General features: G+C 47.8%; 3 protein-coding genes across 4 annotated transcripts; 2 read left to right on the top strand and 1 right to left on the bottom strand.

Annotated features, from left to right (window-relative positions):
* Positions 1-27,446: 27,446 nt before the first annotated feature.
* Positions 27,447-29,461, bottom strand: LOC103634230 (cytosolic enolase 3). Of its 2 annotated transcripts, XM_008655807.4 has the most exons (3): positions 28,656-29,223; positions 28,249-28,320; positions 27,447-27,803 (listed from the first exon to the last, which is right to left on the bottom strand). In XM_008655807.4, exons 1-3 carry the CDS (start codon positions 29,087-29,089, stop codon positions 27,782-27,784), a joined length of 528 nt encoding a protein of 175 aa, XP_008654029.1. In that variant the 5' UTR covers positions 29,090-29,223; the 3' UTR covers positions 27,447-27,781. The 2 variants fall into 2 exon arrangements, with proteins under 2 accessions (XP_008654029.1, XP_008654035.1); XM_008655813.4 differs by lacking the exon at positions 28,249-28,320 and having other exon boundaries at positions 28,656-29,461.
* LOC103634220 (17.9 kDa class I heat shock protein) lies at positions 28,940-30,419 on the top strand. Its single transcript, XM_008655802.4, has one exon. It carries the CDS (start codon positions 29,627-29,629, stop codon positions 30,101-30,103), a length of 477 nt encoding a protein of 158 aa, XP_008654024.1. The 5' UTR covers positions 28,940-29,626; the 3' UTR covers positions 30,104-30,419.
* Positions 30,420-35,256: 4,837 nt separating this feature from the next.
* On the top strand, positions 35,257-49,148 carry LOC100283374 (clathrin binding protein). The gene is made up of 10 exons (NM_001156275.1): positions 35,257-35,556; positions 43,138-43,254; positions 43,350-43,419; positions 43,510-43,658; positions 43,797-43,898; positions 43,971-44,171; positions 47,351-47,413; positions 47,525-47,701; positions 48,454-48,528; positions 48,792-49,148. The coding sequence occupies exons 1-10, from the start codon at positions 35,497-35,499 to the stop codon at positions 48,918-48,920; spliced, it is 1,143 nt and encodes a 380-aa protein (NP_001149747.1). The 5' UTR covers positions 35,257-35,496; the 3' UTR covers positions 48,921-49,148.
* Positions 49,149-71,412: the final 22,264 nt, after the last annotated feature.

The raw sequence follows: 71,412 nt of genomic DNA on the forward strand, positions 1-71,412 counted from the left end.
CTAAAAAGTCTAGGAGCGCCTGAATGGGATGACTGAGACTCCAATTATGGATTTTTGAAGTGAGTAGTTGAATTCTGTTCAAGTCTGGACAAATTTACGTTTCGCATTGTTTGGCCTTTCTAAGTGTCAAATCTTGTGGTGATGATAATACCAAGGGTATAGTGGACTTTGTAAGCTTTCCATAAAGTCCTAGTTTACTTCTATTGGATGAATATTTTGTGAGTTATGAGGAAAACAAATAATTGTTGTGCTGCTGTCTAGAAATATGCAAGCATTAAATTGATCTTTTGAAGTTACTCTTGTTTGGATAGGTTTGGTTTAGGCTATTTGAGCACAGTATGTATTGCATTCATATATATATATATTTATTGAAGTACTTGCATGTGTCAATGTTGATTTGGTGTTAGGAAAGCTTTGTCCGAGTTATATAGGACCGTCTACTATCTTAGCCCGAGTTGCCAGCTTGGCTTAGCACCTACAATTGTCGGAGTCTATGATCAGAGTACACCATATATTCCATGTCTTTATGTTGAGGAAGTATTTGCGGAATCCAGACCATCAAATCGAGCTAGAGCCGATTCCTGTGTAGCAAGACCAGACTCTAGAGTGTCGTCTGCTGCGTATCTTAGAATCCTAGGAGCTTGAGGAGCTGATGCGGCAGAAGTACCCGAACCTTTCTTTATGTGTGAGTTTTGTTGATTTATTGATCTTTCCTTGTCGTTCTGATAGAAGCGTCGGAATTCGAGGTCGAATTCTTTTTAAGGGGGGTAGAGTGTGATACCCAATTTTCTGAAAAGAAGTTAAATGTATTTTTTCCTTTTCTTTCGTGATCTGTGTAGTTGGGGTTGGAGTTTTTTAGGAAGCATTCACCAATAAAATAGTAGAATACTTGTTGGATTTGTGCGTTGGGGTTGGGAGCAGACGTGAGAGCGAGTTTGGGCCGTGGATCTCGATCCAGCGGTGGGGAGCCCATTAGTTCCCCCCCCCCCTAAACCCTAGCCGCCCCCTCCCTCTCACTCCCCCACCCCTTTGGCCGCCCCTCCCCTCTCTCTTCCACTCTTGCAGCCGCCCCAATCCCTCTCCTTCTTCCCCAAGTGATTGCAGCGCCACCCCTCAACCCTACCCCCCCCCCCACCTCTTCCTCTCCAAGGTGGAGCCTCCCCGCTTGGTGTCCGTCGTGTGGGTGCGAGTCTTCCATGGGAGTTTGGAGGGAGGAAGAAGGAAGAAAAGAAGGAGGAAAGGAGGAACCCAAGGTGATTTTCGTGATCATTTTGTTGTATTTGTGCTGCAATCCAATTGGTTACATGTTTACCTATGCGATTTGGTAGAGGTGCTGTCCAGAAATTTAGTGGGTGGACGAACAGCAGTAGTTCTAGTGATTCCTGGGAATTTTTCGTGGGCAATTAGTAGGGATCAGTGGGAGAATCATGTAGAGCTTTGTCATACCTTTCCAACGAGTACTTATGCGCTCGATTTGGAGTTATAATTTAGGAGATATCGTTGTTTGAATCCGGTTATGTTGCTGTCAAAAAAACAGATTTTTCAGGTGGGTGAACAGCAGTAGTATTAGCAGTTTCTGGGAATTTTTCGTGGGTAATTAGTGTTAACCAGTATGATAATCATGTAGGGCTTTGTCTTATCTTTCCAATAAGTACTTATGTGCTTGATTTGGAATTATATTTTAAAAGATATCGCTGTTTGAATCCGGGTATGTCGCTGTCCAAAAGACAAAAAAACAGATTACAGGGTTCATCTTGTGGACTGTTTTGGGCTAATTAGATGTTGGAATTTAATTATAAATTGTATACAAAACTTGTGGGGAATTTCATGTAGATGCCTCTGGAGTTTTTGTTTGTTACCACTGCTGTCATAATTTTAAAGTTATGAAATTATTAAGCAGCGCCGCTGCAGTTTGGTGGGTGTGGGGAGAGATGTAACCCGCGGCGGGGTTTGAGTTTGTGCGTAGGTGTGGCGTCGTTTATGAGCCTGATTATGTGAAATTGGTGCACTAAGTTTTGTGTCAAAAACAGGTGGTGGACTTCTGGATCGTACTTAGGGATTTGCCCGAACTTCCGGTAAAGGCAAGTAAATACAGTGGTGGTTGCTACCGTTTGGGTTGCATCCTATTCCCTGACATTGAGTATGCATAAGTTTTAATTATGTTAATCATTGAATTCTATGATGATGTTTATTTGTTTGGAAGTATTAATTCTCAATTGTCTAATATTGTGGATGATCATAATTTGGTAATGATATATGTGGTTGATTCCCATCTTGGATGAAGTTGAAGTATTTTTTTTTGAATCACGTTATATGAAGTGTTGTAGGCATGACATGCTCATCGCATCATCCATCTTGCATTTTGAAGTTATGTCGTGATCTTATGGTCCGACCGTACCGGTACATTTTTAGCATCGTACGTTGCCCGAGGAGGGGTACGATGCGGCTTCATATCCTTAGAGGTATGAAGGCAGAAGTCATCCTTGCATTTGCAGACATTTGCACTCATGAGGTATATATGAAGTGTGACATTACTATGTTACTATTGTGGTTTCTACCTGCGAGGTGTGGTGACTAGGTGTGTTGTACGTTGTATACGTGCTGCACCGTCGTAATAAGAAGGTTGTGGAATCAAGTGGTGGTAAAACAATGTTCTTATGTGGTTAAACAGTTTGATATTATTTTACTTGCTGAGATGTGTCATCTCACTCTTGCATTACTCAATGCAGGTACTTGATACATGTTGGGAATGAGGGGAGTAGCAGCACGTCCACTTTCACTCTCACAATAACGCTGCCCAGGCGTAGCCATGATTTAATTAGAAACTTATTGTCAAAGGAAGTTTGTTTTTTTAACTAGTCGTGCGCACTAGTTAATTCACTTCATGTCGTATGTTTAACTTCTCTTTGCTAGCCGATTAATAATACTTAGTATGTTTTTGTCATGATATATGTTTATACACTGTTGCCCCTCATTTATGCAATTTTGCAAGGGGGATGCTGCCGAAATTTTATATACAGATGTCAGAAGTGTTGTTTAGTAGCATTCCGGGGTGTTGGTGGAACCCGGGGTGTTACAGTCTCCCACTATAAAGCATACTACGAGCAAATTTAAATTTCTCATTTTCTAATTCATGCTCGGCAATTTTAGCATCTAATTTTGCTATATGATCATTTTGTTGTTTAATCATAGCAATGTGATCATGGATAGCATCAATATTAACATCTCTACATCTAGTGCAAATAGAGACATGACTAACGATATATGTAGAGGGTTTGCAAATATTTAATTCATCAATCTTAGCATGTAACATGACGTTTTCATTTCTAAGATTGGAAACAGTATCATTGCAAACATTTAAATTTTTAGCCTTAATAATCAATTTTTCATTTTCTATCTTAAGGCTAGCAATTGATTCATTCCACTTGTCAATCTTAGCAATTAAATTAGCATTATTATTTTTAAGTTTGACAAGAGAATCATCACAATCATTTAATTTCTCAACCTTAGCAATCAATTTAGCATTCTCATCTCTAAGGTTGGAAATGATATCATGGCAAGTGCTTAGCCCACTAGTTAATTTTTCACACTTCTCTACTTCCTGAGCATAAGCATTTTTAACTTTAACATGCTTCTTATTTTCCTTAATAAGGAAGTCCTCTTGGGTATCCAAAAGTTCATCCTTCTCATGAATAGCACTAATTAATTCATTTAACTTTTCTTTTTGTTGCATGTTAAGGTTGGCAAAAAGGGCAAGTAAATTATCCTCATTATCACTAGAGTTCTCCTCATCACTAGATGTTGCATATTTAGTGGAGGCTCCAGATTATACCTTCTTTTTGCCGTCCTTTGCCATGAGGCACTTGTGGCCGACGTTGGGGAAGAGGAGGCCCTTGTTGATGGCGATGTTGGCGGCGTCCTTGTCGGAGGAAGAGTCGATGGAGCTCCCGTCGGAGTCCCACTTGCGGCATACATGGGCATCGCCGCCCTTCTTCTTGTAATATTTCTTCTTCTCTTTCCTTCTCATCTTCTTGCCGTCGCCCTGTCACTATCACTTGATAATGGACATTTTGCAATAAAATGACCGGGCTTACCACACTTGTAGCAAACTTTCTTGGAGCGGGGCTTGTAGTCCTTCCCCCTCCTTTGCTTGAGGATTTGGCGAAAGCTCTTGATGATGAGCGTCATTTCCTCGTTGTCGAGCTTGGAGGCGTCAATGGGGAGCCTACTTGATGTAGACTCTTCTTTCTTCTCCTCCATCGCCTTGAATGCGACAGGTTGCATCTCGGGTGTGGAGGAGGCGCCTTGCTCGATGATTTTCTTGGAGCCTTTGATCATCAATTCAAAGCTCACAAATTTTCCTATAACCTCCTCGAGAGACATTAGCTTGTATCTAGGATCACCACGAATTAATTGAACTTATCTAGAATTAAGAAATACAAGTGATATTAGAATAACCTTGACCATTTCATGGTCATCCCATTTGGTGCTCCCGAGGTTGCGTACTTGATTCACCAAGGTCTTGAGCCGATTGTACATGGCTTGTGGCTCCTCTCCTTGGTGAAGCATGAAGCGACCGAGCTCCCCCTCGATCGTTTCCCTCTTGGTGATCTTGGTCACCTCGTCTCCTTCATGCGCGGTCTTGAGTACGTCCCAAATCTCTTTGGCACTCTTCAACCCTTGCACCTTATTATACTCCTCTCGACTTAGAGAGGCGAGGAGTATAGTAGTGGCTTGGGAGTTGAAGTGCCGGATTTGGGCTACCTCGTCCGAGTCATAGCCTTCATCCCCTACGGATGGTTCCTGTGCACCAAACTCAACAATGTCCCAAATACTAGCGTGGAGTGAGGTTAGATGGTGCCTCATTTTATCACTCCACATACAATAATCTTCACCGTCAAAAACTGGTGGTTTGCCTAGTGGGACGGAAAGTATAGGGGTGCGTTTGGAAATGCGAGGATAGCGTAAGGGGATCTTACTAAACTTCTTGCGCTCATGGCGCTTAGAAGTGACGAACGGTGCGTCGGAGCCGGAGGTAGAAGGCGACGAAGAATCGGTCTTGTAGTATACCACTTTCTTCATTTTCTTCTTCTTGTCGCCACTCCGATGCGACTTGACGCGGGGAGGTGATTCCTCCCTCTTCTTGTTGCCGGACTCCCCCGATGGAGCCTTCCCGTGGCTTGTGGCGGGCTTCTCGCCGGTCACCATCTCCTTCTTGGCATGAGCTCCCGACATCACTTCGAGCAGTTAGGCTCTTAATGAAGTACCGGGCTCTGATACCAATTGAAAGTCGCCTATAGGGGGGTGAATAGGCAAATCTGAAATTTATAAAGTTTAAGCACAACTACAAGCCGAGGTTAGCGTTAGAAATATAATCGAGTCCAAAAGAGAGGGCGAAAACAAATCATGAGCGAATAAGAGCGGATGACACGTTGATTTGTTTTACCGAGGTTCGGTTCTTGCAAACCTACTCCCCGTTGAGGTGGTCACAAAGACCGGGTCTCTTTCAACCCTTTCCCTCTCTCAAACGGTCACTTAGACCGAGTGAGCTTCTCTTCTCAATCAATTGGGACACTTAGTCCCGCAAGGACCACCACACAATTGGTGTCTCTTGCTTTGATTACAAAGAACTTGGAAGCAAGAATAGAGGAAGAAGAAAGCCAACCAAGCAACAAGAACAACAAAAGAACACAAGCCGATCTTCTCACAAGTCCCAAAAAACTAGAGTTGAATTATGGACTTTGATTTGATCGGAGGCTTTGATTTGTGTCTTGGAGTGTTGTGTATTGCTCTTGTATTGAATGAGGAGTAGTGAATGCTTGGGTGCCTTGAAGAGTGGTGGTTGGGGGGTATTTATAGCCCCAACCACCAAAATGGTCGTTGGGGAACTCTGCTGTCGATGGGTGCACCGGACAGTCCGGTGCGCCACCGGACACTGTCTGGTGCGTCAGCCACGTCTCCCAACCGTTAGGGTTCGACCGTTGGAGCTTCTGACATGTGGGCCACCGGACAGTCCAGTGGTGCACCGGACAGGCACTGTTCACTGTCCGGTGCGCCATCTGACGCCTGCTCTGACTCTGCGCGCGCAGTCGGCACTGTTCACTGTAGCCGTTGCAGACGACCGTTGGTGCGGGTAGCCATTGCTCCGCTTGGCACACCGGACAGTCCAGTGCTACATCGAACAGTCTAGTGAATTATAGCAGAGTGGCTCACAGAATTCCCGAAGGTGGCAAGTTTGGAGTTGATCTCCCTGATGCACCGGACACTGTCCGGTGGCACACCGGACAGTCCAGTGCGCTAGACCAGGGCAGCTTTCAGTTGTCTTTTGCTCTTTTTATTTGAACCCTTTCTTGGACTTTTTATTGGTTTGTGTTGAATCTTTGGAACCTGTAGAACTTATAATCTAGAGCAAACTAGTTAGTCCAATTATTTGTGTTGGGTATTTCAACCACCAAAATCATTTAGGAAAAGGTGTAAGCCTATTTCCCTTTCAAAAGGTGTTGAGAACAAGAAATGGGAAGAAGAAAAGCGATCCAAGCGACAAGAACTCAAATGAACACAAATGTCTCTCTCACAAGCCACTAAATCTTTGGAATGTGTTTGGGACTTGGAGAGGATTTGATCTTTGCTTTTGTGACTTGGAGTGGAGTCTAGAGCTCTTGTATTGAATGTGTTGGCTGAAAACTTGGATGCCTTGAAGTGTGGTGGTTGGGGGTATTTATAGCCCCAACCACCAAAGTGGTCGTTGGGGAGGCTGTCTGTCGACGAGCGCACCGGACAGTCCGGTGCGCCAGCCACGTCACCCAACCGTTAGGGTTCGACCGTTGGAGCTCTGACAGGTGGGGCCACCGGACAGTCCGGTGGTGCACCAGACAGTCACTGTTTAGTGTCTGGTGCACCTTCTGGCGCTGCTCTGACTCTGCGCGCTCTGTCCATGCACTGTAACGTTGTCAACCGACCGTTGAACTCGACCGTTGCGCTGGCGACCGTTGCTCCGCTTGGCACACTGGACAGTCCGATGCTACACCGGACAGTCCGGTGAATTATAGCGGAGTGGCTCCCCAAAAACCCGAAGCTGGGCAGTTCAGAGTGGATCTCCGTGGGGCACCGGACACTGTCCGGTGGTGCACCGGACTGTCCGGTGCGCCAGACCAGTGCAGCCTTCGGTTGATTTTGCTCCTTTCTATTTGAACCATGAAAGGGAATTAGGCTTACACCTATTTCCTAATTGATTTTGGTGGTTGAATTGCCCAACACAAATAATTGGACTAACTAGTTTGCTCTGGTCTATAAGTTATACAGGTGCCAAAGGTTCACAAAAAGCCAATAAAAAGACCAAGAAAAGGGTTCAACAAAAAGAGCAAGGGATAACCGAAGTGTGCCCTGGTCTGGCGCACCGGACTGTCCGGTGTGCCACCGGACAGTGTTCGGTGCACCAGGGGACTCCAAGCTGAACTCCACACCTTCGGGAATTCTCAGAGGCGCTTCGCTATAATTCACCGGACAGTGTCCGGTGCCCCAAGGAAGAGCAACTCTGAACTCGCCAGCTTCGGAAATCCGCTCCGCTATAATTCACCGGACATGTCCGGTGCACACCGGACTGTCCGGTGAGCCAGCGGAGCAACAGCTATTCCGCGCCAACGGTCACCTGCTACAACATTAAATGTGCGCCAGCGCGCGCAGAGGAGCAGTGCACGCGTGGGTGGCACACCAGACAGTCTACAAAACTGTCCGGTGCGCCATGCGACAGCAGCCTCCACCAAACGGCTAGTTTGGTGGTTGGGGCTATAAATACCCCCAACCACCCCACATTCAAGTCATCCAAGTTTTCACCTTCCAACTACTTACAAGAGCTCTAGCATTCAATTCTAAACACACCCAAGTGATCCAATACTCTCCCAATTCCACACAAAGCTTTAGTGACTAGTGAGAGAGATTTGTTGTGTTCTTTTGAGCTCTTGCGCTTGGATTGCTTCTTTTTCTCATTCTTTCTTACGATCATCTCAATTGTAAACAAGGCAAGAGACACCAATTGTGTGGTTGTCCTTGCGGGAAGTTTGGTTCCCAATTGATTTGAGAAGAGAAGCTCACTCGGTCCGAGGGACCGTTTGAGAGAGGGAAAGGGTTGAAAGAGACCCGGTCTTTGTGACCACCTCAACGGGGAGTAGGTTTGCAAGAACCGAACCTCGGTAAAACAAATCCGTGTGTCACACTCTTTATTCGCTTGCGATTTGTTTTGCACCCTCTCTCTCGGACTCGATTATATTTCTAACGCTAACCCAACTTATAGTTGTGATTAAGTTTGTAAATTTCAGATTCACCCTATTCACCCCCCCCCCTCTAGGCGACTTTCAATTGGTATCAGAACCCGGTGCTTCATTAGAGCTTAACCGCTCGAAGTGATGTCGGGAGATCACGCCAAAAAGGAGATGGAGACCGGCGACAAGCCCACTACAAGCCACGGGAAGGCTTCATCGGAAGAGTCCCGAAACAAAGGGAAGGGGAAGAAGAAGAAATCCTCTTCCCACAAGTCGCATCGGAGTGGTGACAAGAAAAAGAAGATGAGGAAGGTGGTCTACTACGAGACCGACACTTCATCACCTTCCACCTCCGGCTTCGACGCGCCATCCATTACTTCTAAGCGCCATGAGCGCAAGAAGTTTAGTAAGATCCCCCTACGCTATCCTCGCATTCCTAAACATACGCCTTTACTCTCCGTCCCATTAGGCAAACCACCAACTTTTGATGGTGAAGATTATGCTAGGTGGAGTGATTTAATGCGATTTCATCTAACCTCACTCCACAAAAGTATATGGGATGTCGTTGAGTTTGGTGTACAGGTACCATCCCTAGGGGATGAAGATTATGATGAGGATGAAGTGGCCCAAATCGAGCACTTCAACTCCCAAGCCACAACTATACTCCTCGCCTCTCTAAGTAGAGAAGAGTACAACAAGGTGCAAGGATTAAAGAGCGCCAAGGAAGTTTGGGACGTGCTCAAGACCGCGCACGAGGGAGATGAGCTAACCAAGATCACCAAGCGGGAGACGATCGAGGGGGAGCTCGGTCGCTTCCGTCTTCGCCAAGGGGAGGAGCCACAAGACATGTACAACCGGCTCAAAACCTTGGTGAATCAAGTGCGCAATCTCGGGAGCAAAAAATGGGATGACCACGAAATGGTTAAGGTTATTCTAAGATCACTTGTTTTCCTTAACCCTACTCAAGTCCAATTAATTCGTGGCAATCCTAGATATACACTAATGACTCCCGAGGAAGTAATCGGGAATTTTGTGAGCTTTGAGTTCATGATCAAAGGCTCAAAGAAGATCAACGAGCTTGACGGCCCCTCCACGTCCGAAGCACAACCGGTCGCATTTAAGGCGACGGAGGAGAAGAAGGAGGAGTCTACATCGAGTAGAACACCCATCGACGCCTCCAAGCTCGACAACGAGGAAATGGCGCTCATCATCAAGAGCTTCCGCCAAATCCTCAAACAAAGGAGGGGGAAGGATTACAAGCCCCGCTCCAAGAAAGTTTGCTACAAATGTGGTAAGCCCGGTCATTTTATAGCAAAATGTCCTATTTCTAGTGACAGTGACAGGGGCGACGACAAGAAGGGGAGAAGAAAGGAGAAGAAGAAGTACTACAAGAAGAAGGGCGGCGATGCCCATGTTTGCCGGGAATGGGACTCCGACGAGAGCTCCACCGACTCCACCTCCGATGAGGACGCCGCAAACATCGTCGTCACCAAGGGTATTCTCTTCCCCAACGTCGGCCACAAGTGCCTCATGGCAAAGGATGGCAAAAGGAAGAAGGTAAAATCAAGATCCTCCACAAAATATGAAACCTCTAGTGATGAGGATAATGCTAGCAATGAGGAGGATAACTTACGCATTCTTTTTGCCAACCTCAACATGCAACAAAAAGAAAAACTAAATGAATTGATTAGTGCTATCCATGAGAAGTATGATCTCTTGGACACCAAAGAGGACTTCCTTATTAAAGAAAATAAGAAGCATGTTAAGGTTAAAAATGCTTACGCTCTAGAAGTAGAGAAATGTGAAAAACTTTCTAGTGAGCTAAGCACTTGCCATGAGACTATTGACAACCTTAGAAATGAAAATACTAGTTTAATTGCTAAGGTTGATTCAAATGCTTGTAATGTTTCAATTCCCAATCTTAGAGATGATAATGTTGATTTGCTTGCTAAGATTGAAGAATTAAACATTTCTCTTGCTAGCCTTAGGGATGAAAATGAAAAATTGCTTTCTAAGGCTAAAGAATTAGATATTTGCAATGCTTCCATTTCCGACCTTAGAAGTAAAAATGATATATTGCAGGCTAAGGTTGTAGAATTAAAATCTTGCAAACCCTCTACATCTATCGTTGAGCACACTTCCATTTGTACTAGATGTAGAGACATTAATGTTGATGCTATTCATGATCACATGGCTTTAATTAAACAACAAAATGATCACATAGCTCAACTTAATGCTAAGATTAATGAGCATGACTTAGAAAATGAAAAATTTAAATTTGCTAGAAGCATGCTCTATAATGGGAGACACCCTGGCATTAAGGACGACATTGGCTTCCAAAAGGGAGACAATGTCAAACTTAATGCCCCTCCTAAGAAATTATCCAACTTTGTTAAGGGCAAGGCTCCCATGCCTCAGGATAACGAGGGTTACATTTTGTACCCTGTCGGTTATCCCGAGAGCAAAATTAGGAGAATTCATTCTAGGAAGTCTCACTCTGGCCCTAATCATGCTTTTATGTATAAGAGTGAGACATCTAGTTCTAGGCAATCAACCCATGCAAAATTGCCTAAAAAGAAAACTCCTAGTGCATCAAATGATCATAATGTTTTATTTAAAACTTTTGATGCATCTTATGTTTTAACTAATAAATCCGGCAAGGTAGTTGCCAAATATGTTGGGGGCAAACACAAGGGATCAAAGACTTGTGTTTGGGTACCCAAAGTTCTTGTGTCTAATGCCAAAAAACCCAAAACCATTTGGGTACCTAAAACCAAGAACTAAACTTGTTTTGTAGGTTTATGCATCCGGGGGCTCAAGTTGGGTAATCGACAGCGGGTGCACAAACCATATGACAGGGGAGAAGAAGATGTTCTCCTCCTACGAGAAAAACCAAGATCCCCAAAGAGCGATCACATTCGGGGATGGAAATCAAGGTTTGGTCAAAGGACTGGGTAAAATTGCTATTTCACCTGACCATTCCATTTCTAATGTTTTTCTTGTAGACTCTTTAGATTATAATTTACTTTTCGTTTCTCAATTATGCAAAATGGGCTACAACTGTCTATTTACTGATGTAGGTGTCACTGTCTTTAGAAGAAGTGATGATTCAATAGCATTTAAGGGAGTGTTAGAGGGTCAGCTATACTTAGTAAATTTTGATAGAGCTGAACTCAACACTTGCTTAATTGCTAAGACTAACATGGGCTGGCTCTGGCATCGCCGACTAGCACATGTTGGGATGAAGAATCTTCATAAGCTTCTAAAGGGAGAGCACATTTTAGGATTAACAAATGTTCATTTTAAGAAAGACAGGATTTGTAGCGCATGCCAAGCAGGAAAGCAAGTTGGTACTCATCATCCACATAAGAACATCATGACGACTGACAGGCCACTGGAGCTTCTACACATGGACCTATTCGGCCCGATAGCTTACATAAGCATCAGCAGGAGTAAGTACTGTCTAGTTATTGTGGATGATTATTCTCGCTTCACTTGGGTATTCTTTTTGCAGGAAAAATCTCATACCCAAGAGACCTTAAAGGGATTCTTGAGACGGGCTCAAAATGAGTTCGGCTTAAGGATCAAAAAGATTAGAAACGACAACGGGACGGAGTTCAAGAACTCTCAAATTGAAGGCTTCCTTGAGGAGGAGGGAATCAAGCATGAGTTTTCTTCTCCCTACACCCCACAACAAAATGGTGTAGTGGAGAGGAAGAATAGAACTCTATTGGACATGGCAAGAACCATGCTTGATGAGTACAAGACTTCGGATCAGTTTTGGGCCGAGGCGGTCAACACCGCCTGCTACGCCATCAACCGGTTGTATCTACACCGAATCCTCAAGAAGACATCATACGAACTCCTAACCGGTAAAAAGCACAATATTTCATATTTTAGAGTCTTTGGTAGCAAATGCTTTATTCTTGTTAAAAGAGGTAGAAAATCTAAATTTGCTCCTAAGACTGTAGAAGACTTTTTATTAGGATATGATTCAAACACAAGGGCATATAGAGTCTTTAACAAGTCCTCTAGACAAGTTGAAGTTTCTTGTGACGTTGTGTTTGATGAGACTAACGGCTCTCAAGTAGAGCAAGTTGATCTTGATGAGATAGGTGATGAAGAGGCTCCGTGCATCGCGCTAAGGAACATGTCCATTGAGGATGTGTGTCCTAAGGAATCCGAAGAGCCTCCAAATGCACAAGATCAACCATCCTCCTCCACGCAAGCATCTCCACCAACTCAAAATGAGGATGAGGCTCAAGTTGATAAAGGAGAAGATCAAGAAGATGAGCCACCTCAAGATGACGGCAATGATCAAGGGGGAGATGCAAATGATCAAGACAAGGAGGATGAGGAACCAAGGCCGCCACACCCAAGAGTCCACCAAGCAATCCAACGAGATCACCCCGTCGACACCATCCTCGGCGACATTCATAAGGGGGTAACCACTAGATCTCGTGTTGCACATTTTTGTCAACATTACTCTTTTGTTTCCTCTATTGAGCCACACAGGGTAGAGGAAGCACTTCAAGATTCGGATTGGGTGGTGGCGATGCAAGAAGAGCTCAACAACTTCACCAGGAACGAGGTATGGCATCTGGTTCCACGTCCTAATCAAAATGTTGTAGGAACCAAGTGGGTGTTCCGCAACAAGCAAGACGAGCATGGTGTGGTGACAAGGAACAAAGTCCGACTTGTGGCCAAGGGATACTCCCAAGTCGAAGGTTTGGATTTCTGTGAAACCTATGCACCCGTAGCTAGGCTTGAGTCAATTCGTATATTATTAGCCTATGCTACTTACCATGGCTTCAAGCTTTACCAAATGGACGTGAAAAGTGCCTTCCTCAATGGACCAATCAAGGAAGAGGTCTATGTTGAGCAACCTCTCGGCTTTGAAGATAGTGAGTATCCTAATCATGTTTACAAACTCTCTAAGGCGCTTTATGGGCTCAAGCAAGCCCCAAGAGCATGGTATGAATGCCTTAGAGATTTCCTTATCACCAATGGATTCAAAGTCGGAAAGGTCGTTCCTACACTCTTTACCAAAACACTTGAAAATGATTTGTTTGTATGCCAAATTTATGTTGATGATATTATATTTGGGTCTACTAACGAATCTACATGTGAAGAGTTTAGTAGGATCATGACGAGAAATTCGAGATGTCAATGATGGGGGAGTTGAAGTACTTCTTGGGATTTCAAGTGAAGCAACTCCAAGAGGGCACCTTCCTAAGCCAAACGAAGTATACTCAAGACATACTAAGCAAGTTTGGGATGAAGGATGCCAAACCCATCAAGACACCCATGGGAACCAATGGGCATCTCGACCTCGACACGGAAGGTAAATCCGTCGATCAAAAGGTATACCGGTCGATGATAGGTTCTTTACTCTATTTATGTGCATCTCGACCGGATATTATGCTTTCCGTATGCATGTGTGCAAGATTCCAAGCCGACCCTAAGGAAGCTCACCTTACGGCCGTAAAACGAATCTTGAGATATTTAGTTTATACTCCTAAGTTTGGGCTTTGGTATCCTCGTATCCACATTTGATTTAATTGGTTATTCGGATGCCGATTGGGCGGGGTGTAAAATTAATAGAAAGAGCACATCGGGGACTTGCTAGTTCTTGGGAAGATCCTTGGTGTCTTGGGCTTCAAAGAAGCAAAATTCCGTAGCTCTTTCTATCGCCGAAGCCGAGTATATTGCCGCAGGACATTGTTGTGTGCAACTACTTTGGATGAGGCAAACCCTTAGGGACTATGGTTACAAATTAACCAAAGTTCCTCTTCTATGTGATAATGAGAGTGCAATCCGCATGGCGGATAATCCCGTTGAACATAGCCGCACTAAACACATAGCCATTCGGTATCATTTTCTAAGGGATCACCAACAAAAGGGAGATATCGAGATTGCATATATTAACACTAAAGATCAATTAGCCGATATCTTTACCAAGCCACTTGATGAACAAACCTTTAACAAACTTAGGCATGAGCTAAATATTCTTGATTCTAGGAATTTCTTTTGATGCCTTGCACATATAGCTCATAAGTATACCTTTGATCATGTCTCTTTTATATATGCTATGACTAATGTGTTTTCAAGAGAATTTCAAAACAAGTCATAGGTGTATTGAAAGGGAATTGGAGTCTTCGGCGAAGACAAAGGCTTCCACTCCGTAATTCATCCTTCGCCGTCGCTCCGAGCAACTCTCCGTCTTTGGTATAATCTTCACTCATGTTTTATTTGCCAAAAGGGGAGAAAGTAGTTAAAAAGGGCTTATATTTCACTCTAAGTCTCCGTTTTTGGCGATTCATGCCAAAAGGGGGAGAAAGTATTAGCCCAAAGCAAAAGTACTGCACCACCACCTAATTTTAAAACTAAGGATTTTCAATTGGTAAATTTCAAATTGGTATCTTATTGTGTTCAAAAGGGGGAGAAAGTAGTATTTTCAAAATCAATATCTTAAAAACCCTCTTGAAAACTAAGAGGAGGATTTCATTGAGAGGGAGTTTTGTTTAGTCAAAGGAAAAGCATTTGAATCAGGGGGAGAAAATTTCAAATCTTGAAAATGCTTCGCAAAATCTTATTCATTTATCTTTGACTATTTGCAAAAAGACTTTGAAAAGGATTTACAAAAGAATTTGCAAAAACAAAACAAGTGGTGCAAGCGTGGTCCAAAATGTTAAAAATAAAGAAACAATCCATGCGTATCTTATAAGTATTTATATTGGCTCAATTCCAAGTAATCTTTGCACTTACATTATGCAAACTAGTTCAATTATGCACTTCTATACTTGCTTTGGTTTGTGTTGGCATCAATCACCAAAAAGGGGGAGATTAAAAGGGAATTAGGCTTACACCTATTTCCTAATTGATTTTGGTGGTTGAATTGCCCAACGCAAATAATTGGACTGACTAGTTTGCTCTAGTCTATAAGTTATACAGGTGCCAACAGTTCACAAAAAGCCAATAAAAAGACCAAGAAAAGGGTTCAACAAAAAGAGCAAGGGATAACCGAAGTGTGCCCTGGTCTGGCGCACCGGACTGTCCGGTGTGCCATCGGACAGTGTACGGTGCACCAGGGGACTCCAAGCTGAACTCCACACCTTCGGGAATTCTCAGAGGCGCTTCGCTATAATTCACCGGACTGTCCGGTGTACCACCGGACAGTGTCTGGTGCCCCAAGGAAGAGCAACTCTGAACTCGCCAGCTTCGGAAATCCGCTCCGCTATAATTCACCGGACATGTCCGGTACACACCGGACTATCTGGTGAGCCAGCGGAGCAACAGCTATTCCGCGCCAACGGTCACCTGCTACAGCATTAAATGCGTGCCAGCGCGCGCAGAGGATCAGTGCACGCGTGGGTGGCACACCGGACAGTCTACAAGACTTGTCCGGTGCACCACCGGACAGCCAGGCGGGCCCACAAGACAGAGCTCCAACGGTCATAACCCAACGGCCAGGTGACGTGGCTGGCGCACCGTACTGTCCGGTGCGCCATGCGACAGCAGCCTCCACCAAACGGCTAGTTTGGTGGTTGGGGCTATAAATACCCACAACCACCCCACATTCAAGTCATCCAAGTTTTCACCTTCCAACTACTTACAGGAGCTCTAGCATTCAATTCTAGACACACCCAAGTGACCAAATACTCTCCCAATTGCACACAAAGCTTTAGTGACTAGTGAGAGAGATTTGTTGTGTTCTTTTGAGCTCTTGCGCTTGGATTGCTTCTTTTTCTCATTCTTTCTTGCGATCATCTCAATTGTAAACAAGGCAAGAGACACCAATTGTGTGGTTGTCCTTGCGGGAAGTTTGGTTCCCAATTGATTTGAGAAGAGAAGCTCACTCGGTCCGAGGGACCGTTTGAGAGAGGGAAAGGGTTGAAAGAGACCCGGTCTTTGTGACAACCTCAACGGGGAGTAGGTTTGCAAGAACCGAACCTCGGTAAAACAAATCCGCGTGTCACACTCTTTATTCGCTTGTGATTTGTTTTGCACCCTCTCTCTCGGACTCGATTATATTTCTAACGCTAACTCGGCTTGTAGTTGTGATTTATTTTGTAAATTTCAGATTCGCCCTATTCACCCCCCCCCTCTAGGCGACTTTCAAACCATTTCTTAGACTTTTTATTGGTTTGTGTTAAACCTTTGGCACCTGTAGAACTTATAATCTAGAGCAAACTAGTTAGTCCAATTATTTGTGTTGGGCAATTCAACCACCAAAATCATTTAGGAAAATGTTTGACCCTATTTCCCTTTCAATCTCCCCCTTTTTGATGATTGATGCCAACACAAACCAAAGCAAATATATAAGTGTAGAATTGAACTAGTTTGCATAGGTAGGTGCAGAGGTTACTTGGAATTAAACCAATTTACATTTCATAAGATATGCGTGGATTGCTTTCTTCATTTTAACATTTTGGACCACGCTTGCACCACTTGTTTTGTTTTTGCAAATCTTTTTGGAAATTTTTTTTTAAAGTCTTTTTGCAAATAGTCAAAGGTATATAGATAAGATTTCGAGAAGCATTTTCAAGATTTGAAATTTTCTCCCCCTGTTTCAAATGCTTTTCCTTTGACTAAACAAACTCCCCCTTAATGAAATTCTCCTCTTAGTGTTCAAGTGGGTTTTACAAATTGAAAGAAGATTAAATATTTTAGATACCAATTTTTGAAAACCTCTTCTTTAAAATATACCGATTGAGATAGAATTTCTTTGAGGAATACTAATTTGAAAAATACCAATTGAAAACAACTTTCCGAAATTTTTTGAAATTGGTGTGGTGGTGCGGTCCTTTTGCTTTGAGCTAATACTCTCTCCCCCTTTGGCATTAATCGCCAAAAACAGAGTCTTTAGAGCCCTCTTACTTTCTCCCAATGGTAGGAGTAATGAATATGAGTGAAGATTATACCAAAGTGGAGAGCGATACGGAGTGACGGCGAAGGGTATATAATACCGATAGAGTGGAGTGGAAGTCTTGTCTTCGTCGAAGAATCTATTTCCCTTTCAATCTATGACTTAGCATAAAATACACTTGAAGAACACATTAGTCATAGAAAATGAAAGAGATATGATCAAAGGTACATAATTGAGCTATGTGTGCAAAGTATCAATTAAAATTCCTAGAATCAAAAATGTTTAGCTCTTGCCTAAGTTTGGTAAAGGTTTCCTGATCTAGTGGTTTGTTAAAGATATCGGCTAATTGTTCTTTGGTGCTAACATAAGAAATCTCGATATCCCCTTTGTTGGTGATCTCTCAAAAAGTGATACCGAATGACTATGTGCTTAGTGCGGCTGTGCTCAACGGGATTATCCGACATGCGGATTGCACTCTTATTATCACATAGGAGAGGGACGTTGGTTAATTTGTAGCCATAGTCCCTAAGGGTTTGCCTCATCCAAAGCAATTGCGCGCAACAATGGCCCGCGGCAATGTACTCGGCTTCGGCGGTAGAAAGAGCTACTGAATTTTGTTTCTTTGAAGCCCAAGACACCAGGGATCTTCCCAAGAACTGACAAGTCCCCGATGTGCTCTTTCTATCAATTTTACACCCTGCCCAATCAGCATCTGAATAACCTATTAAATCAAAAGTGGATCCCTTGGGGTACCAAAGACCAAACTTAGGTGTATGAACTAAATATCTCAAGATTCGTTTTACGGCCCTAAGGTGAACTTCCTTAGGATCGGCTTGGAATCTTGCACACATGTATACGGAAAGCATAATATCCGGTCGAGATGCACATAAATAGAGTAAAGATCCTACCATTGACCAGTATACCTTTTGATCTACGGAGTTACCTTCCGTGTCGAGGTCGAGATGCCCATTAGTTCTCATGGGTGTCTTGATGGGCTTGACATCCTTCATCCCAAACTTGGTGAGTATGTCTTGAATGTACTTCGTTTGACTTATGAACGTGCCCTCTTGGAGTTGCATGACTTGAAATCCTAAAAAATACTTCAACTCCCCCATCATCGACATCTTGAATTTTTGAATTATTATCCTACTAAACTCTTCACTAGTAGATTTGTTAGTAGACCCAAATATGATATCAACATAAATTTGGCATACAAATAAATCATTTGCAATGGTTTTAGTAAAGAGTGTAGGATCGGCTTTTCCGACTTTGAAGCCATTAGCGATAAGAAAACCTCTTAGGCATTCATACCATGCTCTTGGGCTTGCTTGAGCCCATAAAGCGCCTTAGAGAGTTTATAGACATGATTAGGGTACTCACTATCTTCAAAGCCAGGAGATTGCTCGACATAGACCTCCTCCTTGATTGGTCCATTGAGGAAGGCACGCTTCACGTCCATTTGATAAAGCTTAAAGACATGGTAAGTAGCATAGGCAAGTAATATACGAATTGACTCAAGCCTAGCTACGGATGCATAGGTTTCACCAAAATCCAAACATTCGACTTGTGAATATCCCTTGGCCACAAGTCGGGCTTTGTTCCTTGTCACCACACCATGCTCATCTTGCTTGTTGCGGAAGACCCACTTGGTTCCTACAACATTTTGATTAGGATGTGGAACAAGATGTCATACCTCATTCCTCGTGAAGTTGTTGAGTTCCTCTTGCATCGCCAACATTCAATCCGAATCTCTTAATGCATCTTCCACCCTGTATGGCTCAATAGAAGACACAAAAGAGTAATGTTCACAAAAATGAGTGACATGAGATCGAGTGGTTACCCCCTTATGAATATCACCGAGGATGGAGTTCACGGGGTGATCTCGTTGTATCGCTTGGTGGACTCTTGTGTGAGGCGGTCTTGGACCCTCATCATCTTGCTTGTCTTGATCATTGTTCTCTTCTTGAGTTGGCTCTTCTTGATCTTCATTTTCATCATCTTGAGCTTGATCCTCATCTTGGGTTGGTGGAGATGCTTGATTTGAAGATGATGGTTGATCTTGTGCATGTGGAGGCTCTTCGGAATCGTTAGGACACACATACCCAATGGACATGTTCCTTAGCGCGACGCATGGAGCCTCTTCATCATGTAGCTCATCAAGATCAACTTGCTCTACTTGAGAGCCGTTAGTCTCATCAAACACAATGTCACAAGAAACCTCAACTAATCCAGTGGATGATGAACACCAACTTGCTTACCTGCTTGACATGCGCTACAAATCATGTCTTTCTCAAAATGAGCATTTGTTAGTCCTAAAATGTGCTCTTCCTTTAGAAGCTTATGAAGATTCTTCATCCCAACGTGGGCTAGTCGGCGATGCCAGAGCCAACCCATGTTAGTTTTAGCAATTAAGCAAGTGTCGAGTTCAGCTCTATTAAAATCAACTAAGTATAGCTGACCCTCTAACACTCCCTTAAATGCTACTGAATCATCACTTCTTCTAAAGACAGTAACACATATATCCGTAAAAAGACAATTGTAGCCCATTTTGCATAATTGAGAAACTGAAAGCAAGTTGTAATCTAAAGAATCTACAAGAAAAACATTGGAAATAGAATGGTCAGGAGATATAGCAATTTTACCAAGTCCTTTGACCAAACCTTGATTTCCATCCCCAAATGTGATAGCTCTTTGAGGATCATGGTTTTTCTCAAAGGAGGAGAACATCCTTTTCTCCCCTATCATGTGGTTTGTACACCCACTATCAATGATCCAACTTGAGCCACCGGATGCATAAACCTACAAAACAAGTTTAGGTCTTATTCTTAGGCATCCAAACGGTCTTGGGTCCTTTGACATTAGAAACAAGCACCTTGGGTACCCAAACACAAGTCCTGGAGCCCTTGTGTTTGCCCCCAACATATTTGGCAACTACTTTTTCTCATTTGTTAGTTAAAACATATGATGCATCAAAAGTCTTAAATGAAACATTGGGTTCATTTGATGCAATAGGAGATTTCTTTTTAGGCAATTTGACATGAGTGGATTTCCTAGAACTAGATGCCTCACACTTATACATAAAAACATGATGAGAACCAGAGTGAGACTTCCTAGAATGAATTCTCCTAATCTTGTGCTCGAGATAACCAGGAGAATATAAAATGTAACCCTCGTTATCCTGAGCCATGAGAGCCTTACCCTTAACAAAATTATACAATCTTTTAGGGGCATTAAGCTTGACATTGTCTCCCTGTTGGAAGCCAATGTCATCCTTAATCTCAGGGCGTCTCCCATTATAGAGCATGCTTCTAGCAAATTTAAATTTTTCATTTTCTAAGTCATGCTCATTAATTTTGGTACTAAGTTGAGCTATGTGATCATTTTGTTGTTTAATTAAAGCTAGGTGATCATGAATAGCATCAACATTAATGTCTCTACATCTAGTACAAATGGAAACATGATCAACAATAGATGTAGAGGGTTTGCAAGCATTTAATTCATCAATCTTAGCATGTAAAATGGCATTCTCATTTCTAAGATTGGAAATAGAGACATTGCAAACATTTAAATCTTTAGCCTTAGCAATTAAATTATTATTTTCAATCTTAAGGCTAGAAAGTGATTCATTCAACTTGTCAATTTTAGAAATCAAACTAGCATTATCATTTTTGAGGTTGACAAGAGAATTATCACAAACATTTAACTTCTCAACCTTAGCAATTAATTTAGCATTCTCATTTTTAAGGTTGGAAATAGTGTCATGACAAATGCTAAACTCACTAGATAATTTTTCACATTTTTCTACTTCTTGAGCATAAGCATTTTTAACCTTAACATGCTTATTATTTTCCTTAATAAGGAAGTCCTCTTGGCTATCCAAGAGTTCATCCTTCTCATGAATAGCACCTATCAATTCATTTAATTTTTCTTTTTGTTGCATGTTTAGGTTGGCAAAAAGGGCAAGCAAATTATCTTCATCATCACTAGAGTTTTCCTCATCACTAGATGTTGCATATTTAGTGGAGGCTCTAGATTTTACCTTCTTTTTGCTGTCCTTTGCCATGAGGCACTTGTGGCCGACGTTGGGGAAGAGGAGACCCATGTTGACGGCGATGTTTGCGGCGTCCTCGTCGGAGGAGGAGTCGGTGGATCTCTCATCGGAGTCCCACTCCCGGCAAATATGGGCATCGTCGCCCTTCTTCTTGTAGTATCTCATCTTTTCTCTCCTCTTTCCCTTCTTGTCGTCGGCCCTGTCATTATCACTAGATAATGGACATTTAGCAATAAACTGATCGAGCTTACCACACTTGTAGCAAACTTTCTTGGAGCGGGGCTTGTACTCCTTCCCCCTCCTTTGCTTGAGGATTTGGTGGAAACTTTTGATGATGAACGCCATCTCCTCATTGTCGAGCTTGGAGGCGTCAATGGGGAGCCTACTTGATGTAGACTCTTCTTTTTTTCCTTCGTTGCTTTGAAGGCAACGAGTTACACCTCGAGTGTGGAGGTGGCGCCTCCCTCGATGATTTTTTTGGAGCCTTTGATCATCAACTCAAAGCTCACAAACTTTCCTATAACTTCCTCGGGAGACATTAGCTTATATCTAGGATCACCACGAATTAATTGAACTTCAGTAGGATTAAGAAAAACAAGTGATCTAAGAATAACCTTGACCATTTCATGGTCATCCCATTTTGTGCTCCCGAGGTTGTGCACTTGGTTGACTAAGATCTTGAGCCGGTTGTACATTGCTTGTGGCTCCTCTCCTTGGTTGAGCATGAACCGACCGAGCTCCCCCTCGATCGTTTCCCTCTTGGTGATCTTGGTCACCTTGTCTCCTTCGTGCGCGATCTTTAGTACGTCCCAAATTTCTTTGGCACTCTTCAACCCTTGCACCTTATTATACTCCTCTCGACTTAGAGAGGTGAGGAGTATAGTAGTTGCTTGGGAATTGAAGTGCCAGATTTGGGCGACTTCGTCCTCATCATAATCTTCATCCCCTACGGATGGTACCTATGCTCCAAATTCAACAATGTCCCATATGCTTGTGTGGAGTGAGGTTAGGTGATATCTCATCATATCACTCCACCTACTATAATCTTTACCATTAAAAACCGGTGGTTTGCCTAATGGGACGGAAAGTAAAGGAGTATGTTTAGAAATGTGAGGGTAGCGTAGGGGGATCTTACTAAATTTCTTGCGCTCATGGCGCTTAGAAGTGATGGACGGCGCGTCGAAGCCGGATGTGGATGGCGACAAAGAGTTGGTCTCGTAGTAGACCACTTTCTTCATCTTCTTTTTCTTCTTGCCGCTCCGATGCGTCTTGTTGTGTGAAGGGATCCCTTCAACTTGTTGTCGGACTCTCCCGATGGAGCCTTCCCGTGGCTTGTGGCGGGCTTCTCGCCGGTAACCATCTCCTTCTTGGCGTGATCTCCTGACATCACTTCGAGCGGTTAGGCTCTAATGAAGTACCGACTCTGATACCAATTGAAAGTCGCCTAGAGGGGGGTGAATAGGCAAATCCGAAATTTATGAACTTTAAGCACAATCTACAAGCCGGGTTAGCGTTAGAAATATAATCGAGTCCAAAAGAGAGGGCGAAAACAAATCACAAGCAAATGAAGGTGGATGACACGGTGATTTGTTTTACCGAGATTCGGTTCTTGCAAACCTACTCCTCGTTGAGGTGGTCACAAAGACCGGGTCTCTTTCAACCTTTTCCCTCTCTCAAACGGTCACCTAGACCGAGTGAGCTTTTCTCCTGAATCAATTGGGTCACTTAGACCTCACAAGGACCACCACAACTTGGTGTCTCTTGCTTTGATTACAAAGGTGTTGAGAACAAGAAATGAGAAGAAGAAAAGCGATCCAAGCGACAAGAACTCAAATGAACACAAATGTCTCTCTCTCACAAGCCACTAAATCTTTGGAATGTGTTTGGGACTTGGAGAGGATTTGATCCTTGCTTTTGTGTCTTGGAGTGGAGTCTAGAGCTCTTGTATTGAATGTGTTGGCTGAAAAACTTGGATGCCTTGAAGTGTGGTGGTTGGGGGGTATTTATAGCCCCAACCACCAAAGTGGCCGTTGGGGAGACTGTCTGTCGACGGGCGCACCAGACAGTCCGGTGCGCCAGCCACGTCACCCAACCGTTAGGGTTCGACCGTTTGAGCTCTGATAGGTGGGGCCACCGGACAGTCACTGTTCACTGTCCGGTGCAACTTCTGGCGCTGCTCTGACTCTGCGCGCTCTGTCCACGCACTGTAGCGTTGTCAGCCGACCGTTGAACTCGACCGTTGCGCTGGCGATCGTTGCTCCGCTTGGCACACTGGACAGTCCGGTGCTACACCGGACAGTCTGGTGAATTATAGCGGAGTGGCTCCCCAAAAACCCGAAGCTGAGCAGTTCAGAGTGGATCTCCCTGGTGCACCGGACACTGTCCGGTGCGCTAGACCAGGGCAGCCTTCGGTTGATTTTGCTCCTTTCTATTTGAACCCTTTCTTGGACTTTTTATTGGTTTGTGTTGAACCTTTGGCACCTGTAGAACTTATAATCTAGAGCAAACTAGTTAGTCCAATTATTTGTGTTGGGCAATTCAACCACCAAAATCATTTAGGAAAAGGTTTGACCCTATTTCCCTTTCAATTACGCTTCGGCGGCCTAAACCACTCTAAACCCTTATGTGCTCTTGTGTTCATCGTCCATCTAGCAGACAGGCAAAACGCTTAGGCCCCCTCCTCATCTTAGGATTTAGGGTGGGTGTGTTTCGCCACCCGACCGGAGAATTTCCTCTCCGACATTTGGCGCGCCAGGTAGGGGTAAGGCATTAGATTTTTGCTTGTTTTTTTGCTCGACACCATGGTCCACATCGTCGAGCACCATGATTGAGGGCTTGGAGGGCGCGAGACAGCACTCGGGGAAGGGGGATTGGCGCCACGTCCGGCTCGGCGCCTGATCGGAGCCGCCGCCCAAAAACCACCTCTGCCTCCTCCAGAGTGGGCGACGGGATGGAGCTGGGCGCTCCCCCCGCGTCACCCTCGATGGCGGAGGTGGGCGCAGTTGGGACCTCCTCCACCGCTGCCGACGATGTACTCGATGACATCGCCGTCGTTGAGGCTGCGGTAGCCTTCAGAGCAGTTGGAACCCCCTCCGCCGCTACGCCGCTTGATGTTGGCACCGCTGCTGCCGGACCCCCAGCTGGAGCATGGGAGCCCGGTGGCGCTGTCTCGACGGCAGTAGCCGGGGGCGGGGGAGGCGCGGCCTTGGGAGCAGAGGGGGAGGAAGCCCTGACAAGCAAAGGATGGGTTAAGACCCGTCGGCATGATAAATAGACTAATGAAAAGGGGGGGTTACACTCACTTGGGGGCCTAACTTTCCAGCGACCCTGGAAGCAGGGCGACCGTTGTTGCTGCTGTTACTGTTGGTGTTGTTGTGGTTGTTGCTGCTGCTAGTGCCCCTAGGGGAGATCACCCCTAGGTGGTGGTGGCGGTGGCAGGACCGATGGTGGTGGTGGTTGCGGTGGTGGCGGAGGACTGACGCGCCCCTACGCGCCCTGGGCCTGGGAACAGGCCTCCTCGGCCCCACCAACAGTCCTCTGACGCTTCTGGGGGGTCCGCAACGAATGACTCGTCGGCGCGGCGCAATCGACGTCGCCTCTCTTCCTCCAACCCCCCGGTGCCACCTGGGGCGGAGGAACCGCTTGCAGTCCCTTTGCCCTTATCCAAGGGCGGGGGACCGCGGTGGGGGCACTGGCAGCCGCGGCAGGGGCGCTAGGAGCCACGCCGACAGGCTGGGGGCCTCCAGCCGGCGCATCAGAGATCCGAATCCCACGGTGGGGGTCCCGGCCGCCGGTCTGGCGAACCGCCACGCCGCTCTCGTCGAGGGTTGACAGCGTGGCCAAGATCACCGTCCTCAACCCTGGATCGTCGCTGAGCGCAGGGGTGCCATGGGGGAGGACCAGGGACTCAGAAATGAAGGACTCACCAGTAATCCCCTTCACCAGGACTTCTAGCTCGTCCTAGGATAGGTCGGTCCCTGGCCCGCGCTGGATCCGGCCGATGTCGTTCGGGCCAATGAACCAGCAACACAGGCGCGCCCTCCTCTGCAGCGGCGCGATCCAAAGCTTCAGGAAGTCGCCGACCACGTGCATCGACGTCAAACCATCGGTTGCCAAGGTCTTAATCCTGTCCAGTACGGGCAGGAACTCCGGCGCCAGGGATGGCTTGGCCCTCCATTGCTTCCGGTCGAGTGCTGGCCCTCGCTCGGCAGGACGAGGCGGTCGTTGGCCTCGACGCTGTCGATCACCTAGTCGCTGTGCCAGTTTTCTCACCTTGTGCCGCCAAGGGTGGGGATGTAGGCCACGGCTGAATCTGACCTTGTCTGGAAGTAGTAGGCGCCGAAGTGGTCCTTAGCCTTCCCAGACTTCACCAACACAAAGAAATGGCGGAAGAGGGAGGTGTAGGGGGCCACCCCCACGAACATCTCGCTGAGGTGGACGAAGATGGACGCCTGGAGGATGGAGTGGGGCGTGAGGTGCTGAAGCTGGAGCCCGAGCTCCTCCAACAGCAGCAAGAAGAAAGACGAGATCGGCAGCGCCAACCCACAGGAGAGGTAGGAGACGAAAAGCATGAACTCCCCGGTGACGAGATCGCAGAGGGGAGTGACGACGGCGCGGATCCTTCCGGCGTGCACCGGCGCGCTCCATCCGAGCAGGTTGCGCACCAGGTTGAGCGCCCCCTCAGACTAGAAACGCTCGGGATGACCTAGCGAAGCCATGGCAACTACGGCGGCGCAAAGCAGAAGAGCGCGAAGGCAAAGGGGCGCAGAGAGCTCGAAGGCGAAAGAGCACTGCGATTAGGAGAGAATGCGAAAGCGTAACTGCAGCGTGCGGGGTGAATCCCTCTTCAAGGCAGACTCTCGCTCGCACGCCGAGATGCTACAGGAAATCCCGACCGATGCACACCAGACGCCCAGGCGACCCAGTCTATGACACGGGGGCCCGGGTCCACAAGTCATATGGATTGTGCGCTGAACTTTGGGTGCGAAAAAGGCGAACCGCCGCCCGCGGTAGCGCGCCTCTTCATCTCCACCGCAAGAAACAATAGCCCAATCTATGACACGGGGGCCCAGGCCCACGAGTCATACTCCTTGGGTATCGTTTCCCGGGTGCAGAAAAAGCGAACCGCCGCATGCGCCGGTAGTGCGCTTCCTCGGGGTCACGGCAGAAGACAGAGAAGGTGATTTTTTAAACCAATGCAGCGGTATCGAGGCGCCTTGCGCGTGGCCCGATGAAACCACCAGGCGTAGGGGCCGCGGGTCAGTCAGCTGCGGGGACAGATATGGCAGTTGGCGTGCCCGAAGGCGGATTGACGGATAGTACGTCAGCAGACGCACGGAAATGGAGCGCCAATCACCAATCAGGCTATTGGCCCCACCTACAGGCTCGCATCCTCCCCTGAGGTGGGCCCGGGGGCCACTGTCGGTACCCTAGAACAGGGGTACCCCTTGCTACCGTATGAAGACGCAGTACCCACGCGGTTATCTTTAGTCGCGTGGTAAAGGAGCTGTGCGTGGGACCAGACCATGGCTCGCCCCAGCCTCGAGCGACTACTCTGGGCCAGCAACAGCACTCGACCCCACCACGTGGATGGCCCCGGGGCCGCCACGTGGCCAGAGAAGATATACTCCAAGGTATCAACAGTGAGTCCGGACCCCTATGGGAAAGTGTCGGACCCCTGTATATACGGACCGGGCCTCCGGGTAAGGTCCAAGACCTCCACGTAAGCAAACTGGACCCCTGGGATGGGATCCGGACCCCTCTGTGTGGGGTCTGGGCCCCTCATAGCAGGGTCCCGGGATTCTGGGACAGAGAATACCCGGGCCTTGATCAAAGTCAGGCGGGGGTCCGGAGCCGACACGTGTCCGGACCTTATCGTATACGCTTCTGCTCCCCGCCCAGGCGGAGACCCGATGATGTCGCGTGGCCTACTACACGTGACGTAAGCCAACGGGCGGAGCCTGACGTAAGGCCTCGGGACTGCGCGGCCTCTGCATTTATTGCGGATAAGGCACGCCGCCTGTCCATTCCACTGGCAGGCGATGTGCCGCCTCAGCATTTAATGAGCCATGTCCATTCCACTGGCAGGCGATGTGCCGCCTCCGCATTTATTGAGCCCTGTCCATTCCGCTGGCAGGCGGCGTGCCTGTCCATTCCATTGGCAGGCACTACATCCATACTGCTGCATGCACTATGTTCATCATTACTCGTGTGTTACTAAGGAAGCAGCCGCCGCATATCAATACTGTGTGGGTTGCGGACATCAGGGTGCCAGGAACAGGCGTTAGTTACTCCTATAATATATTCCTTCTGTTATGTTCCTGAGCCCACATGTCGGGGCTCAGCATCCTTGTATGTGCCTCCCTTGAGCTATAAAAGGGAAGACACACGACGTTACAAGGCAGGTTCACTCAGACCCTCAGACTCACAAGTTCATACAAGCTCTCAAGTTCACAAACTCAATACAACACACAGTGGAGTAGGGTATTACGCTCCGGCGGCCCGAACCACTCTAAATCCTTGTGTCCTCGTGTGCTCTTCCACCATTAATGACTGTAATTGCAGGGACACGAAGAGTTGTAGCGCTTTTGCCAACAAGATCCGCTATATGCTTGTAGAGTGGAACCTGCACAGCAACAAGCATCCAATAATCTGAGAATAAGAATTATGTGTGGTGATGGTTCTCATCTCTGCAACTCGCCATTTTCGCGAGAGAACCAAATCCAAGTTGGTGAAGATCATGATTTGGGCTCATGGGCTGGCATAGTAGCTATTACCTTTGCAATTGTGGTTCGAATCTATCCGATATTCTCCTTTTCAGGGAGAGCTAATGCTTATGCTTATTGGGTATTTTGGTTTGACACTGCTTCACGCCCAAAAAAAGGCAACTATGTCTGAGTTGGATATGGCCCAAAAAAAGGCAGCTATGTCTGAGTTGGATATGGAAGTCTTCTTTCGTTTAGGGTGAAGTAAGACCAAGCTCATGAGCTTATTATCTTAGGTCGGAACAAATTAGTTGATAGGCATGGCACATTTATCAAATTATAATGATTTTAACAGAAAAGCAACACCTCTTTTTCAGCAGCACCAGCTTTGCAAGCTGCAATTGACACTCCAAGCATAGTATTTGCTCCAAACTCAGCCTGCATTTCGCACAATATCATATCTATTTCCATTTGGATAAAATATATTTTCCAGAAATATGGGAACAGAATCAAGATACAGAAAAAAGTTGTGGTAGTAGTGGTAAGTGGAAACACAAGTACAGTGAAAAGATAGCATTATTTCTGAACAGTCAAATTAACCGAAATAAGTAGTATCACATACTGCCCCTAAATTGACTACACCCAATGTAAAGAATTGCTTGAGCATATTGAGCCATCAGTTGTTTGTTTGTGTAACGGATTTGACAATGCAGAGTTCAGGAGCAAAAAACCGCAAAGGAGAGAAAGAGGGAAAGGATCTCCTAGTATCCCACCTTGTGGCGCGCCCTGTCAAGTGCATGATGGCCTGGTCGATCTGCGTCTGCTGCTGCGGATCCATCCCAACGAGTGCCTCCGACACCTTGTCGTTGATCACCCGCACCGCGTAGGCGACCCCCCTGGCGAGGAACTTCCGCCTCTCGGAGGCCCCGGCCGCGTCGGCGGCGGCGCCCTCGAGCGCGCCCACGCTAGCCGTAGATGCTCGGTGCACGGCCTTGTTGGTGTGCAACTCGACCTCAACGGCCGGTGCGCTACGCCCGTCAAGGATCTGGCGCGCCCGCACCCTCGTGATCACGGTGGGCGCCTCCCGCCTCATGTGGCCGACGATGAAAAGCGCCGGGTTAGGGGCCTTGGCGCGGACCGCCGTATTCAGGGCCTCCTCGCTCTTGCGCGAGAGCAGGTGCTTCCCCAGGTACTCCTGCACTGACATGGCTGCCACAGCGGTGGAATTTGTCCTCACGACTTCGCCACGTCGTCCTCACCTCCCTGGCTTCCCACGACTCCGCCGTATCGAGGTGCTCGGTGGGTCGTCTTAATCCGAAGTCCGAACTAGGAAGACGAGACAGAGAGGTCTGAGGAATGGGCCTCGTTTGATGTTGAGCTGAATTATTTTTCCAGCATAAGCCCAGGTCTTGGTCCATGAACAAAATTACTAGAAACCCAGCCCAGTACTACGATCTAAAAGAGGGACTGCCACTGGATAGCTCTCTCTAGCATTCTCCACGCTCCAATACAGCGGCGTCGTGTCTATCCGGGTCTATCCGCGAACACGTGAGAACTCTCCAGAAACTGCTTTCTCCTCCACTTCATCTCTCTCGCTTTCCCTCTATAAAAAGACCCCTTCTAGGAATTGAGGGAGACAGCAAGCACCAAGCAGCGATCCGAAGCTCAATCAATTCACTCAAACCTCTTCCCCAAATCTTCGATTAGATTCTCGTTGACAAGAAGACTAGAACCGAACCTGACCATGTCGCTGATCCGCCGCAGCAACGTGTTCGATCCCTTCTCCCTCGACCTCTGGGACCCCTTTGAGGGCTTCCCCTTCGGCTCCGGCAGCAGCAGCAGTCTCTTCCCCTCGTTCCCGCGGACCAGCTCGGAGACCGCGGCCTTCGCTGGCGCGCGGATCGACTGGAAGGAGACTCCAGAGGCGCACGTGTTCAAGGCCGACGTACCGGGGCTGAAGAAGGAGGAGGTCAAGGTGGAGGTCGAGGACGGCAACGTCCTTCAGATCAGCGGCGAACGCAACAAGGAGCAGGAGGAGAAGACGGACACCTGGCACCGCGTGGAGCGGAGCAGCGGGAGGTTCCTGCGCAGGTTCCGACTGCCCGAGAACGCTAAGACGGAGCAGATCACGGCCGCCATGGAGAACGGCGTGCTTACAGTCACTGTGCCGAAGGAGGACGCCAAGAAGCCTGAAGTGAAGTCCATTCAGATCTCCGGCTAGACCTCGGTCTGCGGTCGTCGTACCTGCGTGGTTTGAGGAACGGCAGTTCGCCTCGGTCGTTCTGTGAAATAAAATTGGGTTACAAGAATTATGGCGTTTGTCAATATGGTCGTAATGTCGTAGGATGGTGGAATGTGGTCACAAACTTTGCGTATGTTGGGTCTACTGGTGGTGTCTGAATCTATGTATGGATGTCATGAGTTTGTCTACTAGAGTCCCAGTTCCTGTGGTGTTCGTATGATGTATATCATGGGTTAACTCTATCTAAAATTTCTTCATTATGGTATTTTTAAGAAATAAATTCTTCATTATGGTATTTTTTAAGGGGAATCTGTCCACCCTAATAAGAGCAAAAATTTAAGAACCGAATAGAAAAATGAATAGTTTTTAAATAGACTTACTAAATTTACTCTTCTTCATATTTTAGTAGTTTTTTAAATAGATTTAGTAAATTTAGTTACTCTATATTTTGGTAACTCTGACATGTGGTATCTAGATACGACACTCTCTTTTTTTACACTCTTTTTTTAACTTTTTAGCACAGTAGAGTAGTTAGATCCAACACTTGTGATACAAGTTCTTCCATCATCGTTGGACTATTAGTGTCGTAGATCCAACACTTTTGGACTATTACTGTCGTATATGTTACCACCGCTCCTGTCATGTCAATCGATCCTTCATCTTTTGTCTTCGACATCTTTCAAGACTAACAAAGTTAGATTCAAATCAAACTATATGTCAAAGACTGACAAAAAAAGATTTAAAACCAAACTACTTTCTAAATATAAGCAACTATTAGAGACTAAGTTATTTTTTTTACTTTAATAGTTGTTGCTAGCAACTTGCTAAACATAATTTTAGCAAACTTTTTTAGATAACTATTAGAGTTGCTCTAAAAAGTTGTAGTCCCATTTACTGTTTTGTGACTATTATTAGGTGCGTTTGGGCAGTAAAAAGGCCAAATAGAAAATGTGGTTGAGATTGGGAAAACGGGTGGAATCAGGGATTACAATCCCGTTTTACAATTTTACAATTTTTGAAAACTGTTTTATTGATCAAAATTTAACTTTTATGTTCTAGGTGGAATTGATTTGATTCATATTTGGACCATAGAAAATAGAAAAATGATGATGAAGAGCATTAAGATAGATCTGATTCATGTTTGGACAACAGAAAAAAGAGAAGTGAAGATAGAGATTTCTATATAAGAGAGCAACGCCGTGATTCTAGGGTGGCTATGTCATCCTATCAATTCTCAATCGTTCGATTCCGTAACAACGGTAACGAAATTTCTATTTCTATATATTAGAGCAGGGAGCAATGACACGATTCTAGGGTGGCCACGTAACCCTATCAATTATCAACTGTTCGATTTCATAACAGCGTAACGAAAACAACGACACTGCTCTTCTCCAAATGCCATGTACCCCTTCGAGACTGACATCCACATGGTAGCGAGCGCTTGGAAAATGAAAAGGTCGCATGCGCATCCACGGTCCCCAAGAACAAGCATGCTGTTGGCCGGCGGCAGCGCACATAGGGCCAGTGGCGGCCGGGGCTACGAAGATAGCGGATTCCTCTGGCTGGCCCAACGGGAAGTGTTGACCGGCCTGAGCAGCGGCATCGCCGACTTCATCAGGTACCTGGACCTCGCGTTCATCACCATCGAGGCAAACTCCATGAAGAGCTGACATGCGGGGCGAGAAGGTGACGGACTGGTAGAGTGCTCGGACCCGAACAGAGACTTTCTGTGCCTGCCACCATCGCAGGTCCCCATCGTGGACTTCATGCCGGAGGCGGAGGTGACGCACATCCGCAGGACGGCACACCTCCTGGACGCGGAGTACCAGGAGAAGTACATGGAGATGGAGATGGTCGAGAAGATGCGGGTGCTGGATAGGTAATAGGTTGAACCCGCTGACCTTTTTGGCGAAGCGTGACCGCCTATGAGTCCTACTGTGACCGACAGTCGGAGGCGATGCTACAATGGGTGAACATCAAGTTGATCCGGTTCTCGGTGGTAGCGCCGCCAAGACGGTGCTGTAGCATCAGAGCCCTATTTTTTCTAATACTGTATCCTTTAAAAAAATTCTTGGCTGACTTAACATATCTTCTCTAATATATCCCTCTGCCTTTAAAAAACGCGATACTGGTTTTTCTCTAATCTTTTAGAAATATCATTCTTACTTTTCAAAAAGTCAAATATAATTTTTAAGTATTATAAAATTTTCTTGTTGAATTTTTCATATGACCGATTTTAATAGCCAACGTATACCTCAATTGTCAGGTAATCTCTAGCAGATTCCATATCTCATCACACATCTCATCTCTTATTTCAAACTTTACTTTACAAACAGTGACAAACAGTGTTACCTATAGTTTTTTACATCATCTATTTTACACGATCCACCAAAGACAGTTTAGTCTTAGTAACTCTCTTCTCTCTATTGTATCTTTACTTCTATTCTCCCACCCATGATCTCTTAATTCATATGTATTGGAGTGAGTTGATATAAAACTTGAACTAACTTACTCCAATGCACCTCAACACATGTGGATTAAGCAAAAGACAAGAGTGTCCAAACAAGCCCTTCGACAACTCTGCTATATGAATGGTCAATACCTATTTATTAGTTATATTTGATAAGATGCTAAAAAACATCCCATCTTCGACCCTAGTTATGTGGCTATTTGATGCACGAAATTATAAGCACAAAGCAATCATAAGTGGTCAAATAAAAAGAAGATAGTAAGTTAGCCCAGACCACTTGAAGGACCAATTAGATCATTTCCCCTTCTCTCTAAAATAAATACATAGTTCCTCGCAATTTTTATCTTCCTTGAACATATTGCAATTTTTTATTATTTATATGCTCTTATGTTAATAATTGTTATGGAAATTTATCATAGTTCAAGCAGAAATACGTTGACTTACCATCCAATCTGAAGCTTATCACTGTTTATAGCAACTTAGTTATTATCTCATTTTCCAACTATGCTATCGACGCTAAGGTTATTGATACTGGAGTAAGCACTAATCACCTCAACTATTCAATGATTAGTATATCTCTGGCTAATTTGATTTATTGTAGCTATGATGGTGAATGTGGAAGGTTGTTCCATCCAAACAGTTGCCATGGTGAACATTCTAGATGTACAAGTCTTGAATTGAAGGATGAAGAATTGGTGCTAATACTTTGCCTAATGGTTTGGTTTTATTCTTGTTTTATATGTTTTCGTTGACCGTTGGTACTTGTTTCGCAGGAAGCATGAGATGGTGGGAAATCTCAGCAGTGCAACACAGGACCATCTGAAATTTCCAGAAAGGCCTGTGCTCAAGTTCGATCTAACTAAACGAGAAGCTTCCTGAAGAAACTGAAGCGCCTATTCCTAACGCGAGTACCAGCTCTGTCCCATGGAGTTCTTGCCGGCAGCGAAGCTAAGGTGTGGCTGGCTGCATGATTGACCGTCCATTTATTACCTCCTTGTGTAGTTGTGTTGATGAGAGTATTCAAGATAATGAAAACTGCTGAAGTGCTTGGGCACCATGACCGGTGACGTTGTTTGTCGGCTGCGTCATCTGCTGATGTAGTTGGTGATGGACTGCGTGTAGACATGATCATGGGCCACTCGATCAGCCAATCTGATCTGACCTGTCCGAAAAAAATATGGTATGATCTGATCTGATCAATATAACCGGTGGGTACGGATCATATTTTTGACCCACAATAATTTATGGGCGATGATTTTAACCTAAAACTCGACCTCCTGAAAAAAAATCTGATCCGATACGTCAAACAGAAATGCACAGACTGACCTAGGTAAAGACCGTGATAAATAACCCACAACCCGATCTTAATCACAGCCAGTACCAGACCTGTATCAACTATGCACAACCTAGATACCATGACTTGTTGCTAGTATATTTTATTTATTTGGACCGAGACTCGAATTCGTTATCAGCTTTCAGTAGTACCTGCTGATGTAGCCAGTGATGAGCTGTGGCTGGTCAGCGGTTCCTTTCGTTTTAGTACATTGTGTTTGTGACTGTTGGTTTGTGGAGGCATTCATCTTACTGCTTATCTTGACCAGCTCGCTGAGGGCGACTGCCTGGTGGTGATTAGCTGGTTTGTTCGTCGCTTTGTTCATCGGAAGGAACAAGCGAAGCGAGCAACATCAGTGGACTACCCTTGCAGACCAGAATTGCAACTTGGTAAGTCCAGTAAAAAGTGATGCTTGCATCACAAAGCATTCACTTTGAGATGACATGAACGTCCTAATATTTTAGAGACCAGATGAGACTACGGAGAATAGCGTTGCCCTGTGCAGGTTCCAAGCGAAAGCGACCGGGGAAAACACACAGCACGCATTTATCTCTGGTGATAAAAGTGCGGCTAACGCATAGGACACTGATAGATAGAAGACTTGCGACTCCCCGATCCGATGGCACAGTGGCAGGGGTGGTAAGCATGGGCGGTGCTTTAGGTGCAGCCTCCGTGCCGGCGTTGTCTCCGTGTCCAGTCTCGGGACGGGACGCCACCAACTCCACGCTTCCGCAACCGCCACTTTCGGCTCCTACGCTCACGGCGCTGCCTCCTCGCCGTGGGGGCGTGAGAGCAACGCGATGCCTCCCTGATTCGATCGCCCATTGTTTTAACCGCGATTGCGTCTGCTACCACTTGCGAACTTTCAACTTTGGAGTTCTCCCGTTTCGCCACGACGGCCGCCGACCAATTTGGCAGGCCAAACCCAACGCCGTGCCACCGTGGTCACTACGTCGCCGCTTCCTCGTGTCTCTCTCTCCCTCCCCCTGATCGCCGCAACCGCGCGCACTTTCCCTGAACTTTTCACCTTGCCTTTTTTACCTTGCCAGTGCCAGGCGCGCGACAAACGGCAGCAACCGCTACAGCGAAGCAGGCGAGGAGGAGGCCCGCCCGGCGCCCCCTCCCTATCCTCTCACCCACGACCACGACCCACCCCACCGCACCCCAGGTCCCCACCCCACTCACTACACCACCAGTCCACCACCGCTCTCTTACCCCGGAGGCCGGAACAAAACACGGAGTGGCCGCGCCCCGCGCCCGCGCGGAATCGGACGAGCCACGGTCTACCAGCACAGCGCTATACACCGCCGGCCTTCTTGGCTTCCTTCTACCGATTCCGTGTGCTGTTCGCTGTCGCCTATTGCGCTTGCGCCTACTTGGTAACTACAGCGTCGGCCGCCATCCCCCGCAGCAGCCGTTTTCTAGCTGCTTCCCGCTGGTTCGCGGCCGCCGTCCTGGGCGTCTGAGCGAGGGGTAACCCTGCCCTTTTGTTCCTGGGCTATTCCTCAGCTCGCGCCGCTGTCGCCTCACCCCCCAATCCAATCCTCCGCGATCGATCGGCGGGCGCGGATGGAGGCGCTGAAGAAGCAGGCCAGCAAGCTCCGCGAGCACGTCGCCAAGCAGCAGCAGGTACGGGTTCCTGGTTCCCCTCCGAATTCGAGCAATAATAATTCTACTCCGCGCCGATCAAGCGGACGTGGCCGGGATGCGCCGCGAGGGCACGGGATTTCAGGCTTTTCAGCAGACCCTGGGAAAGTGGGAAGAACGTTACATATCGTGCTCTTGTTGGTGTGCTTGCTCGTGCAGTTGATTACTTCTGCGAAACTAGTTTTAGTTTGGGGATTTCGAGCTCCTAGACTATGTTGGCTTGGGAGAGCAGGAGCGTTTGGAACTGAAAGCAACTGAATTGTGCGTTCTTTAAGCGTATTATCAGCCTGCTGACTGCCCAATTGCCCGGTTCATACCGTTGGCCTGTGGCTGCTGACTGCTGATTTGTTCTGCAGCTGAGGCTTGCTGAGTAAAGCACATTTCCGGTCGTTTAACTTTGCGCGTCTGTGATAAACCTGGTCCATAAACTTTTAAAGTGTGTCTCTTAAAGTATTAATCGCTATTCGGGTCTCAGTTAGGTCCAAATCGGTTCGTAACAAACCCAATAACAGTCTTCCCTGCTTCCTCCTTCATCCATACTGCTATGCCCCACATGTCATTACCTTCTTCCATCCAAGCCACTCCATCTGCATCATCTGGACGGCCTTCTTAGCCAGCGTCGTCCGTGCGAGCAGGTCCATGACGCCGACCTCCATGTCCTTGCCGGCATCCGCGCGTGACCAAAGAACTGGGTGGGCAGGTCGATCGTTCCATCGGCACTGTGCTGGCTGGCAACGTGAGCCGCGAGACGTGGACCGAGCGGCAGGGACCACAAGACATTTATGGGGTGGGCCAGGTGGCGTTTTTGTTTGGAAAATTTGACATTGATGCCGGCGTGGTTGTCGAAAGTGTTGAATAGGCCGAGGTTCTTCCCGGCCACCACGTCGATCACGGTTGGCGCCAGCGCCAACATGAAGTAGATCCCGTGGATGTGCGCGTCGTTGTGTAGCGGCACCAGAAGGAGCGCGTCATGGAGGAGGCGTCCTTGAAGCGGAGCGGTACGGGGTAGAAGCGTGAGGCTAGAGCTTCGCCTAGTTGGACCGGCTCGCCGGTCGTGGTGAGGGCGAGAGCGGTCACTAGTCCTGGCTGATGGAATAAGTCTTGAGCATCTAGAGGACAACCTGCTTTTGACTGTCCTCTGTAGTCCTTTAGCATCTAGAGGACAACTTGACTGTCCTCCGTAGTCTCTTTAGCATCTAGAGGACAACAGTCACTTTTTGACTGTCCTCTGTAGTCGCTTTAGCATCTAGAGGACAACAGTCGCTTTTGACTGTCCTCTGTAGTCTCTTTAGCATCTAGAGGACAATCCTGTTGTGTAGTGTGTGTGAGAAGGTGTGGTAGTGCAGCCCCTAGGGCTATAAATATGTGTCCCCAACCCCTCTAAGGGTATGACATTGTGTAGTGTTTGAGGAAATAAACAGAAAAATTGCCCCAACTCATAGTGTCATCCTCTTGATGAGAGTTAGAGTCCCTCTACTTACAATTGGTATCAGAGCCAAACTATCCTGCAGCCTAAACATCTCATGCTCATCTCCTTCCCGTGCCTCTCCCCACACTCAGTCGGCAGCAAGAGCTCCAACTGTTCCTTCCTCCCTTGCTCAGACGAGCAACCTTTCGTCTGAGACAACCTCTTCCACACGCAGCGACCCCTCACTAGCCCACCATGTCCCTACGCTCGGCCACTTCGAGTGCGCGGCGCCAGCAGGAGGCCGAGGTCGTCGCGGCACAAGAACGCGAGCGAGCAGCAGCGGCGGCTGCAGCGACATCGGCGAGGGCAGCACGGTTGGCGGCGGCGGAACTGGCAGCGGCGAGAGCGGAAGTAGAAGCAGCGGAGGCGGCGGATGCTGCACGTGCGGCGGCAACAAAGCTCGAGGTTCTGCGCGGCAGTAGAGCTGACAGCTCTGCTTCTGTCGACGACAACACCGACGAAGAGCTCAGGCTGGCGAGGGAAGCAGCGCGAGAGCAGGCGGCACAGTGGGCAGCCGCGCATCCCCATAGGGGCGCGCGTGGCGGCAGCCCAGATAGGCGCCGACGCGCTGACGGCGCTCCAGGCGAGGGTGCACGCGGCGGCAGCCCAGACGGGCGTAGACGCGCTCCCGGCGGCGGCTACCGAGTCGACGGAGATCGCGGCCTCTACAGGCGGCGAGGTTCTCCCTCCCCGGATCGGTACCATGGTCGCCGCATGGCCCAGGCCATTGTCAGGGACATCGGTCCCGGCGGTGGGTGGCCTACCCTCACCAAGACCAACTACGTCGAGTGGGCCGCGGTGATGAGGGTATGGCTCCAGGTTCGCCACATGTGGGAAGCAGTTCGGTACGACGACGTCGACTACCACGAGGATCGGCGGGCGCTGGATGCCCTCATTGCTGCAGTCCCGCCCGAGATGCAGTTTTCGCTTTCCCAGAAGCGGACTGCCAAGGAGGCCTGGGACGCCATCGTTGTGACCCGCATCGGCAGCGATCGTGCCCGCAAGACCAAACTGCAGGCACTTCGCAAGGAGTGGGAGAACCTGGCCTTCAAGCCAGGTGAGGATGTTGATGACTTTGCTCTCCGCCTCAACACTCTGTTGCAGAAGATGGTGCAGTTCGGCGACGACACCTACGATGAGGAGAGAGCTGTTGAGAAGCTCTTCCGTTGCATCCCCGAGAAGTACAGGCAGATTGCTCGCTCGATCGAGTCTCTGCTAGACCTCTCCACGATGACGATCGAAGAGGCGATTGGTCGCCTCAAGGTGGTCGACGGCGACGAACCACAGGCTCTCTCTGGGCCTATCACTATCAGCGGGAAGCTACATCTCACTCAAGAGCAGTGGGAGGCCTGCCAGGGTGACAAGAAGAAGGGGGAGTCCTCCTCGACACGAGGCCGCAAACGCGGCAAGCCGCGCAAGGCGCGTGGAGGCGCCCAGGCCGGGGCGCGAGGACATGCTGAGGGTGGTGCACGTGGAGGTGCCCAAGGCGGCGCCGTCGGCAACAAGAAGCCGGCACGAGACGACGGCTGTCACAACTGCGGCAAGCTTGGCCACTGGGCTAGGGACTGTCGGCAGCCACGACGTGGTCAGGCCAACGTCGCACAGGCGGAGGCGGAGGAGGAGGCCCTGCTCCTGGCACATGCAAGCATCGAGCCATCTCCAGCGGCACCGGCCGCAGCGGCACTCCTTCACCTTGATGAGTCGAAAGCACGCGCTTTCCTCGGCGACGGCTCCAACAAGGACATGATCGAAGGTTGGTGCCTCGACACCGGCGCCACTCATCACATGACCGGCCGACGGGAGTTCTTCACCGAGCTTGACTCTAGCGTCCGAGGCTCCGTCAAGTTTGGGGATGCCTCCGGCGTAGAGATCAAGGGCGCCGGCTCAGTCGTCTTCACCGCCGCGTCTGGTGAGCACAGGCTGCTCACCGGAGTCTACTACATCCCCGCGTTGAGGACCTCTATCATCAGCTTGGGACAGCTGGATGAGAACGGTTCGCGCGTGGAGGTCGAGCACGGAGTTATGAGGATCTGGGATCCCTCTCGTCGCCTTCTTGCCAAGGTACGCAGGAGTCCAAATCGGCTATACATCCTCAATGTGAAGGTGGCACAACCTTGCTGCCTTGCTGCTCGTCGAGACGACGGGGCATGGCAGTGGCACGAGCGCTTCGGGCACCTTAACTTCGAGGCCCTGAAGCGGCTCAGTGCCAAGGAGATGGTACGAGGTCTGCCGTGCCTTGACCATGTGGAGCAATTCTGCGATGTCTGCGTGATGACAAAGCAGAGACGGCTCCCCTTTCCCCAGCAGTCGAGCTTTCGAGCCAAGGAGAGGCTCGAGCTCGTGCATGGGGACTTGTGTGGCCCGGTGACACCAGCCACACCGGGAGGACAACGCTACTTCTTGCTGCTCGTCGACGATCTCTCCCGCTACATGTGGGTGATGATTCTTGGCAGCAAGGGAGAGGCTGCGAACGCCATCAGGCGTGTGCAGGTCGCTGCGGAGGCGGAGTGCGGCCGCAAGCTGCGCGTGCTGCGCACCGACAACGGCGGCGAATTCACGGCGGCTGAGTTCGCGTCGTATTGCGCGGATGAGGGCGTTCAGCGCCACTACTCCGCGCCGTACAACCCGCAGCAGAACGGCGTCGTCGAGCGGCGCAACCAGACGGTTGTGGGGATGGCTCGGGCTCTCCTCAAGCAGAGAGGAATGCCAGCTGTCTTCTGGGGAGAGGCGGTGGTGACAGCGGTTTACATCCTCAACTGCTCGCCCACCAAGGCTCTCAACGGGATAACACCGTACGAGGCTTGGCATGGGCGCAAGCCGGCGGTCTCTCACCTACGGGTCTTCGGCTGCCTCGCATTCACCAAGGAGCTTGGCCACATCAGCAAGCTCGACGATAGGAGCACCCCGGGGGTGTTCATTGGCTACGCGGAGGGCTCGAAGGCCTACCGCATCCTTGACCCAAGAACACAGCGTGTGCGCACGGCGCGCGACGTAGTGTTCGACGAAGGGCGAGGATGGGCGTGGGACAAGGTGGTGGACGACGGCACGACTCCGACGTACGACTTCACCATCGAGTACGTCCACTTTGAGGGAGCTGGGGGAGTAGGCAACTCTTCTCCGAGCAGGTCTACCCCAGCCCCCAAGTCTCCACCGACTCCAGCGCCAAACTCTCCAGCTCCTACTACAACGAGCTCTTCACCACCACGCACTCCAGCCACGGCTCCGACTGCAGCGAGCTCTTCGCCACCACGTACTCCAGCACCGACGGTACCCTCTCCGGGAACGTCCTCTCCGACACCAGCTCGTGTCGAGCACGACCCAGTGGAGCTCGTGACCCCTCTGTCCCGCGACGAGGAGCGCGTCGACGCGTGCTACGACGGCGAGCCGTTGCGGTATCGAAGGGTGGAGGGCCTTCTCATCGACCCGTCGGTACCAGGCCCTGCATCTCGCATTCTGGCAGGAGAGTTGCATCTTGCATGCGACGATGGTGAGCCTCGATCTTTCGCGGAGGCCGAGAAACATGCGGCTTGGCGTGCCGCGATGCAGTCGGAGATGGACGCGGTTGAGACGAACCGCACCTTGGAGCTCGCTGATCTCCCTCATGGTCATCGCGCGATCACCCTTAAATGGGTGTTCAAACTGAAGAGGGATGAAGCCGACGCCATCGTCAAGCACAAGGCTCGCTTGGTGGCACGCGATTTCCTACAGCAGGATGGGATCGACTTCGACGATGCTTTCGCCCCCGTGGCACGGATGGATACCGTGCGACTCCTCCTTGCGCTGTCAGCCCAGCAGGGCTGACACGTTCATCACATGGACGTCAAGTCGGCGTTTCTCAACGGCGACTTAAAGGAGGATGTCTACGTACACCAGCCGCCAGGTTTTGCGATCCCTGGCAAGGAGGGCAAGGTGTTGCGCCTGCGCAAGGCTCTCTATGGCCTGCGACAGGCACCGAGGGCGTGGAATGCCAAGCTGGATTACACGCTCAAAGGAATGGGTTTCACGCCAAGCCCGCACGAGGCGGCCATCTATCGGCGGGGCAATGGAGAAAATGCCCTGCTGGTGGGTGTCTACGTCGACGACTTGGTGATCACCGGCGCCAAGGATGCAGAGGTGGCAGCGTTCAATGAAGAGATGAAGGCCACCTTCCAAATGAGTGACCTGGGGCACCTCTCCTTCTACCTGGGGATTGAGGTGCACCAGGGGGACTCTGGGATCACACTTCGCCAGACCGCCTACGCCAAGCGCATTGTTGAGCTGGCTGGGCTCACCGATTGCAACCCAGCTCTCACTCCGATGGAGGAGAGGCTGAAGCTGAGTCGCGACAGCACGGCGGAGGAGGTGGACGCTACACAGTACCGGCGTCTTGTGGGGAGCCTTCGCTACCTCGTCCACACACGGCCTGACTTGGCATACTCCGTCGGCTACGTTAGTCGGTTTTTGCAGCGACCGACGACGGAGCATGAGCAGGCTGTGAAGAGGATCATCCGCTATGTTGCGGGGACTCTCGACCACGGTCTCTACTACCCGAGGTGCCCTGGGGAGGCACACCTTGTCGGGTACAACGATAGCGACCACGCCGGCGACATCGACACCAGCAAGAGCACAAGCGGGATCCTCTTCTTCCTCGGCAAGTGCCCCATCAGCTGGCAGTCGGTCAAGCAACAGGTGGTGGCCATGTCCAGCTGCGAGGCCGAGTATATAGCGGCGTCCACTGCTTCGACTCAGGCTCTCTGGCTGGCTCGACTGCTCGGTGATCTCCTCGGGAGAGACACTGGAGCGGTGGAACTCAGGGTGGACAGCCAATCCGCTCTGGCATTGGCCAAGAACCCCGTGTTCCATGAACGGAGCAAGCACATCCGGCTGAGATACCACTTCATCCGAGACTGCTTGGCAGAAGGGAGCATCAAGGCGCGCTACATCAACACCAAGGATCAGCTTGCAGACCTGCTCACCAAGCCCCTTGGGAAGATCAAGTTTGTTGAGCTTTGCTCCAGGTCCGGGATGGCCCAACTTTCTCACAAGACGACGCCCAAGACTTAGGGGGAGAATGATGGAATAAGTCTTGAGCATCTAGAGGACAGCCTGCTTTTGACTGTCCTCTGTAGTCCTTTAGCATCTAGAGGACAGCTTGACTGTCCTCCGTAGTCTCTTTAGCATCTAGAGGATAGCAGTCGCTTTTTGACTGTCCTCTGTAGTCGCTTTAGCATCTAGAGGACAACAGTCGTTTTTGACTGTCCTCTGTAGTCTCTTTAGCATCTAGAGGACAATCCTGTTGTGTAGTGTGTGTGAGAATATGTGGTAGTGCAGCCCCTAGGGCTATAAATATGTGTCCCCAACCCCTCTAAGGGTATGACATTGTGTAGTGTTTGAGGAAATAAACAGAAAAATTGCCCCAACTCATAGTGTCATCCTCTTGATGAGAGTTAGAGTCCCTCTACTTACACTGGCGAGAGGGCCGCTCCAGAGCACGACGGTGATAGCACACATGAAGTACAAGACTTGGCTAACCACCCGAGCTCTTCTTCCCGGAGCTTGTAGATCTTGTTCCCGAACGTCTCCTCCCACAACTGTAGCTTGATGACGCCGATGTAATAAAGCAGCTCGGTGATGGCCTTCTTCAGTAATAAAGAAAGAAACAGGGGGAGAAGAGAAGGGAAGAGGAGATCTGGATTAGTAGTAGCCGCTAGTGTCTTCCTCGACTCCTCGTGCTCGGCTCATGGACCGAGCATGACCAACGACAGGGACAAGGCGGCCATGGCTGGGAGGAATCAGGGAGAAGAGTGGGAGAGGTCCAATAGACCACGACGATGACATGTGGGTCCAATCCCAGCCCTAAGATTTGTTTTGACGAAGGGGTTGCTCGGGTTCGGTTTGTTTGTACCCATTTGGACCTAACTGAAACCCAAATAGCAATTAAGACTTTAAGAGACACACTTTAAAAGTTTATGGACCGGGATGACACACCCGCGTAAGCTAATGGACCGGAAATGCACTTTACTCGGCTTGCTTCATTAATTTGCATAGACTGTAAGCCTTTCTCCTGCTTCCTTGCCTGTGTGGCCTTCTTGAGAGAGCTATGTGTCATGACGCAGGCGGTCCTCAAGCAGTTCAGTACGCGGTATAGTCAAGATCCTTCTCTTGTTGATGAAGCGGAGCTTGAGTGCCACCAGAATCTCCAAAGGCTTTACAGTACTACAAGAGCAGCTAAGGTATGAGCTAACTCCAGCTTATCACATGCCTCACAACAAATACTAGCCTAGCTGGTTGTCTAAAGGTTCTCTCAGCAAAAACTCTTGTTCTGTAGCATTTCCAGCGGAATATTGTACGAGGGGTGGAAGGTTTCATTGCAGTTAGCACCAAACAGATGGAGATTGGTGAGTTTTGGTATTAGTTTTTTTCTGCTATATCTGTGTGCTTCCTTTTATCTTGGGATATTATGTAATCATGGTGTGATGTTTCTGTAGTGAAAAAACTAGCCGGGGATTGTTGTAAATATGGAGACGACAATCAGCATTTTGGTTTTGCTCTTGCAAGGGCGTCTGAGGAGTTCGGTAAATCTCATAAACAAATAGAGAAAGAGCGGGAGGATCTTCTTAAAATTCTTGGAGAGCAGGTGTTGACAAATTTTTATTTGTTGATAGAATTTTCAGGGTTGTGAATGCTCTTTAATCCTTGAAGTAGCCTAGATCATCTAAGTTGATATATCTTTCATGTTAACTTTAGATTATTGGCTTTATTGACAATTTTACAGATTTTTGAGCCTCTCCGAGAAATGATAATGAGTGCTCCTCTTGAAGATGCTCGATTGCTAACTTACCGTTATCAACGGATCAGACAGGACATGGAGTCTCAGGTAAGGAATCATAACAAATATTTTTCCCTTACAGAGAATAATGGCAGCTACTAATTGTGAATTATTTATTAGATAGCTGATGTGATGAGAAAGCAACTTAAATCCAAGGAAAGTAGTGGTAACACAGATAACTCTGTGAAACTGCAACATGCAGAATCGAAATTATCAGATCTTCGAACTACACTGGCAGCGTTAGGAAGAGAAGCAACTGCAGCTATGGAGGCTGTAGAGGCTCAGCAACAGCAAGTTACGTACGAACGTCTCCTTGCAATGGTATGGTTTGGCTCAGCATATTCATAGATTAAGTGAAAGCACCTAATCCATTTTCACAGTGATTAGGATCTCTTATATGTGACCACTCAATCCTCTCAAGCCTTTCCGTCAACAACTTGCACTTAATTGCTAGATTTCACATTCTAAAAATTTGCCATCCTTGGTACTATTTTCAGCATGTCTCTTATATAGTTATATATGATTCTTGTGCTACCTGTTCAGACTGGTGTTGGGAGTTGACTCAACCCTAGTGTTCATTCTAGAAATTTGATTAACAGACCATCCCTTGTTTTGGAAGAGTAGAACTGGGATTTTTGGATTTAAACACGTAATGCAGTGTCGTTTAATGCAGCTTATAAGCTCCTTATGGCCAAAATAAGCTGAGACTAAGAACATCTCCAAGAGTTTCCAGAACCCACTCCCAGTCTTGATTTTTTAGCAAGATCGGAAAAAGGCTCTCCAACAACTCTTATCTCAACTATCCAATCGTTTCCACACTTGGGAAAATCAATCCAAGCATGTAGAAATATACGCGTATCGATCAGTCAATCTGGAGGTAGAAGAACACGGGGAAGAATATGGAGTAAGGATAGGGTTCCCCATGCAAATGTACAAAAGAAAAAATAAAATATAAAAATGGTGGGGTGATTTGGAAATAGTCTAGGATTCCTGATGCAAAATTGCCTTCTACCTTTTAGGAGCGAGATTTTGAAAACGATTGGAGGAGCACAACAAATGTGCTCCCAACTTTTTATAGCGTTTTGAAAATAATTATTGATTTACCAAATGCTTTTTTAAGAAACTCTTGGGGATACTCTAAAAGCCAGATGTTATGCGTTTTTACATCTTTTTCTAGCCACGCTTCTCCTTACAACACTCAAAGGTTGGTCAGACCAGCTTATTTTGTCTGTGGTTTTGCTTCATTTGTACAACTTTTGACATAAGCGCTTTTTTGACCTCTACCAATTAGAGCCCTAATCCCCTTTGGTTATCTGTCTTCAAATGTCGGAGTAGTAGAATTTGCATGTTAACTGTTATGGTGGTTGTAGTGCTACAATACCCGTGGATATTGTTCACAGGGTGGGGGCTACGCGAGTTAGAGGCGACGGCTAGGGTTAGGGGCGCTAGGAAGGCCAATCGTAGGGCTTTGCCTACGGCCAACAAGAGAGAAGGGATTTCTTTATAATCTCTTGCTTGATCATAGATTGATACATCTCTCATTATATAAAGAGGTCTTACTTGGCCCCTAAGCAAGCGACTAATTAACCCTAATGGGCTAAGGCCCAATAGGCCCTTGACTCTAACATTACACCCCACCTAGACATGCAGCTCGTCCTCGACCTGCAACCTAACGACGACACTAACGATGACTCCGCTAGACATAAACCTAATACCCAAAAATAAGCCTTTTACATCTCGGCTTATTTTATTATTCCGAACCTAAATTAGACTGTGATTCTTTATTTTTTTGACCCCTTAAGATAAGACGGACACCCTCCGCGCATTGGACCTGCACGTGTGCAGCCACCTGGATCCCATGGACGCCATCTAGACGAAAGGGGAGCACGTGGATGGCCACCTAGAATGGGTCGCACCAATGACCAGCGGAGGCGCTCCCGTGGCGGACGGTAGCGGAATGTGGTGGCGCTTGGCATTGCGCCCTCGCCGATGACAAGGAGGGGAGCGCCTTCCCTAACGCTGCTGCCGTAGAGTTGGAGTTCGTCGCACGCGAGACAGGCACCATGCTTGCGCGTGGAGACAGCAGGCCGAAGTGATTGTTGATGGTCGTCCGATAGGACGAGGTTGCGCCCTCGTGTGCCGAGGTCAACCACCACCAAGGTTGCCTTGAGCATATGGTGGCGCACCTTCTGCAGCCGCCGACGCACTAGGAGGCCACGCGTCGCAGACACCTTGCAGGCACTTGCCCACGCAATCTCCTTCCTCTCTGCGAGTTGCTGCAAGGTTGCTGGGACGACTGGGCATCGCCGCTTGAAGATGGGGCGCTGTCCTTGTCGGTGCTCTAGGAGGCAGCGTGCCGCCGCCTGTAGTTGCACCGTCGATGCCTGGAGCCATCCACTCCCCCGTAGAAGACGTCATCACAGTGCTACTGTGGCGGCACAGGCATGGGGGCAATGAACAACGAGATCGGGGATGGGAGTGTGGGAAGGCAATCTGGTGGATGGATATGGGCATGGTTGACGCCGGTGGCACCAAGGTGGAGATCGGCGATGGTGGTGGGAAGGGGGGCTATGCCACCATAGCCCAGCATGCCTTAGGGCAAAGCAGCAGCACTGGTGGTGGCAGAAGCTGGAGGCGGCGGCGGTGGCGGTGTCCTGCTGGACATGTCGTTGATGGTGGCGGTGAGGGCAGCGAACTGCTGCACCAACAGCTACTGAAATGCCATGAAGTCCGCCTGGGAGATTGGACCAGTGGCGACAGCCGTCGCATCAATAGATGTGGCGACGGTGGAGGTGGTGGGTGGTGTTGGTCCTGGCGGCACGTTATCGGCCTGGCATCTCCGATACCAGACTGTTATGGTGGCTGCAGCACCACAGTACCCACGGTGCTACAGTACCCGCGGGAACTGTTCGCAGGGTGGGGCTGCACGGGTTAGAGGCGACGACTAGGGTTAGGGCGCTACGGAGGCCGGCCGTAGGGCTTTGCCTACAGCCGGCAAGAGAGAAGAAATTTCTTTGTAATCTCTTGCTTGATCATAGATTGATACATCTCTCATTATATAGAGAGGTCTTACTTGGCCCCTAAGCAAGCGACTACTTAACCCTAATGGCCTAAGGCCCAATTAGGGCTGACAATGGGCTATAAATTTTGCACTATAAAATTTAAGGATCGAATCGGGTTAGGATCGGACTCTATTTTTATTCATTTTTGAACTATAATTTATTTAGGGCCTTGACATTTTGTGAAGAACCATTTGGATCACGATCCATTACCACCCCTAGGCCCAATAGGCCCTTGACTCTACCATTAACACTAGAAGTTTTGAACTTTTTGAACAAAGAATCAACATTCTCTTGCTGACGTTATTAGTTCCAACTTTGTGTTTCAAATTCCTGAATTCTCAGACAAACAGTTCCAGTATTGCCATTTGCTGCTGTGTTTTGCAAATCTGCATTATTTTCTTGCATGAAGAGTTAGATGGCTTTAGTCTATGCTTACAGGTTGATGCTGAGAGGACATATCATCAAAATGCTGCTGATATTCTGAATAAACTCCATGATGAGGTGTGCAACTTGCCCACAAAAATGTGTTTTTTTCACCTGTATAGCTAGTTTGCATTGTCTTAAACCTTGATACACTGAAGATCATTGTGTCTCATTTTCGCTTATGCACAGATGCTCTATGCAAAGCATCATAATGAGTCAGCAAACCACTACGATGAACAGTCTTCAGAGCCTGAATCAGATGCAGGCCCAGCACAAGTGCACTCACGTAGCACATCTGAAGATCCAGTATTGACTAAACCTAGCGAATCCACAGGGAACAGTCAGGAGGTGCAATTTCTGGGGGAGGTATGTTTGTTTTTGGCCCTGCATGCTATGAGTATCATTGTATATACAATGTATTCGTTTTTAGGATATGTTTGCTCTAAACTCGGCACTTCTCCATATAATATGCTTAGAAGTTAGAACATCCACCGTCCACCTTCTGTCTGGCATTAGTTTTATCCTACAATATAGTTCCACATAATGTAGAACTTCTCTGCTGGTTACCTTTTCATTAAATTACAATATAGTGTTTTAATGGCTAATATTATGCACACATGATTTGAATTTCCTCATTCTCCAGTACCATTTATTATTGCGTGAGAAGTCCTGAAATTATGTGAACTCTGTATTGGGTACATGACTAGCCTGGAACTATGTGGAGTTCTATTTCTGATTCCAGCATCTAATTTAAATGAATAATGAGTTTGAAAAAAAAGATCTGTTGGGGTAGACAGATCCTGGATATTCTGCTTAAGATAGAATGTGACCTTCTCACGCTAAGAAAACCCCTGAACCCCTGGTCCCACCCGTACGCAGCGGCACCATTGCCCAACGCATGCTAAGGTGGGAAGTCAAACTCCTGACCTGGGGCTTGTCACCATGGGATGGCCACCAACCGAACTACAGCTAGTTCATCAAAGCTTGACACCATATCACAAGTGCTAAAATTTGCATACAATTAGTCTGTATTGGGTACTATGAGTCTGCGCTGCTGAACATAGCAGCACCTTATTCTATTAGCTCATGAATTTCTTTTTTACTTGCTTTTTGGGCAGGTTATTCATCCATTCGATGCTCAGGCTGATGGTGAGCTCAGTCTCGCGGTGGGTGAATACGTTGTGGTCCGCCAGGTACATGGTTTGCTTTATATGTTGACAATCAAGTCGTATCGAGGTTCTGCCGTTCTGGGATACCTCATGGCCAAGTTGGGTTAACAAATAATACAAATTCATAGCTCCCCACTAAATAATCTATAGTAATTCATAAGGCATCATCCTATTGTGAAGTGTTGTTACTCAGTAAAAATGTAACCAGCAATCTTTTAGAAAACGAGCAGATGCTAGATATGGAGGGGGCCGGGAATGCTGACTAAGCACATTGTCTTTCTTCACAGGTGGCTGCAAATGGTTGGTCTGAAGGTGAATGCAAGGGAAAGGCTGGCTGGTTCCCATCTGCCTACGTAGAGCAGAGGGACAGAGCCCCGGCAAGCAAGGTGATAGAGCCTGGACTTCTGACTACCTGATCCATCCCGTAGTTATGGCTGCTGACTTGCTGTCATGGTCCTTTTTTTTTCTACATTATTGTACATGACATGCCCCATGAGTGATTAGCGTATGGCAGAACCTTCACCTTTTCTGTGCAGATTATTGTTCTTCTAGCCTTTTCGTTGGTCGGTAACTGTATGTAAAATGTAGTTCTGTCTGTTAGGATTTCCTTCCGGTATTATAACATTGTACAGAGCTATTGGTGATGAGATGCTGTCAGCTTGCCCTTTCTTTTCGGACAGTGTGCTTCCTGACAGATTTATGCTAACTAATGGTTTCGTAACAGTGAGACTGGCACTGCTGCCGGTGGTTATGGTACGAAACACTGTAGATGGTAGAAGCGGAATATGATTTGAGGCTTTCTTCAGAAGTTTTGTGTAGGTAGATGTTACCAGTCTGAAACTAACCTTGTCCTTGTATGGACCTCGGAGGCTATTGACCTCCTGTATGTAACCTTTTGTAGAGGTAGATCTAACGAGAATTTGCTGTAGATGTATATATTGAATGGCATCGTTGTCCGGAACAGAAGTAGAATAGGCAAAGGACGCAATTGAAGCAACATGTACACCTGACTGGGCAAAAGAAGCTTGGTGGTTGGATCCTTCGACACAAGCTTTATCCGAAGTCTGAACCTCAACTGGCACAGAAACCGTTTCCCTCCTCTCAATTGGCACAGAAACCGTTTCGCTCCTCAGGGTTTGTTCGGTTATTTTTAATTTAGGCCTTGTTTGGTTATTTCTAATACACGTAGATTGGATGAGATTGGAAAAAATTAAGAAAAAGTTTGACTTGTTTGGGATTCAATCTCATCTAATCCCACTCAATCTGTATGGATTGAGAGCTAACCGAACAGACCCTTATATGAATTAAAGTGGATTGATATGGATTAGGAGAGTTTTGACTTACTGGAGGTTGAAATATAACCGAACATACCCTCACCGGCCACAAGCTGCTGCTTTGCGCGACGCTGCAGGAGCTGAATTTATGGAGCAAAGACTCGCATCTCTTCTTCTGCCGGTCTGGCGTAGCGAGCATGAGGCCGCGGTTGCTTTTTGCCGTGCCGCGGCACTCGGCACGCAAACGGAGCCCGGAAAGCTCACAGGCTCACAGCCCAGCCTTCGTCGGGCTCAGCACGCAGGCATCGTCATTGCGCAAGTGGGGCGCTGCTGTGTGTGGTGTGGTGTCCACGGATTGATGGCTTTGCGTTTCCCCGCTCACCGGTCCGAGGCCGTTGGGGCCACGCGCAGTTAATGATAGCTGTCTGACCCAGCGGCGTCGCTCGTTTCGATCGAAGAAACAGCAAAAAAGGAGGAGGAAGGCGTGGTGGGGTGCTGGAGAGGGGAGACCTGCCAGTGATACCCATTCAGGCCCTGTTTGGAAGTGGAGTTTTTCCATGGTTTTTGAGAAATACCATAGTATCTGCTAATACTACGGTATTTTAGATCAGAAGCCGTTTGAGAGATCATTAGAAAACAGAGTTTCCAATACTATGGTTTTACTGGAACCGTAGTATTTTTGGAGTATTCGATACAGAGGTCTCGACCCAAGTTTTCTGTTCCGCGCGCGCTCGATGAACTGACTCGCGCTTTTTTTTTCCGCAGCCGCCGCCGCCCAGGCCCTAGCTTTCTCTCCCGCAGCCGCCGCCGCCCAGGCCCCAGTTCTCTCTCCCGCAGCCGCCCCCATCTCTCTCTCCCGCCGACGCCCAGCCCTTTTCCATCCACCGCCGCCGCCCCAGCTCTGGTTCCCGTCGCCCCCATGTCCTCTGACGCCCAAGTTATAGCAGGCTGGCAGAAGAGAAGACTTGTCTCTTGTGAGATGGAAGCAAAATTGTCTTTTGTTTGATCGCTGGAAGTGTTCCAGCACTACTGCAGCCACCTGGAAGTGCTTTTGTTTGTTTGTTCGCTGCAAAAGCTTTTGAACGTGTAACTGCTAGTTGAATCAGAGAACGTGTATCTGCTATTTGAATCAGCCAAATACTGTGGTATCAAACAATGCTATGTATGGACAAATACTTTGATTATACTCTGGTTTTGCTAAAACTGTGGTATTGTGTCGCAACATACTGTAAACCATGGTATTGAAATACTGTGGTTTTAGAAAACTTTATTTCCAAACAGGGCCTCATCCTTGTCTGATCCACTATAGCCGGTGTTGGATGGCAGCGACATGTTTCTCTCCTCTCGCTGAGCATTGGCTCGGCATCCATCAATGCTACTGTGCCTGAGAAAGAGAACTAGAGGGATCTATCGATCTGACTATCAGTTTGTGCTTAAGCTTTCTCACGTACCGCATGCATCCAGCATTATTCACAAACACTGCTAGTAGTGGTCCGTTTCTGTCCATCAAAAACCCAACATTTCGATTTTCAACGACGAAAAGTAGAGGCCAGTATTGTTATTACTAGCAGTAGCTTTGCTTAAACGGAAACAACGGCTTCAGCTTGTAATGAAACAGAAGCAGCAGTTCGGCAGGGTAAAGCTTGTAATGAAACAGAAGCAGCAGTTCGGCAGGGTAAAGATGAGGCTGCTGGCTTGGCAGATCAGCAGATGGACTGGGGTTACGTTGCGATGAGAGGATAGGACACCGAGTAACAGACAGCGCAGCTCAGCTCAGCAACCTCTGGGTCGCCTCGTCGGTCAGGGGTTCGGCCCCACCGGCAGCTCTTACATCAACGTCCCGTGATCTGCACCCGTAGAAGCGCATTCGGCCTTCCAACATCATTTCCCTCCCCACTCTTACGTCCTAAAATAAAAATTAATGTATTTGTTATATATATATATATATATCAAAATTCATAATTATTCATTTAAATATAGATATAAAAATCAAAAACTAAAAAGACTAATATTTTAGAAAAAAAACAAAGGAAAAACAGGTTTTTGTTATTATAATACTACTAGTATCGGTGGCTTCTCAGAAGTGTTTAAAATAGCGGGATAAAGCATTTATGCTCGGCCTTTTTTAACAGCTAGAAAAGGATATATCCGGATATCACCGCAGCTAAATGTTTTAGCGGTTTTCAGAACATAGAACAATCGAGTAGCATTACCCATGTAATAAACTAATAACCAAAGCAAAAAAATACAATAGGCGGTTCAAACTTCAGAACCAGAAATAATAGCAAGGAAAAAACATTCATTTGCTAAGTTTTATAGTCTACTGGTTGCAACAATCACTGGTTGCAACATTCAGTGTACTGAGCAGCAAAACATACAACATACTGAGCAGCAAAAGTACTTCAAAAGGAATTACAAAGTTGCTAAGTTCCAAGACATTAATTTGATAAGTTGCAACTAGATAAAATACGAATGCATAAACTGGTAACGGGTAAGTCTTCAACAGTTCTACTCATCTCTAGAATCTAAATTTGAAGCTTCAATCTGCATAGATTCATTATCTTCGGATTTAGAAGATGAAGCACAGGTTGCACACTCTAATTCACCAGACAAGAGGGATTTGAGGCTCCTAAGTTTCTTTTTCCTAGGATGCCCATGCCTCTTTCTTTTGGTTGGTAGTTGTGCTTTTGAGATTGATGGTTCTGGTGATGGTTCGTCATGTGCACCCTCATGGTCTTCATCTTGATCAACATTTTCATCTGGAACAACACCGGTAATAAACTCATTGCCATCATCCTAAAGAATATCTCTTCTCTTTTCTGGGTTGACAACTTTGTTTGAATTTTGTTCTTGTGGACAGACTCTTCAACATATTGTGGCTTGTAGAAGTTGTCAATAGTGCCACTGCCACCATTTGTTGGGGGTCTAGAGCTGCTGCAATTATTACTTTCCCTTGTTGATTTCAGCACAATAACATCATTCTCATGCCCATTGTCTTCTTCATTGGATCCATCTGATTTATCTAGATCAATTTCATCCCTATCTCTTTGTTTTTTCCTTCTTTCTCTATTCTTTTTCACCAGTCTTCTTTGTAAGCAAGGCCTCCATCTCTTGCTTAACATGTGCTAAAACTTTCTTGTACTTTGTAACATTGAAACCTCCAATGTTTGCAAGATGATACTTAACTCTAGTAATTCCACCATAGATCACCTTGTCACAGTACTGTATTGCATGCTTCTTACTCATATCCGGGACAAAGCAATGCTCCCAGGTAGGGTCATCTGACTTGATAGCATTTGATTTTTTGAGTAATTGAAGCAGAGTTTACACTTGATGGTTCACCTATGACAAAAAAAAGAATTGCAAAGCAGAGTTTACAGTTTACACTTGAAGCAGAGATTATAATCAACTAGCAGAGATTGACAAATGAAAAGTAGCTTCATTCACAAATGTAAACTAGCTTAGTTCAAAAATGAAAAATGGCTTCAAATCTCGGAGAACTTGCCTCCTTGTTGCTGTGGATGAGGTTGGGATAACATGGCTGCTGTCTGCTTGGGGCTGTGGATGAAAAATGGCAGCAGTCTACACTATGAACATCTGTGAATGAAGGTCCAGGCAGCGGCTATTAGCTAACAAATGAGATCAAATCAAAATGAGACCAGGCATAGGCCCGCCGCCCACCCGCGGCCTCCTGTGTGTGCCGCCCAGGCGCCCACCCGTGGAGATCGCGATGGAGAGCCGATTGCGATGGAGAGCCGAACAGCGCCAGTCGCACCAACGCGACCGACAAGAGCAGCAGCGTCCTCGACCATGCGTACACGCCACCGCCTCACGCCGGCGTGCCGTTGCGGAACGGGTTGGCCGGGGACGGTCCTCGGTCCCTCGGTGCCTGCTACTGTTGGACGCCTGGACCCCTTCTTCGCCGGGCCACGAGCTCCTCCGTCGGGTTCAGTGGGCAACGAACGAGCAAGATAGAGGGCGAGGAGAGGAGCAACGAGCAAGACAGGAGTTGTGACACAGGCGGCGGCTAGGGTTCAGTGAGCAACTGGGCATGCATCGATAGGTTATTTTGTTTTGGGCCCTGTCGGGGACCATAATTAGGGGTACCCCCAAGACTCCTAATCTCAGCTGGTAACCCCCATCAGCACAAAGCTGCAAAGGCCTGATGGGCGCGATTAAGGTCAAGGCTCAGTCCACTCAGGGGACACGATCTCGCCTCGCCCGAGCCCAGCCTCGGGCAAAGGCAGCCGACCCCGGAGGATTCACGTCTCGCCCGAGGGCCCCCTCAAGCAACGGACACACCTTCGGCTCGCCCGAGGCCCAGTCTTCGCAGAGAAGCAACCTTGGCCAGATCGCCACGCCAACCGACCGTATCGCAGGAGCATTTAATGCAAGGATCGCCTGACACCTTATCCTGACGCGCGTTCTTCAGTCGACAGAGCCAAAGTGACCGCAGTCACTTCGCCGCTCCACTGACCGACCTGACAAGAAAACAGCGTCGCCTGCGTCGCTCTGATTGCTGTGCCACTCGACAGAGTGAGGCTGACAGCAGCTAAGTCCAGCCTCGAGCGCCATAGGAAGCTCCGCCTCGCCCGACCCCAGGGCTCGGGCTCAACCTCGACGCTGGACGACGGACTCCGCCTCGCCCGACCCCAGGGCTCGGACACAGCCTCGGCCTCGGAAGACGGTCTCCGCCTCGCCCGACCCAAAGCTCGGACTCAACCTCGACCTCGGAAGACGGACTCGACCTCGACCTCGGAGGAGCCTCCGCCTCGCCCGACCTAGGGCTCGGACCGACCACATCACAGAGGGGGCCATCATTACCCTACCCCTAGCTAGCTCAGGCTACGGGGAACAAGACCGACGTCCCATCTGGCTCGCCCCGACAAACAAATAATGATGGCGCCCTGCGAGCTCCATGACGACGGCGGCTCTCAGCCCCTTACGGAAGCAAGGAGACGTCAGCAAGGATTCGACAGCCCTGACAGATGTCCTTCCGTAGGGCTCCAGCTCTCCTCCGACGGCCACGACATCACATGAACAGGGTGCCAAAACCTCTCCGACTGCCACAACGACATGTACTTAGGGCTCTAGCTCCTCTCTGCTAGACACGTTAGCACACTGCTACACCCCCCATTGTACACCTGGACCCTCTCCTTACGCCTATAAAAGGAAGGTCCAGGGCTCTCGTACGGGAAGGTTGGCCGCGCGGGAGAACGGGTCGGCGCATAAGGCTCTCGCTCTCTCTCTCTCTCTCTCTCACGCGAACGCTTGTAACCCCTACTGCAAGCGCATCCATCTGCCCTGGGCGCAGGACAACACGAAGGCCGCGAGTTCCCCTTTACTGTTCTCCCCCCTTTGTGCCCCGTCTCGCGCTGACCCATCTGGGCTGGGACACGCAGCGACAATTTACTCGTCGGTCCAGGGACCCCCCGGGGTCGAAACGCCGACAGTTGACGCGCCAGGTAGGGGCCTGCTGTGTGTTGACGAACAGGTTCCCGTCAAGCTCCAGATGGGTAGTCTCCAGCAACCTTTCCAACCCGGGACAATGCTCCGTTTCGGGAGTCTTGAGTTCATGTCCCTCGACGGCAGCTACGACATGATACTCCTTCCTCCGCCGCGCGACAGCGACAATGGCGGTCGTCAGCCCGCCCGCCGGCGGCGGAATCAACGACGTCTTCCCCACATGGCGGAAGGACAACATCCGGGTTTGTCCCGTCACCTCCCCCGCCGATGGAGGAGGCGGCGGGGCAACCATGGCCAAGCAGGAGGCGGCACCTCGTCGGTTGTCGAGCAAGTCGACGACGCCGGCGCCCCAGCGGGGGACACGTCGGGCTTCGACCTCGCGTCTGAGACGAAGACGAGCGCCGTTTCCCCGCAACACGCCAACCCCAAGTAGACGAACGACGCCAGCATGCTCGCGAAGGACTTGCTGGGCGTTGCCCTCGTACCTGAGACAACGGTGCAGTCCGCCCCTGACGCGACTTCGTCACCGCCTGTCGACCAAGAGGTACCGACCGATTCCCATCTCGTGCCTTTTGGATTCAGCTTCGACCCACCAAGCGACCTCGCTTCGGTGGAAGCCTTCATAGAGGCATGTACCAACCCTCCGGGGTACCATATGCGGTCGCCCTGGGACAGATTGACGACCGTCTCGACCTACGGACCCTCAGGTTCCGAGGAAGATGACGAGCCCGACTTTTGTTGGGATTTCTCCGGGCTCGGTAACCCCAGTGCCATGTGGGACTTCATAACCGCATGCGACTACTGCCTCTCCGATTGTTCCGATGGTAGCCGCAGCTTCGGCGACGAGGACTGCGGCCCAAGTCATGAATGTTTCCACGTCGATCTAGGGGGTCCCGGCGAAGGCAACCATCTTGGTATGCCGGAAAACGGTGATCCCCCTAGGCCTGCGCCTCGCGTTGACATCCTTCGGGAGCTAGCTGTGGTCCCAGTCCCTGCGGGGGGTCAGGACGCATAGCTCGAGCAAATCCGCGAGATGCAGGTCAGGCTCGACGAGGGAGCAGGAACACTTGAGCAGTTCCGGCGGAACATCGGGCAGGAATGGGTAGACCAAGCTCCGGCCGGAGAAGCGCGTCATCTACCCTAGGGCATCCAGCACCGCATTGCCGACGGCGTCAGGGCAAGGCCGCCACCGGCTTCTAGCGGGGTCGGCCAGAACCTGGCTGCAGCAGCAATACTACTCCGCGTGATGCCGGAACCATCGACCACCGAAGGGCGGCGTATCCAGGGAGAGCTCAAGAATCTCCTGGAGGATGCCACGGTCTGACGGGCCGAAAGCTCTGCCTCCCGAAGGCAGGGGTACCCCTCGGAGCATCGCGCCGCGACTTCCCGATTCGTGCGGGAAGCCTCGGTCCACACCGGCCGCACGCGCAACACGGCGCCTGCGGCCCCGGGTCGCCTCGGCAACGAGCACCACCACCACCGCAACCGTCGAGCCCACCTCGACGAGAGGGTGCGCCGAGGCTACCACCCCAGGCGTGGGGGATGCTACGACAGCGGGGAGGATCGAAGCCCCTCGCCCGAACCACCCAGTCCACAGGCTTTCAGCCGGGCCATACGACGGGCGCCGTTCCCGACCCAGTTCCGAACCCCGACTACCATCACAAAGTACTCGTGGGAGACGAGGCCGGAACTGTGGCTCGCGGACTATCGACTGGCCTGCCAGCTGGGTGGAACGGACGATGACAACCTCATCATCCGCAACCTCCCCCTGTTCCTCTCCGACACCGCTCGAGCCTGGCTGGAGCATCTGCCTTCGGGGCAGATCTCCAACTGGGACGACTGTAGGATCTAGGACACCGGCTAGAGGGGGGGTGAATAGACGGTTTTGACTAAAAACAACAATACTAAATAAATTTAATCAATACAACAAGAGGAATAAATTATCTAGTGTCAATAAGTAAACAATGTATGAAAGACAACTACGGAGATTGAATACTTGAAGAACAACAAGCAAAACACTAATCAATTGCAAGGCAATAAGTAATGCTAGAAGGAATAGACACGAAATTTATCCCGTGGTATCGGTGATTTGCCGATCACCCCTAATCCACGTTGAGGTGGACTTCAAGCTCTCACTTGCTCCTCTATCAAGACACGACTTGATCTTTGAGCCAAGTGGACAAGAAGTCACTCAATACCTTGATTCCACTAATGTCACCTTTGCCGCTCCGGCGAGGTAGGCGCGAACCCCTCACAATCCACACCGCGGCTTCTCCACAATCTTCTTGGAGAGCTCGACGGAGACAATCACCCGAGCCGTCTAGGAGGCGGCAACCTCCAAGAGTAACAAGCCAACGACGCTTGCTCGGAGTACCACCTAGTGCCTCAAGAATCACCAAATGATGCAAATGCACTAGGAACCCTCAATCTCTCACTAGAATGCAATCTCAAGCAAAGAGTGTGAGAGAGTGAGTTGGAGGATCACAAATGAGCTCAATGTGTGCAAGGAATGGCCAAGAGAGCTCTCTCACACGAGCTACCCTTCTATTTATAGCCCCCCATCTAAAACCAACCGTTATGTGCAAAAGGGGGCAATTCTGCGCACACGCGGACCGTCCGCGCCCTAGGGCCGGACGGTCCGCCGTACATATAACGGCTATAATGACCGTTTTAAACATGTCAGAGCTGACTCAAAAGGTGGGTCCGGACAGTCCGCCCTTCAAGGCCGGACCGTCCGCGACCTGGCAGAATGAAACACCCGAGTCTCGGATCAAAAAAGGTTAACACACGCGGACCGTCCGACTATAAATCCCGGACGGTCCGCGACCTGTGACAGTACTGTCCGGACTGGTCCCCCGGACAGTCCGTAGTACAAATCAATAAAAACACACAGTCCCTGTCCAAAAACGAGTTTGACACTTGCGGACCGTCCGCCCCTCACAGGCGGACCGTCCGCCTATAATTCAGGGACTGGCCCGAAGCCACCCTTCTCTGGTCATGACTGCGGACGGTCCGGCCCTAAAGCCCGGACGGTCCGCAGTGCAGTAGAACAAAGTGTCCACACAAATGGTCAGACTTCGGACCCCTCTGGAGGATCGCGGACGGTCCGCCCCCAAGGGCCGAACTGTCCGCGCGACCATGACTTCGCACTTTTCAAACATGCTTTTGAATGAACTTTCAACTCACGAAATGAGAAGCGCTGTTAGTCCTCATGCAAATGCAACTACTTGATGCTCTATGAGGCACTAAGTTTTACACAGATCTGAGTCATTGACCCCTCTTAATAGTACGGCTATCTAGCCTACTAATCCGGTCAGGTATCTTCTCTAAACTCCTCAAGACCGGCAAAAGTGAAACCTATATTATACCTTTCCCTTCATCTGATCCACAACCAATGCGTATGATTCTTCAACATTTCCTGTTCTATGTGGTCCAACCCTGCATTCTTATTTCTCCAAGAATCGTTAGTCCACAAGCAGTTGTCATTAATTACCAAAACATTACCAAAGGGGGCCTAGATGATTCACAATCTCCCCCTTTTTGGTAATTGATGACAACACCACATAGTATATTAAAGAGAAGTTTAGTTTCTCCAAATCTCTCTCATACCTAAGGTATAAGATAGATCTTGGAGATGAGTTTCATAAGACTTATCTTGATTTGAAGTTCTGTCCGAGAGATAGATAAATCCCAATGAAAACTCAATATGTAAGAAGGGCTCCCCCTAAGTGTGTGCAAGTTTATTTGAAGTTGAAGATATAACACACATAATATATTGGAGTTTGATGGAGACTTTCCTACAATCATGGTTATCGAGGCATACAAGAGATGATCCGTAGAGTGAGCGCAGCAATTGTAATCACACCTCGATTAACCACACATAGAGTAATTTGAACTAAAACATAGTTCATCCCACAGAATATTACAGACAATAGTCCACAGACATACGACATAGAGTTAATAGATCAAACCAGTTCCAAATGCGTAAGACATAAACTAATGCAAGCGTCATGAAAAGGTAAAATGCATATGCATGGTCTTAATGTCCACATAACCACCAACTCCCCCTGAAGGAGACGCCAGACAACTTCTCTTCCACTTCTCTCCCCCTTTGGCATCAATTGCCACAAAGGAGAAGCCTCACTGATCACTCGGCGGAGGATGCATGTTGTAATAGTGAGTGCTGAAGGTGTCGAACAGGGAGGAGAACTGGCTAAAATCCTGCTGGAGCTGCTGCTGCCTCTGACTTATATCATGCATGTTGTCATTTGTAGAAAGATTGTCAAACTGACTGGAGAGAGCACCCATGTTATCTTGAAAGCTCTGTTGCATATTATTCAGCCTGGACATGATGGGATCAGTGACATTGGTGTGAATTTGATCACGAATTTCAGAAAATTCAGAGTTAAGCGCATCCCAGTTACTGTCAAAGCGAGACTGCATGTCATCGAGGCGGTGATCCACATGTGTCAAATTTAGGGATCAGACCCTCCATGACAGATTGACCGAGCAAGAAGGACCAATCAATCACCTGATGCTTATGAAAATTGGTATCCACCAGGGTGCCCCAAAAAACATCAAACTGCAGCTGAGTGTGAAAAAACTGGATATTTGTATCAGATGGCAGAGTATACTGGTTCACAGTCCGTCTAGAGCAGTACTCAGCCATAGAAAATCTCCGCTTGGGATAAGTCCAGCCTTGGGTATCAATGGGATAATCGGGATGAACATGAGGAAAATCTTTAGCATCCATGGATTCAGTGCCCCCAGCTGAGGATTGGGCCTCTGAATCAGTGGTTGGTGTATAGTCATCATCATTTCCACGAGGGCGCTTGGATTTAAAGCGACCTGCAAGTTTCTTGCGGAGACCACCAAAACCACTGCAACAATGTGACAGACATCCATAGATAAATAATTGATACCAATCACCACTATAAAAAGGAATGGAACTGTAATGCTCTGCCAGGGTCCGGACGGTCCGCGCTAGGGGGCCGGACAGTCCGCGCCAGAGGCCCGGACGGTCCGCGTCCACCAGGCGGACGGTCCGCGACCGACCAGGGGCGATTCCAAAGAACCCTAGTCGCCACCCAAGTTTAATTTGATGATTTTGCAGAGAATACGCATCCAAACAAGTTCAAAATTTTGCATAGCATTCACATTGAGGAGAACTAACAATCCCACCAATTAGATTTTGAAACCCACTGCTCAATTTCAGATCAGAGAGAAAACCCAAATAATCTCAAAATAGAAGAGATTTGATGAAATCCACAAGATTTGAAGATACTGTGATGAAGACATGTTGATGGAATGTTGCTACAAGCTGTCGGACTGTCCGCGCACAACTTCACTTCACCGTCCGCGCACACTCGACACAGGAGAGTATTTGGTGAGTGGAGAGCTAGAGAGAACAAGCGAATGACCAGAACTGACAAGTTTGCGGCCACTGTCCGTTTGTACTGCCCTGTCACGGACGGTCCGCGCTGAGGCGGCGGACGGTCCGCGCCCTGATGATTTCAGACTGTCCGTGAGGCTGATCGGACTGTCCAATTCCTGATGCTGCGGACGGTCCGCGGTCCATGGGCGGATGGTCCGCGACCTGATACTCATTTTTCCAATTGCTGTCCACTTGCTGATTTTGAATTTCGAATCCGAATTGGTGCTTATATATGGACATTTCGACCAATCCAAGAGTTAGTATGCATGCATATACATATTATGTGATTGAGTAGTGCAAAATTTTGAATTAAACTATCTAGAGCAATTAGAAATGGAAAAATGCACCAATAATACCAAATAAATAGCATAAAGAGCATACTCAGACCCGAGATGCAAGACGACACATGTGTGATCAACTTCAAGCCACATTTGAGATATCGATCACATTCATTTCACTTCTTAGAGAACAAAATCTTGTTTCATCCAAAGGTTTTGTAAAAATGTCTGCTAATTGATCATCGGTGCCAATGGAATAAATATAGATATCTCCCTTACCAACATGATCCCTTAAGAAGTGATGCCGTATATCAATATGCTTGGTTCTTGAGTGTTGGACCGGATTGGTAGCCAATTTTACCGCACTCTCATTATCACACATGAGAGGCACATTCTTGAAAATAATTCCATAGTCCAATAAGGTTTGTTTCATCCATAATAGTTGAGCACAACAATTTCCGGCCGATATATATTCCGCCTCGGCGGTAGATAGAGCAACCGAATTTTGTTTCTTAGAAGACCATGAAACAAGAGATCTACCAAGAAATTGACAACAACCGGAGGTGCTTTTTCTATCAACTTTGCACCCCGCATAGTCCGAATCCGAATACCCAATTAATTCAAATTGAGCACCTTTGGGATACCATAGACCAATATTGGGAGTATACTTCAAATATCTTAGAATTCTTTTAGCGGCCTTCAAGTGAATTTCTCTAGGTGAAGCTTGAAATCGAGCACACATGCATACACTAAACATAACATCGGGCCTAGATGCGGTAATATAAAGCAAACTACCAATTATTGAACGATAAAGTTTTTGATCAACCATAGTACCTCCTTCATCTAAGTCTAGATGACCATTTGTTGCCATTGGAGTCTTGATAGGCTTAGCATTTTCTAAACCAAACTTCTTGAGCATGTCCTTCAAATATTTTGATTGACTTATAAAAATTCCATCTTTCAATTGTTTGATTTGAAGGCCAAGAAAGAAGCTCAATTCTCCTATCATAGACATTTCAAATTCTTTTGACATCATTTTTCCGAACTCCTCACAAAATAATTCATTAGTAGATCCAAAAATAATATCATCAACGTAGATTTGACAAACAAATAAATCTTTGCCAATTCTTTTAGTGAATAGAGTAGTGTCAACCTTCCCAATTTTGAAGTCTTTGGAAAGCAAGAAATCCCTAAGCCTTTCATACCAAGCGCGTGGGGCTTGCTTAAGCCCATAGAGAGCTTTAGAAAGCTTGAACACATGGTTAGGTCTTTTGGGGTCCTCAAAACCGGGAGGTTGTTCAACATACACTAGTTCACTAATCTTACCATTTAGGAAGGCACTCTTTACATCCATTTGGTAGAGCTTAATATTATGTGCACAAGCATAAGCAAGTAGAATCCGGATTGCTTCTAATCTTGCTACGGGAGCAAATGTCTCCCCAAAATCCAATCCTTCAATTTGAGTATATCCTTGTGCAACTAATCTTGCCTTGTTTCTTACTACCACACCATCTTCATTGTGCTTGTTGCGAAACACCCATTTTGTACCAATAACATTGTGGTTCTTTGGTCTCTCAATAAGCTCCCAAACTTCATTTCGAGCGAAGTTATTTAATTCTTCATGCATTGCATTCACCCAATCAACATCAAGTATAGCTTCATCTACACGGTTAGGTTCCATACAAGATACAAAAGAGAAATGTTCACAAAATGAGGCTATGCGAGAGCGAGTTTGAACACCCTTACTAATATCACCCACAATTTGATCAACCGGGTGATCCTTCACAATGGAATGATGAATTCTTGATACCGTTTGATAATTGCTTGTTGAAGCATTAGGAGGAACCGAAGGTCTTGAAGTACCTTGATCATGAGTATCCAAGGTTTCATTGAGTTGTTGGCCTTGGTGATCGTCCTCATTTATAGTTGAGGAAGAAGGAATGACAACCACACTATCTTCATCATCATCTTCCTTTGGTTTTATTTCACCAATGGCCATTGTTTTCATTGCATTTATCAATTGAGTTCCCCCAACATCATTGAGATTATCACTCTCATCTTGAGACCCATTTGTTTCATCGAATTCAACATCATATGCTTCCTCAATAATACCATGAGTTTTGTTGAAGACTCTATAAGCCTTACTATTTGATGAATATCCAAGAAGAAAACCCTCATCACATTTCTTCTCAAATTTAGAAAGCCGGCTCCCCTTTCTCAAAATATAACATTTGCAACCGAATACCCTAAAATATGAGATATTTGGCTTTCTACCAATGAGCAATTCATATGGAGTTTTGAAAGGGAAATGTGCCCTTGGGCCATTTCTAAGTATTTTGGTGATTGAGTGTCAACACAAGTGCTTAAATGTGAATCAATGCCCATGGATGAACAAAGTGCAAATCAAGAGCAAATGTATGTTTCTAAGTCTTAGTACATTGGTTTTATGTACTAATATACTTGTCTAAGTATCAGAAACAGGAAGAAGAAGAAAAGAGGAGAGTTGGCTGTGTACAGCCAAGAGGCTGTTTCGGTCTGGGGCACCGGACTGTCCGGTGGTGCACCGACAGTGTCCGGTGCGCCAGGTTGCGTCGAGCGAAGTGGCCGCTCTCGAGAACTCGCCGACGGCGTACGGCTAAAATTCACCGGACTGTCCGGTGTGCACCGGACTGTCCGGTGAGCCAACGGTCGGCCGGGCCAACGGTCGGCCGCGCGATCTGCGCAGGACACGTGGCCGAGCCAACGGTCGGAAGGGGGCACCGGACTGTCCGGTGTGCACCGGACATGTCCGGTGCGCCAACGGCTCCCAGATCTGCAACGGTCGACTGCGCTGTTTAAGGAAGGAAATCGGGCACCGGACAGTGTCTGGTGTGCACCGGACTGTCCGGTGCGCCCGACGACAGAAGGCAAGGATGGCCTTCTGGATTTGTTCTCAACGGCTCCTAGCTGCCTTGGGGCTATAAAAGGGACCCCTAGGCGCATGGAGGAGCACACCAAGCATTCCTACAACATTCCTAAGCACCAAGACATCGATCTCGCGCATTCGTTTCATTGTGATAGCATATAGAGCTCTTGTGGAGTTGTGAACTCTTTGAGTTGTGTTGCGAGCTCCTGTTGCGACTTGTGTGCGTGTTGTTGCTCTGATCTTTTGAAGTCTTGTGTGCGTTGCTCATTCCCCCTTGCTCTGTGTTTCTTTGTGAACTTCAATTGTAAGGGCGAGAGGCTCCAAGTTGTGGAGATTCCTCGCAAACGGGATTGAGAAAAGAAAAGCATAACACTGTGGTATTCAAGTTGATCATTGGATCACTTGAGAGGAGTTGAGTGCAACTCTCGTCCGTTGGGACGCCACAACGTGGAGTAGGCAAGTTTTGTACTTGGCCGAACCACGGGATAAACCACTGTGTCCTCTCTGTGTTGAACTCTTTGTGGTTATCGTATTGTGCAAGATATTCTCTCTAGCCACTTGGCATTAACTGTGCTAACGTTTAACCAAGTTTTGTGGCTTAAGTTTTAAAGTGTTACAGGATCACCTATTCACCCCCCCTCTAGGTGCTCTCAATTGGTATCGGAGTCGTTCTCTTCAAGAAAGGGACTAACCGCCCGAAGAGATGGATCCTAAGGGGAAGGGAATCGTGATCAACGACAAGGAAAAGGAGTCCTTCGTCAACGAGCCAAAAGATGACAAATCCAACGACTCTGGCTCGGGCCACAGACGTAAAGATGGGAAAAAGAAGAAGACAAGACGTATCAAGGAGATCGTCTACTACGACAGCGACGAGTCTACTTCTTCCCACAAGGACGACGACTACGACAAACAAAAGACGGTTAACTCAAACTTTTCTTTTGATTATTCGCGCATTCCGCACAGCTCAAATGCTCATTTGCTCCCCATTCCACTTGGCAAGCCTCCTCACTTTGATGGAGAGGACTACGGATTTTGGAGTCACAAAATGCGTACACACCTATTTTCTCTCCATCCAAGCATTTGGGAGATTGTGGAAAGTGGAATGAAATTTGATAGCTCGGATAGTCCTTCGTTTATTAATGAACAGATCCATAAAAATGCACAAGCTACTACTGTGTTGCTAGCCTCTTTGTGCAGGGACGAGTATCACAAGGTGAGCGGCTTGGACAATGCCAAGCAGATTTGGGACACCCTCAAGATCTCTCATGAGGGGAATGATGTCACCTTACTCACCAAGATAGAGTTGGTGGAGGGCGAGCTCGGACGATTCGCGATGATAAGGGGCGAGGAGCCGACGCAAACATACAACCGGCTCAAGATCCTTATCAACAAAATAAGGAGCTACGGGAGCACGCGATGGACGGATCACGACGTCGTCCGCCTAATGCTAAGGTCATTTACCGTTCTTGATCCTCATCTCGTGAACAATATTCGTGAGAATCCCAGGTACACGAAGATGACGCCCGAGGAGGTACTCGGAAAATTCGTAAGCGGGAGGATGATGATCAAGGAGGCAAGATACGTGGACGACGCCTTGAATGGACCGATCAACGAGCCTCAACCCCTTGCTCTCAAGGCAACAAGTAATAAGGAGGCGCTACCTAGCAGGGTGGCACAAATTGAGGCGGCCGGACTTAATGATGAAGAGATGGCCCTCATCATCAAAAGATTCAAGACGGCGCTTAAAGGTCGCAAGGGACAGCCAAGCAAGACCAAAGCCAAGGGGAAGCGTTCGTGCTTCAAATGCGGTAAGCTTGGTCATTTTATTGCTAACTGTCCCGACAATGATAGTGATCAGGACCAAGGGAACAAGAGGGAGAAGAAGAAGAATTATAAGAAGGCAAAGGGCGAGGCTCATCTTGGCAAGGAGTGGGATTCGGACTGCTCCTCGTCTGACTCCGACAATGAGGGACTCGCCGCCACTGCATTCAACAAGTCATCCCTCTTCCCCAACGAGCATCACACTTGCCTCATGGCAAGAGAGAAGAAGGTAATCACTCGTAATGATGTCACTTATGATTCTTCTAGTGACGATGAGTCTAGTGATGATGAAATAGATTACTCTAGTTTGTTCAAGGGATTGGATAGAAATAAAATTGATAAAATCAATGAATTGATTGATGCCTTGAATGAAAAGGATAGGCTTTTAGAAAAGCAAGAGGATTTGTTGTATGATGAACATGATAAGTTTGTAGAGGCACAAAAATCCTATGCTTTAGAAGTTAAAAGAAATGAAGTGCTTTCTAGTGAATTATCTTCTTGTCATGAAAACATTGCTACTTTAAAGAGTGTTAATGATGACTTAAATGCTAAACTAGAAGTAGCTAGTAAATCAACATCTTGTGTAGAAATTGTTGAAACGTGCACTAGGTGTAAAGATCTTAATGTTGATGCTAGTAGTAAACATCTAGTTTCAATTTCTAAATTGAATGATGAAGTGGCTAGTCTTAATGCTCAACTTAAGGCTAGCAAAAGCGAATTTGATAAGCTGAAATTTGCAAGGGATGCCTACACGATTGGTAGACATCCCTCAATTAAGGATGGACTTGGCTTCAAAAGGGAAGCCAAGAACTTAACAAGCCATAAGGCTCCTATTCCCGAAAAGGAGAAAGGGAAGGCCCCTATGGCTACTAGTGCTAAAAGGAACCATGCCTTTTTGTATCATGATAGGAAAAATTCTAGAAATGCTTTTAGAAGTTATGATGCTTTTGATTCACATGCTTATGATTCTTGTACTATGACTGCTTCTAGTTCTCATGTTATGCATGATAGAAAGGTTGGTAGAAGAAATGTTATTCACAATATGCCTAGGAGAAATGTTGTTAATGCTCATAGGAAAGTTCATGAACCTTCTACAATTTATCATGCCCTAAATGCTTCCTTTGCTATTTGTAGAAAGGATAGGAAGATAGTTGCTAGGAAGTTAGGGGCAAAATGCAAGGGAGACAAAACTTGCATTTGGGTCCCTAAGGATATTTGCACTAACCTTGTAGGACCCAACAAGAGTTGGGTACCTAAGTCCCAAGCCTAAATTTACCTTGCAGGTTTATGCATCCGGGGGTTCAAGCTGGATTATTGATAGCGGATGCACAAACCATATGACGAGGGAGAAGAAGATGTTCACCTCCTACGTCAAGAATAAAGATTCCCAAGATTCAATTATATTCGGTGATGGGAATCAAGGCAAGGTAAAAGGGTTAGGTAAAATTGCAATTTCTAATGAGCACTCTATCTCTAATGTGTTTTTAGTAGAGTCTCTTGGATATAATTTGCTAACTGTTAGTCAATTATGCAACATGGGGTATAACTGTCTATTTACAAATGTAGATGTGTCTGTCTTTAGAAGAAGTGATGGTTCACTAGCATTTAAGGGTGTATTAGACGGCAAACTTTATTTAGTTGATTTTGCAAAAGAGGAGGCCGGTCTAGATGCATGCTTAATTGCTAAGACTAGCATGGGCTGGCTGTGGCATCACTGCTTAGCACATGTGGGGATGAAGAACCTTCACAAGCTTCTAAAGGGAGAACACGTGATAGGTTTGACTAACGTACAATTCGAAAAAGATAGACCTTGTGCAGCTTGTCAAGCAGGTAAACAGGTGGGAGGAGCGCATCACAGCAAGAATGTGATGACCACTTCAAGACCCCTGGAGATGCTGCATATGGACCTCTTCGGACCCGTCGCCTATCTAAGCATAGGGGGAAGTAAGTATGGTCTAGTTATTGTTGATGACTTTTCCCGCTTCACTTGGGTGTTCTTTTTGCAGGATAAGTCTGAAACCCAAGGGACCCTCAAGCGCTTCCTAAGGAGAGCTCAAAATGAGTTTGAGCTCAAGGTGAAGAAGATAAGGAGCGACAACGGGTCCGAGTTCAAGAATCTTCAAGTGGAGGAGTTCCTTGAGGAGGAAGGGATCAAGCACGAGTTCTCCGCTCCCTACACACCACAGCAAAATGGTGTAGTAGAGAGGAAGAACAGGATGCTAATCGATATGGCGAGGACGATGCTTGGAGAATTCAAGACCCCCGAGTGTTTCTGGTCGGAAGCCGTGAACACGGCTTGCCACGCCATCAACAGGGTCTACCTTCATCGCCTCCTCAAGAAGACTTCATATGAGCTACTAACCGGTAACAAACCCAATGTATCTTACTTTCGTGTATTTGGGAGCAAGTGCTACATTCTAGTGAAGAAGGGTAGAAATTCTAAATTTGCTCCCAAAGCTGTAGAAGGGTTTTTGTTAGGTTATGACTCAAATACAAAGGCATATAGAGTCTTCAACAAATCATCGGGTTTGGTTGAAGTCTCTAGCGACGTTGTATTTGATGAGACTAATGGCTCTCCAAGAGAGCAAGTTGTTGATTGTGATGATGTAGATGAAGAAGATGTTCCGACGGCCGCTATACGAACCATGGCGATTGGAGTAGTGCGGCCACAGGAACAAGATGAACGAGATCAACCTTCTTCCTCAACAACGGTGCATCCTCCAACTCAAGACGATGAACAGGTTCATCAAAAGGAGGCGAGTGATCAAGGGGGAGCACAAGATGATCAAGTAATGGAGGAAGAAGCGCAACCGGCACCTCCAACCCAAGTTCGAGCGGTGATTCAAAGGGATCATCCCGTCGACCAAATTCTGGGTGATATTAGCAAGGGAGTAACTACTCGATCTCGATTAGTTAATTTTTGTGAGCATTACTCCTTTGTCTCTTCTATTGAGCCTTTCAGGGTAGAGGAGGCCTTGCTAGATCCGGATTGGGTATTGGCCATGCAGGAGGAACTCAACAACTTCAAGTGCAATGAAGTTTGGACACTGGTGCCTCGTCCCAAGCAAAATGTTGTGGGAACCAAGTGGGTGTTCCGCAACAAACAGGACGAGCATGGGGTGGTGACGAGGAACAAGGCTCGACTTGTGGCAAAAGGTTATGCCCAAGTCGCAGGTTTGGACTTTGAGGAGACGTTTGCTCCTGTGGCTAGGCTAGAATCAATTCGTATCTTGCTAGCATATGCCGCTCACCATTCTTTCAGATTGTACCAAATGGATGTGAAGAGCGCTTTCCTCAACGGGCCAATCAAGGAGGAGGTGTACGTGGAGCAACCCCCTGGCTTCGAGGATGAACGGTACCCCGACCACGTGTGTAAGCTCTCTAAGGCGCTCTATGGACTTAAGCAAGCCCCAAGAGCATGGTATGAATGCCTTAGAGACTTTTTACTTGCTAATGCTTTCAAGGTTGGGAAAGCCGATCCAACTCTGTTCACTAAGACATGTGATGGTGATTTGTTTGTGTGCCAAATTTATGTCGATGAGATAATATTTGGTTCTACTAACCAAAAGTCTTGTGAAGAGTTTAGCAGGGTGATGACGCAGAAATTCGAGATGTCGATGATGGGCGAGTTGAACTACTTCCTTGGGTTCCAAGTGAAGCAACTCAAGGACGGCACCTTCATCTCCCAAACGAAGTACACGCAAGGTCTGCTAAAGCGGTTTGGGATGAAGGACGCCAAGCCCGCAAAGACTCCGATGGGGACTGACGGACACACCGACCTCAACAAAGGAGGTACGTCCGTTGATCAAAAAGCATACCGGTCAATGATAGGTTCTTTGCTTTACTTATGTGCTAGTAGACCGGATATTATGCTTAGCGTATGCATGTGTGCTAGATTTCAATCCGATCCTAAGGAGTGTCACTTAGTGGCAGTAAAGCGAATTCTTAGATATTTGGTTGCTACGCCTTGCTTCGGGCTCTGGTATCCAAAGGGGTCTACCTTTGACTTGGTTGGATACTCAGACTCCGACTATGCTGGATGTAAGGTCGATAGGAAGAGTACATCGGGGACGTGCCAATTCTTAGGAAGGTCCCTGGTGTCATGGAACTCTAAGAAACAAACTTCCGTTGCCCTATCCACCGCTGAGGCCGAGTACGTTGCCGCAGGACAGTGTTGCGCGCAACTGCTTTGGATGAGGCAAACCCTCCGGGACTTTGGCTACAATCTGAGCAAAGTCCCACTCCTATGTGATAATGAGAGTGCTATCCGCATGGCGGAGAATCCTGTTGAACACAGCCGCACAAAGCACATAGACATCCGGCATCACTTTTTGAGAGACCACCAGCAAAAGGGAGATATCGAAGTGTTTCATGTTAGCACCGAGAACCAGCTAGCCGATATCTTCACTAAGCCTCTAGATGAGAAGACCTTTTGCAGGTTGCGTAGTGAGCTAAATGTCTTAGATTCGCGGAACCTGGATTGAATTGTAGCATACTTGCATTTATGCTTTTGATCATGTTCCTTTTTGCATTTTGTTGCGTATTATGATGCTCAAGTTGTACAAACACTCCCTGGACCTCACAAGTCCGTTGCAAAGTGATGCACATGTTTAGGGGGAGATGTGTTACAACTTGACCCTTTGAGACTAACCATGAGCTTGAGTTTGATGATTTAGTCTCAAAGAAGGATTGAAAGGGAAAAGGTGGACTTGGACCATGAAAGACTTCCACTGCACTCCGATGAGAGGGTAACTTATTCCAAGTTCATCTCATGAACTCTTATTGCCATTTGATCTTAATTGAAGACTTTGGTGAGGCAATGGGGTTATAGGGCCAAGGTTGATCCCGTTTTGGTGCTTGATGCCAAAGGGGGAGAAAATAAAGGCCAAAGCAATAAATGGATCAGCTACCACTTGAGAAACTTTGAAAATAGTAGGATAGAGCTTTTGGTTTGTCAAAACTCTTGCATTGTCTCTTTTGTCGTTGGCCTCTTGTGGGGAGAAGTGTTGATTATGGGAAAAGGGGGAGTTTTTGGAATCTTGAATCAATTTTCTATGGAAAACCTCTCTTTATGCCTCTACAAGTGGATTTGACTTAGAGATAGGATTTTGAGTTTGATTTGCAAAAACAAACCAAGTGGTGGCAAAGGATGATCCATATATGCCAAATTGAATCAAAATGAATTTGAGTTTTTATTTGAAGTGATATTGCACTTGTTCTAGTTGCTTTATGTTGTGTTGGCATAAATCACCAAAAAGGGGGAGATTGAAAGGGAAATGTGCCCTTGAGCCATTTCTAAGTATTTTGGTGATTGAGTGTCAACACAAGTGCTTAAATGTGAATCAATGCCCATGGATGAACAAAGTGCAAATCAAGAGCAAAGGTATGTTTCTAAGTCTTAGTACATTGGTTTTATGTACTAATATACTTGTCTAAGTATCAGAAACAGGAAGAAGAAGAAAAGAGGAGAGTTGGCTGTGTACAGCCAAGAGGCTGTTTCGGTCTGGGGCACCGGACTGTCCGGTGGTGCATCGGACAGTGTCCGGTGCGCCAGGTTGCGTCGAGCGAAGTGGCCGCTCTCGGGAACTCGCCGACGGCGTACGGCTAAAATTCACCGGACTGTCCGGTGTGCACCGGACTGTCCGGTGAGCCAACGGTCGGCCGGGCCAACGGTCGGCCGCGCGATCTGCGCAGGACACGTGGCCGAGCCAACGGTCGGAAGGGGGCACC

Source organism: Zea mays, chromosome 1, assembly GCF_902167145.1.
Source record: "Zea mays cultivar B73 chromosome 1, Zm-B73-REFERENCE-NAM-5.0, whole genome shotgun sequence".
Classification (NCBI taxonomy): domain Eukaryota; kingdom Viridiplantae; phylum Streptophyta; class Magnoliopsida; order Poales; family Poaceae; genus Zea; species Zea mays.

Coding starts and splice junctions, on each gene's coding strand:
- LOC103634230 (XM_008655807.4), bottom strand. CDS start 29,089: ATGTCAGTGCAGGAGTACCTGGGGAAGCACCTGCTCTCGCGCAAGAGC. Junction 28,321..28,655: donor TTGACAGGGCGCGCCACAAG/GTGGGATACTAG, acceptor TGCGAAATGCAG/GCTGAGTTTGGAGCAAATAC. Junction 27,804..28,248: donor CTGGTGCTGCTGAAAAAGAG/GTGTTGCTTTTC, acceptor GTTGCTGTGCAG/GTTCCACTCTACAAGCATAT.
- LOC103634220 (XM_008655802.4), top strand. CDS start 29,627: ATGTCGCTGATCCGCCGCAGCAACGTGTTCGATCCCTTCTCCCTCGAC.
- LOC100283374 (NM_001156275.1), top strand. CDS start 35,497: ATGGAGGCGCTGAAGAAGCAGGCCAGCAAGCTCCGCGAGCACGTCGCC. Junction 35,557..43,137: donor ACGTCGCCAAGCAGCAGCAG/GTACGGGTTCCT, acceptor GTCATGACGCAG/GCGGTCCTCAAGCAGTTCAG. Junction 43,420..43,509: donor CACCAAACAGATGGAGATTG/GTGAGTTTTGGT, acceptor ATGTTTCTGTAG/TGAAAAAACTAGCCGGGGAT.